Raw genomic sequence first — 72,089 nt, 5'->3', positions numbered from 1 at the left:
ATTTCTATATGACCAATAAACCTGCTCTTTAGTTTTTAACTATCCTCTTGGAAGTAGAATTTCTATACCTATCTCATTAGTGACTAGAAGGAAATAGTTTTCAGACCAGTAGCATCTTGTGACACCTTGCATCAAGTAGTATCCCCCGCATCCCATGCACTGGTACATGATACTTAAGAAGACATACAGCACTTGAGCTGTCATGAACAGATGATATTAACTATTCCGAGTTAAGATTAGCAAAGGTCTTTATTTGGAAGTGCTGATTAATGTAAGGTATGAAAGATGTGGAATCAACCAGGATCCAGGAAATTAATGTTCCAGGAGGAAGAAGAGCTGACACAGAATCTTCAGACAGGAAGTGTGCAGAAGAGATATGAGGGCCCCGCTAGCAGCGAGAGCATGGAGGAGCCAGACACATAGAGGAAGATGCACATTGCTGAGCTCTGGAAGCTTGGGTGAAGTGTTTTTTTAAAAAACATATTTTATTTTTATTTATTTATTTGACAGAGAGAGAGAGAGAGAGAGCGCGAATGGGTGTGCCAGGGCCTCCAGCCACTCCAAACGAACTCCAGATGCATGGGCCACCTTGTGCATTATGTGGGTCCTGGGGAATTGAACTTAGGTCATTTGGCTTTGTAAGTAAATGCCTTAAACAGTAAGTCATCTCTCCAGCACTGAAGTGTGGTTTTTAACTGAAGGCTGATGACAAGGGTCTCTAGCAGGAAATTGCCAGTTTTTTTTTTTTTAATATCTCCGAATCTTTGGTAGGATAATAAATTATAGAAGAGGGCTGGAGAGATAGCTTAGCGGTTAAGCGCTTGCCTGTGAAGCCTAAGGACCCCGGTTCGAGGCTCGGTTCCCCAGGTCCCACGTTAGCCAGATGCACAAGGGGGCACACGCGTCTGGAGTTCGTTTGCAGTGGCTGGAAGCCCTGGTGCGCCCATTTCCTCTCTATCTGTCTCTTTCTCTCCCTCTCTCTCTGTCACTTTCAAATAAATAAATAAAAAATGAACAAAAAATATTAAAAAAATAAATTATAGAAGAATAAATAGAGGCAGAGACTGCATTGGATGCTTGTGCAATAAGAGAGTCTAGGAGTGGTACAAAGAAGAAGGTGGCTAAGGCTGCAATGAAGAGACTCAGGCCACACACAGCATAGGAGTGATGCATTAACTGTACTTGGTATGGTGAACATGTCAAGCTAATTAACCCTCTAGTGGGGTTGCTATTAGCTGGGAACTTCAGTGTTTAGAAGCTTGCAAGTGTATCCATGTCAGTCAGGATGGATAGCTTCGCCAGGTTCATTCTTATTCCCATAGGGAAGTGGAGTAGCTGTAATCTCCACAAACTGGTAGTTTTCATTTCCTGAACTCTGTTCCACATTTTTTTCATGCACAAACTCGAAATCTGTTCCTACACATTGATTGAGTCTGACTGCTTCCTCTCCTTCCCACCCTTCTCTTACCACTAACTCTTCTGATACTGTAAATATACACATACACATGTGGGGACACATGTGCACACACACACACACACACACACACACACACATACAAACCCTTCAGAAAAAAAATAAACTTATAAACTTATTTTTAATCAGAATACATCAATAATTATCCAACTCATGGAAATAACTCTAGAGGGAAATATTTGATGGGTTATAAAGTATGTCAAGCTTAGCTAATTATAAATCTATGTATTAAACTTAGCCTTTCAAGTAAGATTTATGCATTCTCTTTCTCAAATGATAGCTATTATATTGTTGAACCTACTACTAGACTTTAAGACATATTTATTACTCCTTATTACATAATATCTTAGAGGAAAAAGTCTTAAAAGTTGATCATGTTGAATTATCACCATCTTCAAAAATATGTTAGCATGTAGCATGTGAATTATTATTTAGTGTTATAATTTTTCATGTGGATTTAAATATTGCTTAATTCATGCTGCTATTTGTATATGGTTTTACTTTATCCCAGGCTGACCTGGAATTCACTATGTAGTCTCAGGGTGGCCTCAAACTCACAGAGATACTCCTGCCTCTGCCCTCATCCCAAGTGCTGGGATTAAAGTGCTGGGATTAGGAGAGATAGAGTACAGAATACAAAGTGAAGATTTTAGAATAAGGTCGATCTGATCTGATCATCTGACTTTATTCCTTGTAGGCTCTCTGGGCCTCAGTTTACCTAGCTGTACAAGCTTGGTGGTGGAGTCTCCCTCTCAGGCACTGTGAAGGAATAAGAACATGTAGTATAACACTCAATACAGGTTTTTCACCTCATGATAGCATGTACTGGGTTAAGTGCAGTGATAATAGAAGACAGAAAGAGTTAATTTCTTTCAATGTACTTTTGTCTGGAAGGAAAACAATGCAGTAAGCATTATTTAGTTACTGCAGTCATATAGAAGCTCCTAAGAACTCTGTAAATCTGTTCAGTGGTTATCTAGAAGTGAATGGAATAAATGAAAACATCACAATAGAGGAGTCTCTTTTTGTCTACATTGTAGATTAATGATATAGTTTACTGAATCCCACAATGAAGCATGCAATGCAGTTACTGATTTAGGTTCCCCTGGGTCAGAGAGAAAAGACTTTATTAACTCATGGTAGAAGTAGCCAGAACTTTGTGTGGGTTCATGTCAGTTTTCCATAACACTTAGTCCCACAGAAGTGACATAAAGGGTCCATGAAGGACATGGGTACATATAATGGGTTCTTCACTAGAGGGGGAAATTTAACATGAAAATTATATTTATGGAGCTTAGGAATCTGTCACTGTCTCTGGAGGGTGGTGTTATTTTGTCTTTCAAGTTTACTCATCACTCATCACCCTGGGAAATGTCCCAGGTATAAAACATTCATTTTTAGTACCCGTAAGAACAAGTGGGAATGTTCAGGGTCCATGCTGCCCTGACAAATAAACTTTTCATGATTAAACCTCTCTATCTCAAGTGATTTTATATGCACTGTGAAAACCCTCATATGTACTTTAATTTGTAAAATAGTCTTGAATATTGTTTAATAATCACAATATCTGTATATTAAGTTATGTAGAATTAAAAGTAATTGAATATAGTCCTAAAATAAATTGAGCAAAATGGTTAGTTTTTAAAAGGTGAATAATTTACAACAAGAGGATAGTAAAAGACATTTTCTAGTGTTTTTTGACTGAGCAATTAGGTTCATTTCAGTGGAAACTAACCAAATAAGTATTGGGTTTGAAGGGTAGAAAAGGATTTGCCAATTAGGTATCCAACAGGGGATGAATAGGCAAGTGATTATGAATCTGGACTTCATGATAGAAGCATGGAAGATGCCAACTTGGCACTTATCAGTGTACAGACACCTTTGGAAGCATGAATCTGGGAGAGATTATTCAAGGATGACTGCAGAAGAAGAATCAAAACTAGTCGGAGGGTTGAAGCTAGAAGCATACACTTCTTGGGAATCGGAGATGTGGTGAAAAAGCTAGGTCAGAGTAGAAGATTTAATGGGGTGAATGCTAGTGGAGAAAACACTGGGAAGGTCCCAGAAGCTGAGGAATGAAAGCATTCAAGGAGAGGGTTGTAGAACTTTTACACATAGCAGCTACAAGTTCAGGTTTAGCAGTGTAGTAAAGAATGGCCGTCCTCATAGGAGGATGTCAGGTCACATAGTGAGATGGAACACTGGCTGGCAGTGAAAGGGAGAGAGGAGATGCAGGCAGCTCTCAGATCTGGCAGAAAGAGCAGCAGTAGGGAAGAGGATGCTGCCAAAGATAGATTTTGTTTTGGTTTTTCAAAGGTGGGAGTTACAGCCATGTATTTGACTGTGAGCAGCGAGAGAGATGTTGGAAGCCTGGGAAAGAGAAAGGCATGGTTTTGGGAAACACAGACATCTACAGGTGGTAGGTGCTTTAGAAGCCAGGAACAGCTAATGACCAGGAACATCTACTTGGGCACTTTCATAATTCTCATCACACTTATCTCAATCCCAAGTAAAAACTGTTTGGGCAACATGGTTTATAATTTTGGTAGTCAAACTTGTAATGTGGGAAAGGCCGTACATAAGGTAGTATGGTCCTGGAGGTGATAGTGTTTAATAAATAAAACAGGGTTGGAGAGGTAGATTAGCAGTTAAGGCCCAGATTTGATTTCCCAAGACCCATGGGAGGCAGATGCAAAATGTGGTACATGCATCTGGTGTTCATTTGCAGTGGTTGGAGGCCCTGGTTCACCCATTCTCTCTCTCTCTCTCTCTCTCTCTCTCTCTCTCTCTCTCTCTCTCTCTCTCTCTCTCTCTCTTCCTCTGTGTGTATTTGTCTGTCTTTCCTCTCCCTCTTTCTCTCTCAAATAAACAAATTAATAAAATATTTAATAAATAAGTACATAAAACAGTTTCTTCCAAGTTATCCTGGGAATTGCTTGTTAAATCAGCAAGGAAATACAAAATGTTTTTCTCTCATTCCCTTTTTGCAAATATTATTTCCACAAACAAATACTCATTTTTCTCTAAGAATGGAACAAAAGAATGCTACTTTAACCAAACAAGTTTTATTTTTCTCTGTTCTTTTTTCTCCTCAAACTAATAGAAGCAGAGGAATGCTATGTGGGTGGGAAGGAGAGATAGAACAAGATTGAAAAAAGTCTCACCTTAGTGAACTTGCTGTCAGATAATCCTCACAGTCAGGCTGTGTTTATTGTACATAAGTCGAAAGACATTTGAGAATTAATTTGTTCTTTGTACATGTTTTTCAGTTGGTTTTTCTTTTGAAAACTACAGGTTGTATTTTTTTTTTAAATTTAGTCTATGTAGATAATAACATGCTATCTCATTTTTTAAGCCTTACTAACTGTTGCCTCAGTGACCTAATTTAGAAACTTTCCAATGTGGGTAGAGGTCTCTTCTCTGTCCTTCCCAACCCCAACCTTGCCTGGGCTCTCAGAATAAAATATCAATATTAACTAAACATGGCATGTATAAATACTATGGAATTACTTCAAAACAGATGACTGAGGAAGGAAGAAAAGGAAGAAGGGAAGGATAAGTAAGGTAGTATCTATTAAATCATTCCTATTAAGCGACAAGGCAACTGCAGATAGTTCAAAGAATGGGACAATGGGACAAATACTGAAGCAATGAGTCTAAACTTACATATTTTTATAATTTGTATTAATTATGGACATACATATGCTGTAGTTTTATAAACTTGAGCTGAGCTGGTGATAGGCAATACTTGTCTTTTGGACTGATCAGTGTAATTTATTCATTTAGTTCATCCAATTTCACATGATCTGTCTAGAATAGAAGAAACAATCAACATCAGAACTGGGACAGACCCTGTGTTTTTATTTTTATGTCCCGTGTTTCCAAATACTGGGCACTCCCTTGTAATTTGCTAGGTCAGTGCTCAAAGAAAAAGAAAATAAGTGACTTGATAATGCTTTTAGAATATAGCATATAGTCTTAAGAACTATATTGATTTTGACTTTTCCTTGAATTACTAGTTTTAAGCGCGTAGTTTCATGTGATATGGAACTTAATGAAGTCAGCCATCCCTGAAAACTCCACTTGCACTCATTTTCATTTGCATAAGTTAAAAATTTTCGAACATGTGTTGATTGGGAAACTGTTATTACCTCCCATGTTATTTTAAAGTGGCAGACTGAAATACAAATAGAACACAAAATATGTCTTATACCAAATTTGGTCAAAATCAATTTGCACTTAAGAAAGTTAAAGTTAAAATGAAAGTTGAGCTGGAAAAATGCCCACTGCTGGATTGATGGAACACAACCAATGGTTTCCTTTTACAAGTATGTATGTGCATGTGTGTGTGAGAGAGAGAGGGAGGGAAGGAGGGAGAGAGAGGGAGATTACGTTGTAAAAGCATCCTTTTCTAATTTATATTTTGATCATCCCATATATTTATAAGTGTATTTTGATTGTATGCACTCCCTATTATCCCTTTTTATCCCCCTCCAATTTTTGCTGAACCCTTTTTTTCTTTCCATCTACTTCCCCTACTACTTTCACATTGTTTTCTGTGTCCTGATGAGCTTAATTATGGCTGCCTTTGTTAGCACAGATGAGGGGTACTTATTACAGCATGAGTCAAAGCATTCTTAAAGACTTAAAGACAAGCCGGGAGTGGTGGCTCAGGTAATTCCAGCACTTTGGGGGCTGAAGCATTAGGATTGCCACAAGTCCAATGATACCAGGGTTACATAGTGAGTTCCAGACCAGTGTAGGCTGCAGAGTGAGAATCTGTCTTAATCCCTCTCCCCAAAATAAAAATCAAGGCTTAAATACTGGTGGATAGGTGAGATGGAAATCTAGTGGCAGGTGACATCATCGAATGTATTTCCCCATCCTGTGTACATAGAAGCCAAGATTCCTTCCTATCCATGTAGTCTTCATGCTATACAAAGGTGGACAACTACCCACTAAGCAAGAACTTTGGTGACTATCCCTCATTTCTCTTCTCCTGCCTTACTTTGGTGCCAATATGACATCCTTTCTAGTCATGTGTGCTGATAGATAATTTTATATCTGCATTTCCTTTGTTTTAGAGTTTTGAAATGTTTCTTGTAGTTTAATTAACAAGTTGCCCCACTTCTGTTTCAGATTGTTAAGAATATATTATTAGAATTGTATTATAGAGCTAATTGAGAAAAATTATCATCACAATATTATTATCCTATCAAGAATGACATGCCTTTTTAAAACTCAAATATTTTAATATTCTTTTATTCAGTCTTATAATTCTCTTCATGAAGATGTTAGGCATTTGTGAGGTGTTATATATGGATGTATGCACACATAGTACATATCTAGTGTATATAAATATTAGATGTCTAATATCCAAATGATATGCTAGAATATAAACCATATTATATACTAGTAAGTGCAATTATATAAACATTGTATTTTTTACTGTTGCTGTGAGTTGATGCTTTATGTTCTAATATGTGGGACTGACCATGTGTATTGATTTTATATCAGTAACTTTCTTAAAATTTTGTGTTTTAATGAGACATTATCTTAACTTTTATAATATAAAACATAAACTATCCATTAGTAACAAAGTTCTTTTTATTTCACTGCATTTTATATCTGCCATGCCTTAGTCTGTTCTTATTTGAGAACATGCATAGCTGTGCAGAGTAGCTGAAATTCTTGCTCAGATGGAAATACTTTTCATTATTAAGTGACATATTCCCTATAGATTTCTTTTTTTCACAGTAAGGTATTTCCTTTATTCCTCCTAGTTTACATAATAGCTTAGCATAAGCATTTCTAAGTTCACTCCTGGGTACATTGAGGTTCACTTTGTGCCCTCTCCCTACTGCTGGTCCTTGGCTATCCTGAGGTTTCTGTTAGGAAATGATTGCAATACATTTCAGGATAGATATTGAATCTTCTTTTGTTTGAAGTTTCCTTGGTTCCACTCTTGCCTCTCTGTATCACTTCTCTTCTGCCTACTTAGTTTTGGGTAGATCTGACCATTTTTTAGACTCCAAAGTCCTAGAACCAAGGTCCTTCACCATTCTGTGTTCCAAATGCTCAAACCTAAGGAGCTGGGGAGATGGCTCATATATTAAAGACACTTGCTTCTAAATGCCCAAATTCCTGACAGGCATGCAATAGAAGCTCATTTACATTGTTTTAATTTTTAAAAATGGAGGCTGGAGAGATGGCTTAGTGGTTAAGGTGTTTCCCTGCAAAGCCAAAGGACCTTGGTTCGATTCCCCAGGACCCAGGTAAGCCAGATGCACAAGGTGGCACATGCATCTGGAGTTCATTTGCAGTAGCTGCAGATATTGACATGCCCATTCTCTCTCTCTTTCATTTTCTGTCTGTGTGTCTGCCTCTTTCTCTCTTACATTCTCTCAAATAAGTAAATAAATAAATAAAAAAATAGTTTTAATAGAGGAGCAGATGAAGAAATCATTGATTCCCCCACACACACCCAGTCCAGGTAGCACAAGTAGGTGATCACTTGGTACTGAGCAGTACTGTATGATGTATTACACTTACATTTTTAATGTTTTTGTCCATGTTTTGTCACATGGTGTCCTGAAAATAAGCCAGTTTTTTTTTAAAGGAATAAAAATTAACAAAGTATTGTGTTTACTCTCTTAAAATCTTAGCAGCAGACTATTTTTTGCTGTTCATTATCAACAATTCCTTATTCTTGAATTATGAGATTTACTTATTATTTACTTTTTGTTCAGGGAATCACCATCCGGCCACTGGTGGAGTTTCTTGACGTTAAAAGATCCAATAAGAAGCAGCAAGCAGTCAGTGAGGAAATCCACTGTCGGGTGGGTGCTGACAGGGGAACTCAATGATAAAAATGGACAGGAATGAGGGAAGTGGATTCACACTATTGTTTATTTCTGGATTTGGGGAAGTATAGGACAATAGCAGAGGGAAGGAGGTCTTGGGAAGATCTCTGTTGGGAGGTGGACTAGTCAGAATCCTATAGTAGCTGGTCTAAACCAGCTTTATAAACTCCTACCTAGGCAAAAACAAAAGCCTTCAACCTGATGTGTCTATTCCACATTTATTACTGCTTTTCAAAATTATGATCCAACCTCTTGATAATCAAATAATCAGAGTATTACCTAATATTGATATAAAATATCCCAATATATTTGCAGAGAATTTATTTACTTGTTTTCAATTTAAACAAACTAGAAGCAAAATAGAATATTAGGATCATTGAAGTTTAGTTACAATATAAGTAAGTGAAAATTACTGGATTTAAGGGAAAAAAATCATTTAATCAGTTAGCCTGCTTTTTCTGTTTTAGTTTTTTGACCATGTGAAGACTGGGATTGAAGATGTTTGTGGACATTGGGGTCACAACTTCTGGAGAGACAAGTAAGATGGCCTTATCACACTGTTTGACAAGTGGCTTGGGGTCATTCTGGAAGTGACTTACTGACTTGACCTATCTTTCATGATTTCACATCTCATGTTGTCTCAATGGTATAGTGAGGTGTGGGGTTATATACTTGTAATATCAGCACCAAGGATGCTGAGATGGGAGGATTGCTTATGCTACATAGTGAATTCAAAGCAGCCTAGCATTGCTACATAATAAAACCCTATCTCAACAAACAAACAAACACCTATATTACTTATAACAGAGGTATAAAATAATACTAGAATAAAAAGGCAGGGGCTTATTCGCTCTTATATGATGCCAAGGATAGAGGTTCAGGGTTAACAGATAAGCTCTACTCTAGAGTCCTCAGGATTGAGCCACTCACTAAGAGTAGTATTCATTTCCATGCTTGACCCTTGAGCCAGAATTTCCACCTTAGATTCAGCCATTCCAGACTACAGGAAGGAAAATCATTGAAGGACATAGGACATTTGCTCTTGCCTCCTGATATCAGAATCTGCCAAGCAGTTGTTCCCCTTAAGTCCCATGTATAGGGGGCCTGCTTGTGTGGCCCTTTCTTGTCACATAGTAACCAAAGGACAGTCTATTTGTGTAAATGTTGGAGGCTTCATTATTCTCTCTACTTTCACATAAATAGGGGGGCATAGTCAAAGGTAGATATTAATAGATGCAAATAAATGTAGAGAAATAACATGCTTTATCTGAAAGAATACATATAAATATAAATCACTCACATATGAGTTTATTTTTGACATCAATGGCTCTGTTGGGGATAAATAAAATTTAGTAGCTCTTATCATGGTGGTTTTAGTTGACATAAAAAAGGTAGACTAGATAGACAGAATTAGATGTTTTCTATATTGCAACTTGAAAACAGAGCAGTGGGATCAAGAATCAAACATGGATTTGAGCAACAGAGTTTGGAATGTGGAGCCAATGACTCAGCCCCATAACAGGTAGCAGGCACCTATCACAGATGTCCTTTCCCCTCAACACATGCAGCACTTTCTACAATGGTTGCTTGACGTGGCCATGTTTTGAGTGACAGGATATGGGGTAACATTAGTTCCTTTCATGGCACAGGTGTGCCCATAAACCTCTTTCAGTTTGTGATGATCATGGTAATTTACTTATTTCCCAACAAATATTTAACATATGTTGTTTCATTTACATGCCAGTATAGTGATGTTACAAAACAAACTATCTCCATACCTTGCTACTACAAATAGCAGTCATTTATTATTAAAGTACCTGTGTCAAGAAGCTCCAAACCCCTTTCCTCATAGAGCAACTTATTGAACATTTGTCAGCATATCACTAGCTGGGGAAGACTGTTGAAGTGAGTAGCATTTAAACTGGACATTGAAGACATAGGGCATATTCTAAACTGTATTTGGGCTGCTTTTTCTCTCCTAACTATCTAGTAGAAGATTTTCTTCACTTCTTGTTTATATGGAGTTGGCTAGCCTGCCAGTATATGTAATTTAACATGTTATTTTAAGTGCTTCTGTTTGTTCATGTGAGTTACATAGGACTAAGCTACATAGAAGCATAAGCTATATATTTGCACCTCAAAACATATTCTAACAGCAAAGCAGGCACTGTCTGTGTGTGTGTGTGTGTGTGTGTGTGTGTGTGTGTGTGTGTGTGTGTGGGTGTGTGTGTGTTTATATCAGAAGGGAGAGAGAAGTGAAATAGATCCTTAGAGAATACAATGAACAAGGGCCTTAATATCAGAGCAATTTTGGAAGGGTTACAACACTGTTTATATATGCAAGAGGTTCATTGAGCTTAGTCATGTTTTATAAATGGAGGAAAACTATTTTATGTGTAGGGAGAGTTCTCAGTTAGCACAAGGTAGTAAAGTAGGCTAAATCTACTTGTAAAAATATGAAAACCATGGTCATTTATCTTGCAAAGCATCCATTTTTTTTTGTGTGTGTATGCAGGAAGTATATCTCATCTAATAGGCTTGCCTTACAGGTCTCTCCCCAATCCTACTTTATACCCAGAACCTTACTCACCTAGATGGCTTCCGACAAGCCAGTGAAATAGACTTTCCCTCACACCCCCTTGCTGTCATATTCCACTTTCTCCCTTTCAACCCAACTACTTTTCCTTTCAATAGATCCTATCAATACTTTCTGAAGTGAACAATGAGAGGCTTAATGTAGACCAACTTGTTTCCATTGTAAAGATCAGGCTTATGCTCCAAGTGGTGGAAATCATAGACACGAGTAGGCCTATGAATCAGGTCAGTAGCCCAGAGCACTGTGAGTAGGAAGAAAAAGGGAGCACTGTAAGTATGTGGGCTTGCTTTACATAGATTCTGGTAGAGGAAAATTGGAGGAAGTCTTCTGTGTCCTGTATCAGGTAGTCACTCTCTCTGAGGTCCATGAGTCTGTCGTAAGCAGATCTCTCAAGGCAGCCAGGGTAGCTGGACTATGAGTGCTGAAAACAGAAGAACCAATATTTGGCACATGTCTGAAAGGAAATGTTGCTTTCCAATGGCATTTTTAAAATTTTTTTTTTTATTTATTTGAGAGCGACAGACACAGAGAGAAAGACAGATAGAGGAAGAGAGAGAGAATGGGCACGCCAGGGCTTCCAGCCTCTGCAAACGAACTCCAGACGCATGTGCCCCCTTGTGCATCTGGCTAACGTGGGACCTGGGGAACCGAGCCTCGAACCGGGGTCCTTAGGCTTCATAGGCAAGCGCTTAACCGCTAAGCCATCTCTCCAGCCCACCTATGGCATTTTTTATCAGCAGTGAATATGCTTAACTAGTTAATCCATAAACATTTAGATATTTCTATGCACAATGTCCACATACATTTCAAATCATTTCCTGGATTGTCATATATATTGTGTATCATATGTAGAACATAGAAGTGGGTATTGAAGACTGAGAACTGATGCTGGAAATTTTTCAAATCAGTGCTATACAGATAACCTCTCAGGTATGTACATAATCAGTGGTATTAAGAAAAAGTGACTTCTGAGGCATCTGGCTGTCTTTCCTTTCAAAGGCCTTATGCTATTAATTATGGTAGAACTAGAGCACTTGAGGATATGATGAAAAGTAATGCAATGAGACCATTTCTCAGGCTCAAATAAAAGGAGTCTAATGATGGCAAAAGAGAATAACTATGTATAGTTTGGCATAGAATTGAAGGTGGAAATAAAGCAAAGACAGAAAACATAAACATATGCAGAATATATCAGATGCAATGGTGTCTATTAAAATTATAAAACAATTGTGATCACAAAAAAGTTTTAGAAGATATTATGTTGTGGCTCAGCTGTCCTCACATAAAATTCAAAATAAATGCACGAAACAGTAGAGCTAGTCTTCAATGCATTGGCTAGTCAGTAGCAAAGTACATGCCAATGGCTCTTTAATTATTCAGAACCCTCCAGTATTTAGAACAAAGAACCAGTGACAAGGATGGGCGGTAATATTAGTTCCTTTCATGGCACAAGTATGCCTATAAACCTCCTTTAGTTTATGATGATCATGGTAATTTACTTATTTCTCAACAAATATTTATTGTATGCTGTTTCGCTTATGTACTGGTATGGTAATGTTGCAAAACAAACTATCTCCATACCTAGCTGCTCAAAATGGCAATCATTTATTATTAAAGTACCTGAGTCAAGAAGCTCTAAGTCAACTGGACTGGGCTGGGTGAGGCTGAGGCTGGGCTAGTCCTGCTTATGTAGCCTTGCTTGGTTGGCAGTAAGCTGAACCTGGCTGACCTTGTCTGATGTGACTACTGTAAACTGACTCTGCTTCATTCATGTAGCATTCACCTTCGTCCATGCCACTCTATGCATATGCACCTATGAAGATTGCTGCTTCAGTTGCAAGCCCATTTTAAGCCTCTGCGTCCATTAATATGTCACTAGAAGAACATTGGCCAAAATAAGTAACAGGTTTTTTTGTTTTTGTTTTTTTAGCTCAGCATCTAGTAACAGAGAAGGGCAGATCACCTTAGCCATGGTAGAAATATGTTGCTGTTTATTGTGGCAGAAAATAAGAAAATATGTTTACAGAGAGATATTGGGACCAAATGACACCTTAATGCCACATATGCTTACATTGTACCAGGCTTAGTTCCAGGCACTGGTGATATAAAAACAAACAAAAATCAGAACGTGTCATACAGATCTTACATTCTAGTATCAACATATAAATAACAATCATGTATTAGTAATGCCTGGTATGTAGAAAATAATGTCAAGGAAGGTAGAGAGAATACAGGGGTAATTTGATATGCATCTGTAATAAGATGAGAATGGCTATATTTTGGAGCATAGGAGGCAAAACCCTGATTTGTGTGGGCTCTTTAAAGAAAATAACTATGGAAGGTTTAGGAGGGATAAAGGAGATATATGAATTCATTGCTAGCAGATGGAACAGTGAGTGCCAAGGTCAGAGCTCACATGGCAAATGTCTCTGATAAGATGGACCCTTAGTACTGAAGCACTGTGCTAAGAAGAGCATACCCACATTGTGTAGCACCTCATGGGCTGAACTATTATGTCATTACTCAAGTGAGAAGTGAAAGTTGTGTTATTTGACACTTTAATAGGGTATTTCAGCTTCTGCATTGAGAATAGGCTTTAGGACCAGTAATAAGAATGCCCATCAGGTACCAATTCAGTACCAGAATTAAGGGAGTGAGGATGATGTCTTGTACCATAGAGACACATTGGAGATGGTGAGATGTGGGTACAGCTTGTATTTTGAGGGTAGAACCAATGTAAATTTTTGATAGAAAAGTAAAGGAATGTCAGTCAGCTAGGTCTGTCATAACAAAATTGCACACATTAAGTGGCTTAAATAGCAGAAATGAGTTGTGTCACCATTCTAGGCCTAGAAATAACAGTTGGTATCATAAAGGTTGTTGCTCCTCTGTTTCACTTGCAGATGACTATCTTCTTGATTCTACTCACTGTTTTCCATCTGCATGCATCCTTTTCTTATAAGCACAACAATCATATTGCTGTGAGCCCACCTTAATGACTCCATTTTCAATCAGTATTGTCTATCAAGACTAAATCTCTAGGTCTGGGGAGATGGTTTGGCCGTTAAAAGCATTTACTTGCAAAGCCTGATGGCCTGGGTTCAATTCTCTATTACCCATGTTAAGCCAGATGCACAAATTGAGTTCATTTGCAGTGGCAAAGGACCCTGGCACACCCATTTTAATTCATTCATTCTCATTCTCTCTCCATTTCTCTCTTTTTCCTTGCAAGTAAATAATAATAAAATAAGACTAAATCTCCAAACCTGGTCACAGTCTCATTTACTAGGGATTAGGAGTTCAGTTTATGACTTTTTCTGGAACACCATTTAATCCATAGCATGGTACATGGAGTCACAGATAGCTCCAGAGTTTTTGACTTAGTAGAGTCTTCCTTTGCTGAGGTGAGGGAGGACTGTGAAGAGACCAGCTCAGTTTGAACATGTGCAATGAGGATGGCTGTTAGTTATCCAAGTGGAAATGGTGAGTAGGCAGTTGAATGCTCATAGCTGTGTTTAGGAAAAAAAGTTCCAGGTATAGAGACAAAATTTAAGTTATTGACAAAGATACCATTAAACATCATGAGACTAGGCAAGATGCCCAGGGAAGTGAGTGAAGGTAGAGAAGGGGCCCAAGGAATGGCTCTAGGGCACTCCTACATTCAGAAGTCAGAAAGAAGAAAAACATTCTGATCAAAGTAACAGAGAAAGAGGTAGGAAGGACCAAAGGGAGAGTGGCTTCCTAGGTGCTAGGGGTAGATAATTTTTTGAACAGGTGAGGTCAAAAAGAATGGGGATGACTGGCCATTGGATTTATATGATGAGTTTAACTGATAGTAAGTATTAACAACACTTTAGACTAATTTGGCAAAAGAGGAAGTGAAAAAATGGTGAATGGAGAAATTTATATATTACACACACACACACACACACACACACATGTTTGTGAGTGCTAAATATATGTAAGTTATATATAAATAAATAGATATGTGTTATATATTTAAATCAGTATATATGCATGCATATATGTATATTTTAAAGGGATTAGGAAATCAGCATATGAACTTTTATATATATGTGTGTGTGTGTGTGTGTGTGTGTATATATATATATATATATATATATATATATATATATATATATATATATATATATATATATAATTTTAGAGAGAGAAAGAGAGAGGGAGAGAGACTTGGTGCGCCAGGGCCTCAGCCACTGCAATCAAACTCCAGACGCTTGTGCCACCTAGTGGGCATGTGAGACCTTGCACTTGTCTCACCTTTTGTGCACCTGGTTTACATGGGATCTGGAGAGTCAAACATGTGTCCTTAGGCTTTGTAGGCAAGCTTCTTGACTGCTAAGCCATCTCTCTAGCCCCAAGGTATAAATTTTTATTGGAATACATTTCAGTCCATACATGGAACATGGAAGGGAAGGGTCACAGACAATTCCAAGTTTTTGACCTGGTTGAGTCATCCTTAGCTGAGGTAGGGAGTACTGGCAGAATATCAGTCTAATCTAAATATATCTAGTTTGTATGCCTGTTAGTTACATTCACATGTAAAAATACTTATTATGAGCAGACTAGCTAAATTCTTCTAAGTTTTTACCTGAGAGATTTTTCTTACTTATGAAAATATTAATAGATTTAAATTATATTTTATGTCTTTACAGATTTAAGAAATTTGATGACAAATACCTTCGGAAGCTTTTAATACGTGAAAATCAACCCAAGTCTAGCATTGTGTCCTTATATAAAAAGCTTGAAATAAAGCATGCCATTGAGATGGCAGAGACTGGGATGATAAGTACTGTTCCTTCTTTTGCGTCTCTAAAGTGAGTAACTGAAGTCAACTTATTAATACTAAATAAGCATTGGAGTATCTACTCTAGGACTATTTAATCTATAGTATTGGAGGTGGTAAGAGATGGGTAGAGCTTGTATTTTGAGGGTAGAACCAACAGAAGTTATGCTGGTTTATGATATCACAGCAGAATGAAATTCTGACTCAAAAGTTAAAGTCCAGAAGTGAGCATTCATTATTCTCTGTTGTTTGTTATTACAGTGTTCTATGCATTATGCTACTTTTGAGTCAACAACTCAGAAAAATACTTCCATGTTTACTATGGTTATGTCTTTATCATAGTTCAAGACTTATAGAAAGGGAAAGTTCTTAGCCATTGCAAAATAGAATATTTTATGGTGTATGATATTTGATACTATAAGCAAGCATAGACTTAAATAGTTTTTTCCTTACTGATTATTCATTGAAGTCTTGGAGGAAAAGCATGACCCCAGCCTGCACATTGGAAACATCTTGGGAGTGTGAAATACCAATATTTGAGCCTTACTTCAGGCCAATTTATTCAAGCATCTCTCTCTCTCTCTCTGCTGCTGAGACTTAATGAAATATAACCAATGATGTTTCTGTTGAAATAAACAGTTCTATATTACTCTAAGGAGTGATAGAAGTAATGAAGTATAGAAATAAAAGATTAAAAAATAAACCAATCACCTAAGAAGATGTGCATAGTGGTACATACTTGTAATTCTAGTACTTGAGGTGCTGAGAGCTGAGGATCAGAGTTCCAGGCTAGTCTGGACTATATGACAAAATCCCACTTCAAAGGAAAAGAAAAACTTGCAGTGGGATGAATAGGCTCTGTGAAAACACATATAGCTAAACTTATCAGAAATGATTTTGACACTGAAATAAGTTTTCTAATGATTACTGAAACTAAATTATTTAAAGTAGTTTTAAATGCTTTTAATACAAATCAATTGCTAATTGTTATTTTAACTGAAATTCTTCTAAAATAATAGTGTTAAATCTATAAGGAAGATACATTATAGCATCTATTGAAAGGTGAAATACTCTTTTTGTAAACTTTCTCAGTGATTGCCGTGAAGAAAAAATAAGAAAACTCACACCTGGTGAAATGGATGAAATTCGAGAAATACTCTCAAGGAATCTATATCATATCCGTCAGCGGGTAAGAATAATTTAAGTGCCAAAATATTAACTTGGCTTTGCCTCAAAATGTGCCTTCCAGCTTTGCTCCATAGGCAGATTCCTCATTCTAGCCTGTCTTAGTGTATACAAAATAACACACACTCTTTCCCTGAGACCTTCTTCCCAGCATTCCTTCTTATAAGAGTCTTTCCCTTCTCTGAGAATTGTAAAGTTGCTGACAGTTATGCTCCCTTGACCTTGGAGATAAGAATGACCAATTGTGATGAAATGAATAAATAGTTCTATTGCTAAGACTTTTCTAGTTGAGAAATGGCGCTTGATTGTTGTGACAGAACTTCTCAGTGTGACAACCCAGCGAAGAAAGTAGAAGCCCTGACATTAACCGAGAGAGCACCTGCAAGTTGCTGTGCTAGCCTTTTTATTGGTTTATTTTTAAAATTTTTATTTATTTATTTATTTGAGAGCAACAGACAGACAGACAGACAAAGAGGGAGAGGGAGAGGATGGGGATGCCAGGACCTCCAGCCACTGCAAACGAACTCCAGATGCATGTGCCACCTTGTACATCTGACTTATGTGGGTCCTGGGGAATTGACCCTCAAACCAGGGTCCTTAGGCTTCATAGGCAAGCATTTAACCACTAAACTATCTCTTGAGCCCTATTTCTTTTATTACAATATATTATATTATATTATATTATATTATATTATATTATATTATATTATATTTTATAGAGAGTGAGAGCAAGCAAGAGAGAGAGAGAGAGAGAGAGAGAGAGAGAGAGAATTGGCATGCTAGGGCTTCACCCACTGTAATCGAACTCTAGACTCTTGCACCACCTAGTAGGCATGTGTGACCTTGTGCTTGCCTTACCTTTGTGCATCTGGCTAACATGTGATCTGGAGGGTCAAACATGGGTCCTTAGACTTTTCAAACAAGCGCCTTAACTGCTAAGCCATCTCTCCAGCCCTAAGCTCCTCTTAATTTGGCTAATTCCTAGTCAGTAGAGGTTGTATGTGAAAGTAACTTTTAAAAAAATTTATTAATGATAGCTAAATCATTACAACATACTTTGAGGCAGACATACTTGATGAATTAAATTGTGTTCTGATTTATAAAGATTATACTTTTTGTGGGTACATTCATATATGTGTGGGTAGGCCTGCACATAGAGGCCAAACATCAGCCTTAGATGTCAAACACCCTAATGTCTTTGGGACAGGTCTCTCACTGGCTTGGAACTAATCAAAGTTGACTGGGCTGGCTGGTCAGTAAGTCCCAGAGACCCACCTACTACTTTCTCTTCAGCATTAAGATCCCAACCCTGTGCCATCAACCCCCTACCCAGCTTTTTTTTTTTTTCCAGTAGGTTTTAGGGACCAAACCCAGGTAGTCGTGCTTGTAAGACAAGCATAAAAACTGAGCTATTGCCCCTGCTCTCAAGTAAAGACTTCCCAGTGAAGAAAACTGTATTCAGCACTTATTAAGGGGTGAATTATTTCAAAGCTTGAAAGTGTTAACTGTTACACTCTTGCTTTAGTTTTTATTTTCCCCCTCAGTATGAAAGTTAACTTCTTTGGTGCAAAGCCAAAGAAATGCAGTTTTGGAATTTGGGAGAAAATATCAGTCTTTTGGTAAACTATCACGTAAATATTTTCATTTCAGACTTTGTCATACAACAGACACAACCTCACGGCTGACACCAATGAAAGGCAAGCCAAGGAGATTCTGATCCGCAGACGCCACAGCTTGCGGGAAAGCATCCGGAAGGACAACAGCCTGAATCGGGAGCGCAGGGTAACTGGACAGGACTGCCAGAAGCAAAAGGCTTCCAAGGGCAGAGACAACAGCTGCTCTGAGGACCAGCTGACAGGATCATTGACTGTGCTGGGTGAATAGATGATCAGGGCTGATTCCCAGAAATTTGGGGGTAGAGGAAATAATAGTTATTTCACCATAAACAATTTCATGGATAACACAGAGAGAGACCCCTCAAAAAAAGGAAAAGAAGAGACAAAAAAGATAAAGAAGAAAAGAAAAAAAGAGTTACAGTAAATTCCTTTCAAATACTTATTTTCTCTCATTGTTTTTGAGGCAAGGTCCCATGTAGCCCAGGCTGACTTCAAACTCACTGTGTATCAGAGAATAATCTTAAACTCCTGATTCTCTTGTTTTCACCTCCCAAGGGCTAGTATTACATGCCTATGCAACTACGCCCAGCTTCAAATATTTTTTGATCATATCTTACATTGTAGGTTCTGCCTGTCTTCAATACACGGAATTCACTGGTAAACAAAGTTTACCAAGATTTCCACCCCTCTAAGATTCCTATTCTAGCGAGAAAGAAGGCTACCAGCAATCGAATTTACACTGTGTTACACTTCAGGGAATATTTTTTTGAGAAAATATATGTCTGTTTCTTGTTATTTTTCAGTGTGTGTATATGGTGGGGTATGTGTGTTGCATGTGTGTTTGGCGGGTATTTGGTATATGCACATGTTGATGCATACACCCGACGGATACATGTGCAGAGACATATGTCCAGAGACAGATGATAGACATCTTCCTGTAATTGCTGATCATCTTGTGTTCTTGAGGAAGTGTCTTTTACTGAATCTAGAGGTGCTATTTTTTAGTTAGGCTGACTGACCAGAGAGTCTCTGTAGATCTTCTCTCTCTTGTCTCACTTGGGGTTGGTATTACAGGCATTGGGGGCCATGCCCAGCTTTTAGTTGGGTGCTTGAGATTAAACTCAGGTCTTCATACTTGTATCAAAAGTATTCTTACCCACTGAATCATGTCTCCATCCTTGAATGTATATGTTTTTTAAAACTCAAGGAAGGAAGTTGTTAGAGATAGTCATATCACAATTTTAGTCAAAGTACCCATGCCAGACTTGAATGACTGGACCATGATACAGTCTATGCCTTGTGATGCTGGGATACATCCTGAAAGATACATTGGTAATCTGATTGTGATCACTTGATGACCACTGCTTTATACTCAGTTGGTCTTTGAGTGACACATGAGTGCATTTGAGCTTTCATGGGGGAGTAAGTAAGTACTGTGGCAGGAAAGCCTCATGTGCTCTGGGGACTGTAAGAAGCCCACAATGGACCAGACATGGTGGCACATGCCTTTAGTCCCTGCACTCAGGAGGTTGAGGTAGGAGGATTGCTATAATGACGAGGCCTGGGACTACAGAGTGAGTTTCAGGCCAGTATTGGCTAGAGTGAGACCCTGCCTTGCAAAAAAACCCAAAATTAACAAAAAAGAGCAACAACCCCCCCAAAAAAAAGCCTGGAATGGGGACATAAGCATTCACAGTGAAGTTTTCTCAGCAATCCATTTGAGTAAGGAAATATTAACAAATAAGGAAAACCATTAATAACAATATAATAATTTACTTTATTTTTAATAATATTCTGTATTGGAACATCAGATATTCAAATAGTTATATATAAATAAAGAGAAAGTCTTTATATATTGCACATATAATATATATATACATATAACATATATATTGCATATATAATATGTGGTAGAAGCCATTAAGCTAATATTAAAAATTAAGATTAACATTCATAATGGTAGGAAATTACATTTTAAATACTATCTGTTGTTTTATAATTTTGAATCTTTTGTTTATTTATTTGCAAGCCGAGAAAGAGAAAAAGAAAGAATGAGAATGGGTACATCAGGGCCTCTAGCCACTGAAAATACACTCCAGATTCATGCACCAATTTGTGCACCTGACTTTACGTGGGTACTTGGGGATTGAACCACGTTTGTTAGGCCTTGCAGGCAAGCACCTTAATCACTACGCCATCTTTCTAGTGCCCCTTTTCTATGATTTTAAAGATTTATTAGCTGAGCAAATATTGAATATGCTGCATTTTAACATATGACCTTCCCTGTACATACTGATTCCAAGTTCTTTTAAGTAATGACTTTTGTAGGTAAGTGTTTGAGTATCTTTTCTTCTAGAAGAGAAGAGTGTGTCTTGCTAATGGTCCCATTTACTTTTTATTCTCTTTTCTATTGATCTCCTTTAGGGTGTGGAAAGGATATAGTTTTCAGTTATTTTAAGTATAGTACTTATCTTATTTCTCACAAAGTAATATTGGAATGAAAAAAATTAACATTGCATTTTAAGACCATGTTTTGCCATAGTCAACTTCAAATGTGCAACAAGTGCTGTTTGTGTCGTCTGAATAAGGTTCTGTTCTTTTATAGGCTTCCACCTCAACTTCTCGATATTTGTCCTTACCGAAAAATACAAAGCTTCCAGAAAAGCTGCAAAAGAAAAAGAATATTTCTAATGCAGGTAATGCATACACTTGGAGTAGAAAACCTTTAGAATTATTTACTATTTTTTTTCTATTTTTCTCCATTAAAGGTGAGTTCAATCACTTGCAAATTTAAAACAGTAACAGGGCTACCTTTTATTATCATGGGAACTTTTTTGGAGTGGTATTATATGCTGATCAGCAAGAATCCAGTCACTTTCCATAACCATTCCTTGATAGAGCAAGAGAAAATATTGTTGTCATGGGGTTATTAAGCAAGTAAATAGAAAGTCGTAAGTCTGGACATGTGTAAACAGTTATATGATAGTCTAATTTTCATAGAAACAACCATTTATCTTCTGAATATAATTATTAGAGCTTTGTTACAAGGTCTAATGTCTCTATGTATGATGATAAACTTCATGTGCACACTCCAGATACTTTCTGTGAGTCACAGAACTAGAATAGGATTTTGTGTTATTAAAACATGGGCTGTAATGATATGCATTTGCTCTCCCACCACTTGATTATTGTATTAATGAAGACATGGAAACTCTAAGGGGTAGCTTATGGCAATGGAGGGTGGGGGTACGAGTGAAAAGGGGGCATCTAAGACAAGACACTGAACATTCATAACTGTATTACTAGTACACATCCATGAAACTGTTTTTGGTTCCTAAAAGTCTTGATTCATAGGCAAGTGGCCCAACCCATCAAGGGTATTATATAGAAACTGCAGAGCCCTAATCTGTTTTTTTTTTTTCTGTGTTTTTTTTTTTTTTTTTTGTCCTGTGTGTGTGTGTGTGTGTGTGTGTGTGTGTCTGTGTGTGTGTGTGAATGTGTTTAGGCAGTGCCTAATGAGCTTGCCTGCCACAGAGTGCATGTACCTGTGGTGGCCATAAGGGAACGTCAAGCACCCTGTTCATTGTTATTCTTCCCATGTTTAGTGGGACCTGAGACCTTTACTCCCTTACTGATCCTGGAGCACGCTGGTTTTTGTTGTCGTCGTCATCGTTGTTGTTTTAGCCCTGATGATTCTCTGGTCTCTGCCTCCCGTCAAATGGGAGTTATAGACACATGTGGCCACACACAGCTGTGTATCATAGGGATAGAACCCAAGCAGTCTTTCAAGCCCTTTAACTACTTAGCTGTCTCTCCAACCCATAGCTGTTTGTAATCACACTGCTCCCTCCACATAGAGTGTACATTGTATTCTTTCTTCCTTTCCTGGATGTTAAAGAAAATCAGAAGAGATAAAATCCTAGATAAACAGCAGGAACTCCATAGCAGCAGGAGACAGTCAGACTGCTAGTTGTGTGTCAGATGATGACCTGAGTCTCTTTGGTGGCTCCTTGGTTGGGGGTTAAAGTTAAGGGCAGAAACACAACTGTCAGAGGGACTCAGTTCAAATTATAGCTCCAGTACCCAGTAATATCTCTTGAACCTAGTCACCCCATCTGAAAAGAATATTGTGAGGATTAAAGTGGAAAAGTATATATATATATAGGTGCTTGGTACCCAGTAACTCTTGTGGACATGAGTGCTCTCAGAGGAAACACAGGTGCTTAAGGCCACTCAATGAGAGTTAACATGAGCCCTCTGACTTCTCTGATGTCCCCTATTCTTAGGATCCTTGGGACATGTAGGGATCCACTGAGGTGTTGTAGTCACAATAGGACCTCCCCTCACGCTGTTGCTCACACTGTCTTTCTGTTCTGACAGATGGCAATAGCAGCGACTCTGATGCAGATGCTGGGACCACAGTGCTCAATTTGCAACCCAGAGCCAGGCGCTTTTTGCCAGAGCAGTTTTCCAAGAAACCTTCCCAGGCCTATAAAATGGAATGGAAGAACGAGGTGGATGTTGATTCTGGCCGAGGCCAGTCTAGCACCCCCACAACACCCCACAGCAAAGAAGGAGGCACCCAGACACCTGGGGTACTGAGGCAGCCCCTTCTCTCCAAAGACAGGTTTGGCAGGGGAAGGGAAGATAGTTTGACTGAGGATGTCCCACCCAAGCCTCCACCAAGGCTGGTTCGGAGGGCATCAGAGCCTGGAAGTCGGAAAGCCCGGTTTGGGAGTGAAAAGCCTTAATGAAATGGCCAAAGCAGACTGTGGGGCACTGAGCCAGCATAGCTGTGGTTTGTCACCCTAAAATCCCATCAACCATAGAATCCAATAGAACCTTCTATCTATGAACTTTACTTGGGCAGTAGATCAAGCCATTGATTCATGCAATGAACGCTTGTCTCAAGAAGAGAAAAAAGAAAGAAAGAAAGTCCCACAGAATGGCTTTTGTGACTTGTTGCAAGTAACTATATACTTTGAAGACCTGAAGGGGAAAAAAGTGTGCCTTTATTGAACTTGAATGACAGAACTTGAAATTTTTAACACACCTTTGTTGGTAAAAAATTTTAATATATTATATACATATATATATATATACATATATATATATATGTCTCAATTTTATTTATGAAAAACAATGTTTATCTGTAGTAATTATTGTTTGAGTGGTGAGAATATCTTTCAAAAGGGTGAAGGTTTTCTCTAAAGAGCAGATCCTATGCCTGGGTTTGGGCCTTTCCCATCCTAATCTGATGAACACACTGATGAAGAAAGAGCAGTGCCCAAAACAGACACTGCCTGGCCCCAGCTGGACACAATGAGTAGGCAGATGAAGGGGCCTGGTTGCTATAGTGTGGCTAGAAGTTCCCATACTCCTGTGAAACAATGTTTCCTGTCCTTAACTTGTTTTTCTGTCGACCTTATGCTTGGGGGTTACATACATGTTCCATCACCCCTTCCTTTTAGGTAGTATGGAAGAAAAGATTGCCTGGGAAAATCAACTCATGGTATTTGGTGGACTCAGTGGCAACTCTTCATCAGTGAGGACCACTTGTGGGCAGTGGGAAGCAGGGCAGCCTGCTCACTGTTCTGTGGATTTTATGTTGTGCAATACCAGGAGGGAAGTGCAGGTGATTCCTTACAACCCTTCCTATGACTGCTGGCATTAATAGATTTCTTACAGCACATTCTAGAAGTTTGATACCAGGCCAGAGGCTCTAATAAAGACAAGAATGAAAATTTATATAGATAATATTCCAATGTGTAACAATTTTGTAACATTTCAGGTTTCGACTTTTGTTCAGGAAGCACTTTGGGAAATGTGGGAATCCTATTTTTTGCACTAGTCTGTAATTTGTTACCTCTTCACCTTCAATAATGTAGTGACTCAAATTCTCCATATAAAATTGGACTCTATTAATGAAAGTACATTTTAGGAGTATATCAGAAGGATGTGGGACATAATTATTAAATGTTCATATTAAAATCTCTGTCTTTTAAGCCATAGGTTTTATTGAACTGTCATTTGTTTTCTGAATAATTCCTCCTCAAGATTTTCCAGATCATTTCTACTTATTTCTGGGTTTAGATTTGAAATGAAACCACTCATGTAGCATCATATTGGAATATTTTTCATACATAGCAATGGATATAAGCTGCTTGACAGAGGAAGGACATTCACAAATGAGACCAGAGAGACTTCTCAGCAGGTCATCCATCCCCATCAATGTGGGAAGGGAATCTCTTGTTTTCTCATGTTCTCATCTTTGAAGAGTGAGAGATCATTGGTAGGAGATGGGGGAGAAGTCAACTAGAGTATGGTTTCCTTCCTCAACAATCCCAAACTCAACAAGAGGAAAGCAGTGTAGAACACAACTGGAAAGATACAAGCTTATGACTATATGCCAAAGATCTCAAGTTTAAATGGCAATATTGACATAAATATGTATTTCTTCAGTAAAGAAATTAAAACTGACATATATTGTACTGTAGAAATATGACTCATGAAAGAGATATATTTATTTTTGAGAATGTCAAGTAGATATTCATAATAGTAATGCCTTATAATATCTGAAAATGAAGGTAGAAGCTGAAAATAATTTAACTTTTTCTATATTAATCGATAATATAAAGAGTTTACCTTTCTAAAACTGAAGGAGGAAATTTTTTGAGTATTTCTTGTTAAAAAGGTAGATAAAATTCAGCTCTTGCCAATTAAAAAGTCAAATAAAATATTTGAATGGCATTGTATATGTTTGTAAAAAAGAATGCCTGAGTCATTTTATTTTAATCATCAGTTTCAATCTTTTTTAAAATTTGTTCAATGGCAACAATAATAAAAATAAATTTGACATTAAACTTTTCTCTATACTTTATTTTGGTGATTGTTATTATGGAGGTAGCTTAAACAGTGTAACCACTTAAAATTCAGACATATAGAAAAAGTCTCAAGCTTTGTAATAGCTTCCTGTCTCAAAATCACTTGATCCAATCAAAGTTACAATGTGTCTCTAGAATTTTGATAGGTCTTCTGTTTGCTGTAACAAATTTGATTTGAACTACCTATCTGTGAAATGCCAGGGCTTAATACTTTATATGTAAAATGAAAGTATTTCTGTTGGGAACAGTTATGGCAGTCAGCAAACAATAAGAAATTGGCACCCAAATCCAATACTTTTGAAAATGTGTGTTTTGTGTATATGCCTCCAAAATGTCTCAAATGAAATTCTGTTCATTTTCCCCAAGATTTATGGTGACGTGTTTGTCTATATGAAAAGTCTAGGGAGACACAGGATTACATATCTGAGCACATTTTGCATTTGTCACTATGTCTAGAAGTCATTTTTATACAAAACTTGCTTTTCATGATCAACTATGATTATAGTATTTCTATTACTTCAAACAGCACACTGGGCTTTAGGCTTTAAAGGATGAACAAAGATATTTCTTTGTCCAGATGAAATAGTCACTGACATTAGCTACTAAGTCCTGAACACTGTTAAGTTTTGGATTCTGCACCTCTCCACCCTGGCCAAGATATAAAAATATACAGAAGGTCAAGTCCCTTACATGAGCAGGCATATTGTTCACATAGAACCTACACATCCTCCTAGATATTGTAAATCATCTGGAGATGGCTCATAATCCTTTCAACAGTGCAAGTACTACATTGATAGTGCACTGGATCATTTGAGAAAAAAACAAGACAAACACTTCTGTACCTGCTCAGGTGAGATGCAGCTTTTTGAACATTTTCCACATCAGGTTGAATGACTCCGTGGATGTGGAAACTAGAGTTACGGAATGTAGGTTGAGCCCAATTCCAGTGAGGGGGTGATGGCTATAACACCTCCAATGCAACCTCCAACAACATGCCTTCTTCAACAATGCTCCACTTCCCTAATTAACATCAGCTGGGGACCAGTCACTGAAGTCATATGAGTTGGGGGAGGGGCATCTGATTCAAACAACCACAAATGATAAAGGAAAATTTTCTGTTTCTATAAAGTCTCTGTAAAGTTTAAATACTGAAATATTTACAAACATGTAAATATTTCACTTCGGGGAAAATTATATATCATATTGAATTGAGCAGGGTTCTCTAAAGAAACAGAGCCAATAGAATGAATTGTATTAAAAGGGAATTTATTGGACTAGTTTACAGGAGTCACAACAATAGCAGGTTGCAGGCCCGAGAGTCAAGGAACCTGGTAGCTGCTGAGGCTGGATGCCTCAACTGTCCCAATCCAGCACTGAATGCCTGGAGAGCTACTGCTCTTTAGTCCAGCATGGAAAGCAGCAAGCAGCAAGCAGCACTGGCAGCCGAATGGCGGGAAGGAGATACTTTCCTTCCCCAGCTTCTTTAGATAAAGCCCCCTTCCCAGGGGGCTGCCCTCTCTGGGGGAAGGGCTCATCCTTGGGAGAAGGATTCCTCTTTTAGTTAATCCTTCCTGGAAGCATCCTCAGACTCACTTACGAGGAATGTCTGTGGATTCTTAAACAGATCAAGTTGACACAAAACTTAATCTTCACACATATGAAACCAGAACAGTTCCAGCAATTCCAGCTCTAATGAGCTTCCTTTTACTAAGTCAGGTCATGATGGTTATACGTGATGAAAGGTAAGAATTTTAGAATACTGAATAACAATTCAATTTTGTTAGTTTCAAATACTTAAATACCTTATTAAGGATTAAACATCTTATTTGATTCCTTCATTGTATGTATAAATAGATCCTTTAAAAGCAAAGATAACACTGCCTTCCCTAGTCAGTCCAAACAAGAGCATCTAGTGTTAATCATTGTCTCACCAAATGATTCTCAGAGATTATGAAGGTTTATTCAAGAACCCACAAATTTTTAGGTTATTAGTGTATGGTTTGGGGAGTGTGGTAAAATACAAGCCCTCTATGTGTTACCATAATTGCCTCTCTCTTTATGCCTTTATAGTTGATGTCTACAAGTACTTATCTTTAGTTTGAAAGTTATTTTGAATGCCAGCTATTTCTTGGCTGCTTTATGTGTGAATCATTTCAAAGATGTAGCCTGGTCGAGGCACACTGACCCTTGTCAGAAATGTCACATATTTGCACTGCCAGGACTTGAACCTATGATGCGAAGACCTGCACTTCAGCCACGTAAAACATACTGGCCATCAGTATGCATGCTCATGAGGGCCAGGCCCCAGAGATAGCAAGAGGACATGGTTACATCAGGTCTATTCTGAGTATTTTATGTAGTGACGATTTTATCAAGCAAACTTGTGGCACATTTAGTTAGGTCATATATGACACCAGAAAATTTTTTAAAAAAATCTGAATTTCGATAAGGTCTTGAATCTCAGCTATTCAAAATGGAACCCAGAAGTCCCTGACTTGTGTGCAGACTCATTTTGTATGGTTTAAGTTACTTTTAGCCACCCAAGATCCAAACCATTAATGACATAAACAATTCATGGGTTTTAAACACACACTCTTCTGAGTGATGAAATCTGGCACTTCCACTCTGCCCTGTGTAGCCATGGTGTTCATGGATGGTTTATGCTGCCTGTTTCAACTGCTATAGTGCTTCAGTGTCTGTTTCCATCAGCCCAATTTTATTCAATAAGAGTGCTAAAGCACAGAACAGTACTGCTGCATTCAGATCTGCCAGAGAGAAGCCATGAAGAGCTTCCTTTAAAGAGAGAAGGGGACTGTTCTCAACTTAAAAATTCATATGCTGAGGTTGTTAAGTAAAACCCATGGTAAGAACAATTCAGTCAGTAAAGAAGCAGAAGAAAACTCATGCTAGCTTTTCTATGGCCTTATAAAGTAAAAAACTTATGGCACCATGCATGGGAAGTACTTACTTAAGATGACAAACTATTAACTAATATTTGGGAAAATATGATATGCAAGGTATGGTGTGAACTGTGGTTTTGGACATCCTTTGCTGGGTCTTGGAATGAGCATATGGCCTTTGGGTAGTGAGTCTTTGACAAACCTAAAGAAAGATTACCCCATGTCCTGTTGGGAAGAAGAATTGATCTAAAGTAAAAAGTGATTTGAAGGGGCTGGTGATATTGGCCAGTGGTTAAATACAATTGCTTACAAAGCCTAATTGTCCGGTTCAATTCCCTAGTACCCATATAAATTCAGAGGCACAAAGTGGCACATGTGTTTGAGTTTGTTTGCAGTAGAAGGAGGCCCTGAAATGACCATTACCCTCTGCTTGCATGAAAGTGACTTAAATATGCACTTATGCATTTGTGTCATTATTGTACCAACCACCAATGAATCATCTTAAAAAAACAGTTTAGGGCTGGAGAGATGGCTTAGAGGTTAAGGCACAAAAACTCAGTATAGGGCTGAGGAGGTGGCTTAGAGGTTAAGGCACTTGCCCATGAAGCCTAGGGACCCAGGTTCAATTCTCCAGTACCAACATAAGCCAGATGCACAAGGTGGCATATGACTCTGGAGTTCATGTGCAGTGGCTTGAGGCCCTGGCACACCCCCACCCAGATCTGCCTCTATCTCTCTCAAATAAATAAATATTAGAAAGAAAAAAAATCAGTATAAATTTCAACTTGTGTACATAGTTTATATCATAACAGTATTAAAACCCAGACTGTTTTTTGCTACTAAACTATGGTTTATAGCATAATGAATTTTTTCCTTTCAAATACATCAGGACCCTGAATTAAGTATATTCAAGGATGCAATCACTTCCAAAGACATGGTCTATTAGAATTTGTAATTTAGTTGCAATTTTACAGAGATTTTATTTATTTTATTAGTTTTCTATTCTGCAAGTACAGGCAGTTTGGTACCATTATTAGGCTCATCCGTGACCTATCCCCTCCCCATTGGCCCCTCCTTATTGAGGTATATTGGTCGTGCATTTTGAAGTTAGCCCACAGTTAGTGGTACGATAAATGTCTCTGTATATCATGACCCAAAATGTGGCTCTGACATTCTTTCTGCCCCCTCTTCCACAAAATTTCCCTGAGCCATGTTGGGTTCATTTTTGGTCTGCTTCAGTGATGAGGTGTTGGGGGCCTCTGAGGCTCTGGCTCTCTGATTTGGTAGGAGTTGATTTTTCTCTGCATTGATCTCCTTCCCCTTTGTGCTGGTATCCAGTTCACAGGAAAACATCACCCTTGCTTATTTCGCCAGTTGTCCTTAGTTTCAGTTGGGCCCCTTCTGAGGTATGTTGGGGCAGCTCTCTTCTTAGGATCTGCATCTATCTGAAAAAGAGAAGCAGATTCTCCAATGGAGAGTAAGTTAGCATCAGGACAAATGAGATAGCCCTTACTTTATTTATACAGAGTTTAATAAGTGTAGGCACTCTTGTAGCCCATGATTGATGGTAGCTTGATATTGGAGAGTGGTCTTATGTTTGGATATGGTTGTGACTTGTTTCCCAGTTCCAGCTATGGGTCTCGTACCACTGAGGGGATCAGTTAGCCAAATCAAGAGCAGGTGGTTCCCCACCATGGTTGTGTGCCACTATTGCACTTGTGTGGGCATCACACCAGGTTATTTGCTGCTAAGTAGGTTGGACCATGAGTTGCTTGGACAGATATTGGTTGTTTCCCCCAGTCGCCCATGTAGCACCTTCTGGCACTAGATGTGCTGATAAAATTCTACTTCCTAAAAGGCAGACCAAATGGCTGAAACTTCACCAGACCCTTATAGGAAACACTTGAACCATAAGACACTGGAGAGGGTAGGATCAAGTCTAACCTAAATCCTCTACATCTTCCCTCCCTCCCTCTCCCTCTCTCTCCTCTTTAACTCCTATATGTCAGTTACCTTTTTTCTTCATTTTTTTAGGGGACACTGACCTGTAACTCCCAGTACCAGCATGAGGCTATCACCCACAATGAGCTTTTGATCACAGAAACCTACAAGGTTTTTTAAAAGAATGACAGATTTCTGTCAGAGTACTTGATGACCCACCAAAGGTTAGTGGTAAGACCCTATTGCTGAAGACACCATATGCAGCTGACACATAAAATGGAACGGAATGGCTGGAAGCCAGGAGAGAGTCAGTCCCCATACAGAGATTTTATTACTGAGAAAAATCATGTATTGAGTCAAGTTCTTCAGAAGTGAATAGAACTTTTAAGATATCATCAGTCATCATCCTGGAGAAGTCTGGGGCAAAGTATTTCATTTCTTAAAATTTTACTCTGGGGCTGGAGAGATGGCTTAGCGGTTAAGCGATTGCCTGTGAAGCCGAAGGACCCCGGTTCGAGGCTCAATTCTCCAGGACCCACGTTAGCCAGATGCACAAGGGGGCACATGCGTCTGGAGTTCGTTTGCAGTGGCTGGAAGCCCTGCCGCACCCATTCTCTGTCTCTCTCTCTCTTTACCTATCTGCCTCTTTCTCTCTGTGTCACTCTCAAATAAATAAATAAAAATGAACAACAAAAATTTTTTTTAAAAAAAAATTTACTCTGGAAAATAGATTTATTTTTGGAGCTCAAAATTTTTTGACAGTTTTATATATGTATACAGATGTATTTTGGTCATAATCCCCTAAACCTTCTCTTGTCCTCTCTCCCCACTAAGCCCCTTCTTTCTTTCCAAAGATACTGATGAAATTTTTGTCTTTTTATACAGCCATGTTGGTACCACCATTAGCCTCCTCCCTGTCCTTCCCCCTCCACAGGCAATGGTATCTAGCTCTTGGGGAAGGAGGCATGGAGAATCACTGATGGCTCTAACTATGCATTCCAAGTACACAGCTGTTGTCTAAACCCAGCTGTCCAGATGCCTGCAATGTATTCAGCTCGGTCTCCATAGGTTTTTAAATATCTCACAGATGTTTCCCCAGGAAGATCCCCAAGTGCTTTCTGAAACGTCCTGTGCTCCAGGTGGAATGGCCAGCACCATCAGCACATGTTCTCTGCAGGGTGACAAACAGGGCGAATGTGCCTTCCCAGGCGTGGGGAGTGCTGTGGTACTCAGGCATGAGACAATGCCACAGCCCCTCCTGGAATTACCCTGAGGTTCCCTCTCCTCCTCCTGACCTACTTTCATTCCCACAGCTCCGTCCCTCCTGGCCCATGGAGATTACCACACCGAAGTCTAGACTTATGCTGCCTTGGCCTGCTAGTGCACCTTGCTGCAAACAAAGGGTCTCTTCCCAGAGCATGGCTGGCTATCAGAGCACTTGTCAGTGTAAACCCTTCAGTGTTGAATTCCTCAGCTGTCAGTAATATCTCATTCCCTGAGCATGGCATTTGAGCCTCTCCTGATGTCATCCAATAATTGTCAAATCATCCTGGGTTCCCTAACTGTGGGCCTTACTGTCTAGTCATATAGCCAGGGTAGACAACCTTTGATGGAATCCAGGCTGTCCATATCACTCAGCCACATCACTCATGTGTAGCTCCCATGGTCAAGCACAGTCGCTCCTCATCTTTTTCCTTATTCCTCTCGCCATTTGCACATAGGTACATCTTTCTACTTTGAATCAAGCCATGACTTCTAGAACCTCAAATTCCATGACTGCCTGGCTCCACAGCATTTACTGTGGCTGACACAATGTTGAAAAGGAGGTGCTTCTTTAATGAACAGTCCAGGCAAGTTCAATATCTCTACAATAAGTTTCCATGCAAGTTAAACCACATATGGTATTTTAAATAAAAAGAACAATTTCCTGTGGCTCAATCCAAACCATTGGAAAGGGTTGTAGAAGTTACACCAGACAAATTAAAGAACAACACAAAATAAATGTTAATGGAGCAGATTTAATTCCCTGAGATTATATTCCACAATCCACAAACCATCCATTAAACCAATGACTCTCAAAGCTAATGGATAAGCTAGAAAGTTCCTTAAAATGGTCCCTAGCAGGTCTGTTCCTTGGCTGAAGTATATGCAGTTCTAACAAGACCCCATGTGATGCTGAAGGCTCAGTTCCCTGTGACATACTTTGAACAAGACACTCAGTTTACCCTTCACAGCAACAAAAACTACTAAAATCAGTAGTACAAAATAAATTAAAAAATACTCTATATACTGATCAATTTTGGTTTTCAATATTTTTGATGCATTTAATTTAATTTTAGGTTAATTTAACTACAAAAATAAAGTGCTATGATTTTAAAAATGCAAACATGGCATTTGTAAGAGCATTGAAGAAAAATCAACTATTTTTGAGAGTTAGGAAAAGACAGTCTTTGGAGAAACATGTCTGAAATTTTACTTCATTGTATCAACCCTTGATGATTCACGGCCCTTCTGGACCTAATCTCCAGACACTTAACAGTGCTGTTCAAGGCAAGGCTGCTTCATGTAATGTTTGGTCTGTTCAAAAGGTTTTACTTCTTGGGCAAAAGTTCACAATTATAACAGCTAATAAAAAAGAGAATTATTTTTCTTATAGCCAAGAGATGAAAATGTTTGATCTTTGAACCAAAACATACTTTCAATTGTCATAAATATTTGGCTTTATCCCCTATACAACTTCTAAAACTATAGCAAGTTTCTGATTCATGAATAATAAATATTAGTTATGGCATGTTAATGTATTAAAGTATCTTTTACAATTCTGTGTAAGCTAGGAAGAGACCAGGCATAATAGTCTAGTAGACTTAGGCAAAAAAAAAAAAAAAAAGGAATGTGAACATTGGCAGTTTGTGAGGAAGAGGGACCCCAGTAATGTATATGAGTAATCAATGTGGTCCCAATGGTCAGTGTAATTGGCCCAGACCTCCTGTGAGTGTGTATAGCCCTCACTCTGGTCCCTTGGGAGCTGATGGAGAGGCTGGTTTAAAGGCTTAGGAAAGGGACCACAAAAATATCACCCTACAAGTTACTTGGGTTCTTCTCAGGCACCAAATTAAAATGAAGTAAAACAAAATAATTTTTAAAATATCCTATTGGGACAAGTTCCTCTTTATACAGCATGCCCCAGGCCCTTTCTCTGCATATATATATACACACACACACATATATATGTAGTGATATGGCATGCTCCCAGCCCTTCGTTTGCATATTTTTTAATCATAAATGAAGTTCTGTGCTTTGACTTTGGCAACAGGATCTAACAGCAGGAACATGATCGGTGCGATGCCAGCTTCCAGCTGTGGCTACTTCTCCTGCCAAACTCTAGCAGTCAGTCCCAAAGACAGGCAGCAGCCCAAGAGCCTGTTCTAGAGTCTGTCCTGAGCACTGTGGAGAGGGTGCCACACTGTAGTAACAAGCATGACTTTAACAGTCAAATTTACTTAGCACTTAGTACAAACAGCCAGGTCCCTGGTTTTTATCTTAATCAAAACTCATAGTCTCACTGCAATCCTCCAGTGCCTGTATGTTTTCTCTCACTGAGTCTGAATCAGCCCAGGGTAAACGCAGCAGCTGATGCTTAGCCAGCTGCAGAGCAGCGACAGACTGTTTCAATGAAGCAGCTTCTGGAGCTCCAGGATTCCCACAGCGGAAAAGCCCCTTCTCAGCTTCAGTTCCAGATCCACGACCAAACTGTAGTTAACACATAGCCTATTTCTCAGTAGGGAAATGCTTGTTGTTTCTCCTCTCCTTCCACATCCCATGTTCTGTCATTCCACCAGGATGTCCATCTTGAGTTGGCAACTGCTCCCTCACCCTGAGGAAGTGATAATTAACTTAATTAGCCAGACAAGAAAAGGAGGCTTTCAGATAAGCTTTGAACAGAGCTGCACTCCAATCTGAACTTTCCTAAGTTCTGCTCTGATTCGGACTGCTTTGTAGGCACACCTGTTTAGCTGAGGGCGAAGCACAGCTACCTAGACCTAAGTTCCCTTATATCATCCAGCCTTTCTTACCACAGGCTTTATCTGAATTGCACTTCTCCAATGTTGCACCTTCACGAGGTCCCAGTCCATCTTATTCATTCTTTAGATTACCACTCCTGTCCCTGCTGGAATGAGGCTTGTTTAGTGACATCATGAAAATAGCTACCAGGGCTAAGGCAGCACCCAGGCTTGGGGGACCACAGGGGCTGACCGCCTGGGCCACTCCTGAGAGAAGAGGGGCGATGATGCGGCCAACGGCAGTTACAGACTGCCCCACTCCAATGACAGTGCCACTGGCCTGGGGCCCGCCCATGCTCAGCTGGAGGTCAGTGATGCAGGTCCTGCCAACTGTGGTAGAGAAGGATAGGAGCGTGGAGGAGAAGACCACCATGGCCATGTTGTGAGCCATGGAGTATAGCAAGAGCAGAGTGCAGGTGAGCACGCTGGAGTGAAGCAGGACCATGTGGGAGTCATGTTTGTATAGCCGCAAGATAGGCCCCATGGTGAAGCCAGCCAGGGCACCCAGGGCACTGCTGTAACTGATGAGGTACCCCGTGGTCCTGGGCCTCACTCCAAAGCGCTCCTCCAGGGCCAAGACAAAGTTACTGTAGTATAGCATGACAGCTATGGCCATCAGTAAGCGCACAAGAAATATGTCCCACATTTCAGAAAATATCAGGCTCTTCATGTCCTGCAAGGCTGAGACAACTTCAACCCAGGGCTTCTGCAATGTCTCCTTCCTCTTCTTGGCCTCAGGGGTGGCGGATGCTCCTGGCAGAGCGCAGTGTGACTTTCCCAACAGTGTATGCTTCTTACCCAATCTCCAGCCATTCTCTGTGTTGTGGAGTTTTGTTTCACTCCAAGGAAACAGCCAAACAAGCCCTAGTAACATGGAGAAAGACCTATTAAAGAAGATAAGTATACTGAATTCCTATAGAACCTTCCTTGGAGTTAAGCAACTATTTGTATTAGATTATTAGTCAGTATTTTCATACTAGATTTGTCTATATAATTTTTCTATTTATTTATTTATTATTTGAAAGATACACAGAGAGAGAGAGAGAGAGAGATACAATTAGAGAGAGAATGGGCACACCAGGGCCTTTAGCCATTGCAAGCAGATGCATGTGACACCTTGTGCATCTGGCTTATATGAGTACTGGGGAATTAAACCTGGGTTCTTTGGCTTTACAGGCATGTACCTTAAGCACTAAGTCATCTCTTGAGCCCTAGTCTATATGTTTGATTCCAAAATTTTTACAGTTTCATTGTGGCAACAGGTTTCTTAGCAATGAACTCCTCAGCTTTATACATGCACAGATACACACACACACACACACACACACACACACACACACCAGATATGACCACCATTCTGATAAATCAACCCTGCCTCCTTGGTTGTAATGCTCCTGCCTCTGTGTTTTATTTTCTCTATGCCATCCAGGTAGAATGATCTCTTACCAATCTATGCTCAAAAAATTTCTTAAAACTAACATGCCACTTTCCATCATAAGACACCCTTCCAAACTCCTCCTCAGCGGCCTCATGGCACTTTCAAATTCAGCCTGGCCTAGCAGCTATTCACTGCCCAGCCACCTCATTTGTACATTAATTTGTCCAAATATTCTGTAAATGCTTCAGGTATGAACAGGCTTCTGACAAGAAAGCAACCACAACTGATCCCAGCTCTGGATTTTATCTTATTTTTAAGAAGCCTCTGGATCTTTCACAGAATCTTAATAAAGATATGAAAATATTATCACTGATGGACCCAAAGTTAAGAACAGACTTAAAAGAATTAAATGATTAACATCTGGTGTGTGCTTCCCATATGCAAGGTGCTTGGGTGAACTGCTTTCATGCAAAAATTTCTCTAGTTCTTTCTAAAGGCTATGAGTTTTACTATCACAGTTTAGAGATAAGAAAACAGGCAACTTTCCCCCAAGATTCATATTCAAAGGCAGCAAGGTCTTAGCAAGCATGTTAAGACTCCAAAGTCAGATTTCTTAACTAGGAGAACAGAAATTAAGGAGAAAAATAAGAGAAGGCTTTCTCAGGCAAAGTGGCAGGTAACAACATCAGATGAGACAAAACCAGTGCATGGTGCTGACTGCACTGGATGGCCAGAGCCCTCTGTGAGACTGTCTGCATCCAGCCTAATCATCCTCATGCTTAAATTCCTGTTCTGTTCATGGTTACAGTAGTGAGTAGATCTGGCAAAAGCCTTGCCCTTGGGGAGTGTACTTACTCTATATGAGTGTGTGTGCATACACACTCACACACACACTGCAAAACTGTGAAAAAGTAGAATATAGGCATAAAAACAAATCTTGGAAGTACTAGGAATAAAATGTTATGTTAGGCGTAAGATCAGAGAAGGACTATGGAAGCAAATATTTGAGAACTGGATGATGGGAAGAAGACAGCAATAAAGACACAAGGGATGATGTGGTTCGGAAAGGAGGGAGCCAGTACAGCACCCTCGTTAGGAATAGTGCAGAGGACTACAAGGCTCGGTGTGACCACTGTGACAGAGAAAGGAGGGGTTGGACCACCTATCAACATAGGAGGAGAGATGATAGGCACTGGAGCGGCTGTCAAAGGCATTGTACAGTCTTTATTTCCCATTATTTTATTGAGATGTATAGTTTGTTTGCAGTGGCTGGAGGCAATGAAGCTATGGCAGCAAAAGCACAGGCTGTGTGACTGCATCAAACTAAAATTCTGCTGCACAGGAAGGGACACTCTCTCCCATGAAAAGGTAAAAAGTACTATCCACACACATACACCCAAATGTATATCAACATACATACACGTGTAACACACTCACACACACACACACAGAGTGACAGTGAGGGGGAAGGGAACACTACTTGCCAAATGCTGGTTGGAATGTCAGTGTACAGTACAATGGAAGGTTCTTCAAAATGACATTGATTTTTGAACAATGAGTCTGCATATCCGAAGAAAAAGAAGTGATGATAAAAATGGGTAGACTGGTGAGTATGAAGGTAAATGACCAAGCATTTACTTACCAGCATTGAGAAGAAAGACAGAGCAGCATACGAAGGCTGTCAGGTAGAATCCACCATCCAGTTCAGTAAGATACCCGCCAACCACAGGGCCCAAGATGAAGCCTATGCCAGAGGCGGTATTGAAATGCCCCAGTACAAGTGGCCGCTGTTTCTCTTCAACTAGGTCAGAAAGCAGGGCTCTGGAGATGGAGAGGGTGTGTTTAAAAATACCTGCAAGGGGAGAAAAACATGTTGTATAACTGTCTCCACACCAATGTAGCCTCTCCATTCTAAGCCTGCTCTTCACTTCTGTACCCCATAGAGTTCTCACCTCCATTTTCTTTGAAAAGGCCTGCAAGTCTCACTCCACCATAATTGGACCGATGAGCTAACACAACCATAGTAGCGACCTCACATCTAGTGCCAAGCCCCTGAGCTCTCACCTGGCCTGTCTGTTCTTGTGACACCCTAGCATCTCCTGTTTCATTATCCAACTGCAGTGGCCTCTCCAGTCACTACTCTGTTCGCATGCTCACTGAACAGACATCATGCACCTACTCCACACAGCACTGCTCCTGGCCTGAGGAGAAGGCAATGTGCAAAGGCCCAACAGCTGACTTCATGGGATGGATGAGTAGTAGATGATAGTTAGATGATAGATAGAGGTATAGACAGTATATCTACTTGAATGTGATTAAAGCTATGTGGAGGAACTGCAGGGAAGAGCATACAGTGTGAGCAGAAATATGGTGGCATCCTTGTCTAATCAATACAAACTAATCATTTACTCTTTGTTGACTGAAATACCTGAAACTTATTTACTCCCTATGCTCCTGAAGTTGTATCTGACATGCATGTGGGAAACAGATGCTCAGGAACACACTGCTCTGGTAATTGTTGCCAGCCACTTTGATCAACACCTAAGAACTCAATACAAGCTGACAGCAGGTCATCAAGCATCACTCTGAGCTGTGATCTCCCCACAGGTGCCTTGTTCTGCCCAGCCATGCATGACAGCTCATCACTCCTGAGTCTACTTCAGCTCTGTCTCAGAATGAGAGCATGAAATCACCAGACAGCTAGCCTTTCTTTTGAAGCAAACTTACACATTCCTTTCGGAATTAGGTAGACTAACTTTTTAGCTTTGTCTCCTGACACTTAAGAAAGAACTGGGCCAGAGGTAGATTCTCAAGAAATCATGTGGGAGTTCTCTGAAAATTTCTTTGAAATATTTCTTTAAAATATCCATGTCTCAGGAACAAGTATGAGAAGGAATCTTGCTTCTTAGAGGCTGGGACTGGAAACTCAGGTGTCCAGCACAGGTGATTTCAGAGTCAGGAGCTCATTTGGGGAAGTATGAATAAAATCTGCAACTGACTAAAGTAACCCTTGCTGAGTTCCCAAGAGCCATCAATCACCAGATAGGTGGCAGTCACATGGGCAAGAAGGATTTATGTATAGCTCTTCTTATTGACAAAGATCATGATGTCCATTTAATCGAAGTATCACCATTTGTTCCAGGATGACTTCATATTAAATGAAACAGTTTAACCATCCCCTGATCAGATTTATGCATAAAAATTTTACTTTGCATGAAAATACATTCTCAGGGGCCAGAACTCACCCACAGGGACTCTAGCCAGGGCAAACAGGAATATATTGGTGGATGCTCCAAGGAGCAGATAGCCCAGAGAACTGAGCAGAATACACAACAGCAAGGAGGACTGTCTTCCAACCACATCGCTCCAGCAACCCTGAGAAGAAAGACAAGCAGAGATCTGCACTAACAATCACCACCATGAAAATGCAATCTACCATAACTGAACTCGTGAGCCAGCACAACCATGGCAGGTGGGACACATGAACACGGGAAGGGGTTCCTTAGGTGTCACTCTGTCATGGCACTGGCAGAGTTATTTTCTCTGATCTTCCCAATGGGTGAGTGGGAAAATCCCACGTTTTATCTGTGTCACCCAAATGCCTGGTGATTAGTAGCTGCACACTTGCTGAGGAAAGGGTAACTATCAGGCTTAAAGCCTCATTTATTTCTTCATTCTCATCTTTTATATAGTTGAACTCCTCAGAAACTAGGTTCATTGTTTAGAAATTTAGAAAATACTGACAAAGTGAAGAGTAGAATAGATTAGAAAAAAAAAATCTTGATGCAAAACCTATACATAACACTTTTCAGAAAGCTTTAATATAATACTTTTTTATATCATACTCATTAACAATATGGCAGAACATCATTCCGTGCCATCACAATGTTGCCACCTTTGGTCATCACTATTTACTCACATTCCAGATTCCACTATGTACCAATATGACTTAGCAGATCCATATTTTGGTAGGATGTGAGAAATAATGTTACAAAGTTGTTTGGTGAGAGTACAGGTGGCCTAGGGTAAAGCTTATCTTATAGAGAATATGCTCCTGTTGAGTTCCAGACTTAGCAAGAGACCCTGTCCCCAGACATAGAGAGATTGAGGAAGATACCCAGTATTCATATGTGGCTTCCATGTGCACATACGCACATGTGGTCTCAAATACATACAAATGCACACACATAAAAATCTGCAGCTATTCAAGACCCTCACATAAAATGGTGCAGTGCTTGCATATGATGAATGCACACCTTCCCATATTTTGTGAGGCCATCTTGAAGCTTCCAGGGGCTCTGAAGGTAAAATGAGAGGGCAGTGGGAAGCACAGTTCACTATCACATGAGGGGAACAGTCCAAGCACAGGTCCAGAACAGAGGACAGAGGCTCAGTGCAGATAGTGTACTGCCTGGGATGGTCATGGGTACCGCATGGGATGGAAGGCAAGGTGAGCAGGGCTCCGGGCCCCATCTGTGCCTGCTTTTCCCCTGCATATTCCCCATCTTTCTTAGACACATCCACAGATACAAAGCAAGTCTGTTAGCAGGCTGGTGGCAACTCAGACACCTGAAGAGCTGGGTGGCAAGCTTCACTTTTCCAAGGAGATGGACTTCAGCTTGACCAATAGGTGCTACTCAACTGGGGTCCTCTCATACTGAGCTACTCTGTACACTGAGGCTCAGAGAGAGAGGCTGTTCGGAGAAACTGTAACTGCCTTAAAATAAAACTTGTTAATCTCTGTGAGGCAATGGCGCATTATCTGAGAAGAATCAAGAACGGGACTGGTGGCACTGTGTGGCCCCTTGGATAACACTTGACCCCTGCAGTGATTGTTTCACTCATTCCTCAGTGGAGTCCACATCTCCCTACCCACTCCCTGATTAACAACAGAACCTCTGTTTCTCTTCTTTGCCAAAAGCAATCACACCTGTTCATGTCCTTTCTCAGTTTTCATTAATGAGTTGAGAACTCAAGATGTCAAAATAGGCAAAGATATAAGCTGTTATTCAATTCCTCAAATTCCTCTACAAACCATTCTGAGAGTAAATCCTCCAAATATAGTCACTCATTCTCCAAAAGTTATCAATCCTTTTCCCCAAATTTCACTTCTATGGGTCTTAGGAATGCTCCTCACACAGTCTTCCTAGCATGGGCTCACTGGCCTCCTGGCAGCAGTGCAGATCTGGTAGTTACAGCTTGGTATTGTGCCAGACTAGCCAGGTTCTGCTCTGAACTCCTATCACTCCCTACACTATGATCAAAGTTCACCTCTCTAAGCCTCGTTTCCTCCACCTGCGATATCTGCCTCAGTGATTATCTTCCCACTCCAATACTTACCATATGCTTCAGTAGAAAATGAGTATTGTCAGAGGAGCGTCACTGGCACTGTCTGAGCCCTGGATAACCCTAACCTAAAAGTAACCTAACTCTGAGAATGGTTATCACTACTACACAAAGCAAAGTGCTCAGAATAAGGCCTGCCACATGAGTAAAACTTTCATGGAAATAGTAACTCGAAAAATTAACCAAAGATAACCTAACTATTTTTGTTTATAAAGATCTGTTTTCTTTCAAATATTTTATGAAATGTTTAAACATAAGTACATGTTATAGTAAATGTACTGGTTAGAAAAGAAATGTTAATTAGGCATTCTTCAGTTTGAAAAAGTTGGAAGGAATGTTTCCATCAAATTCCAGCTATTATATGAAATGTTAAAAGACACAACAAAGGGTCAGATTGAAAAATGAAGGGGCAGTCACAGTTGACAAAAAAGTTCACATTCGTGAATGTCGGCAGTGTGCCAGCTGGTCTGGCAAGTAAATGCTTGAGACAACATCAATCACACCTGGTCTTCATTGCCAAGAACCAGAGTCCAGTAGGAGGGAGTATTTGAACAACAAATATGCACTTCATATTGAGATCTGAGATACATGTACATATTGGGTGATTGAGGAGTTGGTTTTTAAATCAAACAGAAAAAGTATCTACTGAGACATCCCACATTTTTTTTCTCACAAAAGTCTGAAACACAGTCTATAATAACTCTGCAAACATCAGCAGCACTCTCCAGTAGAACCACATAACTTATTCATCTCTGTATTGTTATCTTCTGGAATGGGGAAGTTCTGATGAATAAGCCCAGCCAGGCTCCTGCACATGCCGTGCACACACTCCACCACTGAACCACTGAGCTGCACCCTCAGCTGATGAATAACCCAGCCAGGCTCCTGCACATGCCGTGCACACACTCCACCACTGAGCTGCACCCTCAGCTGATGAATAACCCAGCCAGGCTCCTGCACATCCCGTGCACACACTCCACCACTGAACCACTGAGCTGCACCCTCAGCTGATGAATATCCCAGCCAGGCTCCTGCACATGCCGTGCACACACTCCACCACTGAACTACTGAGCTGCACCCTCAGCTGATGAAATACCCCCACCAGGCTCCTGCACATGCCGTGTACACACTCCACCACTGAGCTGCACCCTCAGCTGATGAATAACCCAGCCAGGATCCTGCACATGCCATGCACACACTCCACCACTGAGCTGCACCCTCAGCTGATGAAATACCCCAGCCAGGCTCCTGCACATGCCATGCACACACTCCACCACTGAACTACTGAGCTGCACCCTCAGCTGATGAATATCCCAGCCAGGCTCCTGCACATGCTGGACACACATTCCACCACTGAGCTGCACCCTCAGCTGATTAAAAAAACAAAAAAAAAAACAAAAAAAAAACCCAGACAGACTCCTGTGAAATCTTTGCACACAATCCACCACTGAGATGCTCCTTCAGTTACTCTTGCTGCCTTCTTATACCATCAAAGCAAGGTTGGTAACATCTAAGGGAAGAAAAAAGTAAAATGTGTTCATTTTGGATTCTGCAATTAGGTACTTAATCTAATTGCTTTTACTCTATGAGTCATAATTTCTCCTTATATAAAAGGGAGATACCAAGTGAACTGTTACAAAATTTAAGTAGAATAATTAATTATTATGCAAATCTAATATCTTAAAGACATCAAAAAATGAGAAAAACGCTGGAGAGATGGCTTAGCGGTTAAGCGCTTGCCTGTGAAGCCTAAGGACCCAGGTTCGAGGCTCAATTCACCAGGACCCATGTTAGCCAGATGCACAGGGGGGTGCACATGTCTGGAATTTGTTTGAAGTGGCCGGAGGTCCTGGAGTGCCCATTCTCTCTCTGTCTCTATCTGCCTCTTTACCTCTCTGTCACTTTCGAATAAATAAAAAATACTAATTTTTTAAAAAATGAGAAAAAAGTTCTTGTAGAACCTTATTCAATGTCTTTAAAAATTGGGGCTGGAGAGCTAGCTCAGTTCTGAAAACGCTTGTCATAGAAGATGAAAATCCAACCCAAGTTTGATGACTAGACTCCTCATTTAAAAAGCTGGGCATGGTGATGTGCACTTGTATTAATAGTGCTAGAGAGGGGGTGATAGGCCTCAAATCAGATCCCTAGAGCTTGCTATCTAGCTAATCTTGCTTAATTGGTGGGCTCCAGAGCAATGTCTCAAGAAAAAAAAAAGGGGGAAATGGTGTTCTATGAACAACACCTGGGACTTTTTTTTGGTCTCCACAACATGTGAATCCACATACAGGTATGTAAAACACACACACACACACACACACACACACACACACACACACACACACAATATGTGTGTGTTCATGAACATTTGTATGTGTAGCAACCCCAGGGAAACATAAGTTCACTAAATGTGAATGTGAGATGACAATTGCTTACATCAGACCCTGCAGTTAATGTGTGAGACTCCAGTGAATGTTCTACTGAACTGCTTGGTCCCCTGAACCCTGAGGGCTCAAGACCAGAGTGGTACAGCAAAATGGAGAGAGAGTAGGACAGGGAGATGAAGAAAGACAGACTTAGAGAAACAATCAGTGACAGTCTGTGATTTCAAACTTGTGGTCAAAAGAGTGACAAAATTATTCCTGGATCTTTCTACTCCATTTTTTCACATCTCCCACCATTCACTCCAAGTGGCTTCTGTCTCCTTACTCAGTGCTTGTAAACAATGACGCATTTACTTCAACTAACATGATTTCAAACAGAAATCTAGCAATGTAAATAAGTTTGATCATTGTCAATTAAGTGAAAAAAGCAATAAAACTGTTAATACCTTTTGGTAACCTTCTTTTCTCCAAAACAGAATTAGAAGGAAATGACAGGAAGAGCATGTTACAATTTAAAACTTACTCTCATCCCAGGTCTACTACTGACTCAGTATGTTCCACTCTGAACAAGCCATCTGAGTCCTTTATGCCCATGTCTTCCATGTACCAAACAAAGAAGGAAGGCAGAAGGAGCACGTAACAGTGCTATACATTTAACCACTTGCACAACTATGCTTTGGAAAGCCACAGGCCCTTAATTATATTACAGCCATGGTGAGTGGCCCTCAGAGGCCTCTGACGATGCTCTGGAAATGTTCTGTCAGGTTGGAAGATAACTTACCACAAATGTACTAGAAAACAGTTGCAAAATGCCATAAGAAGAGCCTGCCAAAAAATTAATAACATTAGTAAAATCTGTTCTGTCACAAATATAAATAAATGTGGTAATAATTTCATAGAAGTTAGCAAAGTCTAAGGGGAAAGGGATATTTTGGATAAGTAAATTGCCCTACATATTTTTCTCACACTGGAAGACTATTAAATAATACAATTTTTTTCGATACCTTTAAAGTAAAATTGAGAATAAGCAGAAGAGAGGATTTAAAAGGAAAGGTCAATCTAAGGGACCTGGAAAGATAATCCTTCCATCTGTGATAACAGTGTTGCTTCATCTTACAAAACTGAGGACTCAAAGTAGAAATCTGACTCCTGAAAAAATTTGACTTAGTGTCAGAATTTTGACATTGACTCCTACATCTCAAACCTATTATAGGAGAATGAAAATGACATTATGGGTATGGTCCTAGGATATGTATGAATGGAAGTGTATAATGACCTCATTACTTTGTACAAGTTATACAAACTAACAAAAAATAAAAGACTTGTGGAAGTAAAAAAAAAAAATAGAAAGCTTTATTTTTAATGAACTTAAACATTTTTACATAGCTCTTTCACCTGTCATCATATGATACGTTTTTTTGTTTTCCCTGGAAGTCTTCATAGTGCTGCAGGGTCAAGCATAATTCAAAGTACACTTCTCAAAGGGGATAATAACCACAGCATGGACCATGAGTAACAAAGGTAATGTACCAAACTGTCCCACCAGAGCCACTTGTTCAACATGTGGAGGATCCAAGGGCTAAATGTTTCTCATTACTTAGCATGACCCTAAAGTCCTGCAAACTCTTGCCTCTTTCACAAATCAGTGTCTTCTAGATGAAAATTTTGTCAGTCCCCCATAGACTTCGAAGATGTGTTGGTGATGTGGTGGCAAGCAACTCCTGCAACTTGCTTTCCAACGCCCATCTAAACCCTTTCCCACCGGCTGTGACTTCCCCAGATTGCCCCTCTCACATTAGGCAACAGGTCCCTGTAACATTATATGTGTGTGTGTGTGTGTGTGTGTGTGTATGTATGTTACAGTAGGGGATATGAGGATAACTCAAATCTCAAAATTTCCTGGACTTTGAACACAGGTAATCTAGGAAAAGAGTTCCATTTCCCCAGGGTAATATTTGAAAATGTTATGGAAACTCACTTTATCTCTTTCCCTATGACTTTTGGAATTATTGGACTTAATTGTTCTCAGGTTCTTATTTCAGGGGATTTAAAATTAAGTGTTCTTCAAATCAGCAGCATTACTCACTCACCTACAATTCCAGCAACTATGGGACTTGCTCCAAGTGACTTGACGTGAAGGTTCAATAAAGGAACAACCATGCTGACACCAAACAAATCCTATGAGAAAACAGGCCCCAACTGACTCAGGTTAGTAGCTTATGCCTAGAAATTAATTGGTGATCCTAAAGTCATAAAACAATTTCAAACATAAAACCAGTATCTAAACTTGGCTGCAAATAAAAAAAACCAGAATTGTGTCCCAGCATGTGCCAGATTAATCAGGTCAAAGTTATGAAAGAATTTAGGTAAGACCTGATGTATATGTTGCCACATATAAATGCCTAAGTTTCTATGACCTAGGATCAATTTTAACCTTAGCTTCTTTGTGACTGACCTTTTAACATCCAAAGAGTATATGCAATAGACGTTTCTTACCTAAAACAAAAGTAATGAACAAAGTACAAAACCTACAATGCTCTGTGAGTAGGGAAGTAGGAAAGAAAGGAGGGATAAATAATACTTATTGGCAAAGTGTACTAGCTTAAAATTAGAACTACCTTCTACAGTTACAGAAGACAACTAAAGGACCAACACCTATAGTTTACTTTTTGAGACAGGTATCAATATGTAGCCCAGGCAGAACTGGAACTTGCTACTCTCCTGCCACAATATCCTGAGTGCAGGGATTATAGGGAGGCACTACCATGCGCTGCTTCCGAACCTATAGTATACAGCCTTCCAAAGTAATGCCTGAGAAGCAAGCCTCAAAAAATCAGGAGGAATAGAGGAGACCGGTGTATGGTGAGAAGGCTGCTGTTAGTAAGCTAAGTTATAGGAAGTGCATGGGCTTTGGGGTCAGACAGAGTTGTCAACTCTGGCTCTGTCACTTACTACATGTGTGCCCATGGAAAGTTACTTAATGCTACCAGGCTCCAGCATTTCCATCTGTAAGGTGGGGTCCAATAACAGCTGCCTGATAGGATTGTGTGAGCATTAACTGCCTTGAGGGCTCAGCAAGGTCTGACAAACAGCATAAGCTCAAATGTTATCTCTTCCTGAGGTTAGTTTCATTCACAATGTACTTGATTATCTCCTAACTACTAAGGGTTCCCCATGTTGTACACCTTCAGTTTTCTTTGTATTACAGTCTATAAGTGTGGTTAAAGTGAAAGAAAGAACATGCATGGAAAATGTAGTTACTTCAGGCCCAGAGATAATCTTTTCTTCCCACTGCCCCCCCACTTTGTCTAGGTAGTCATGTCTTCACATACCTAGAGAACTATGAGCTCCCACATATTTGGTGGTACTTTTACATGGTCACACATTTAGATCTAATATCAGATTTCTTTAGGTAGGTCATAAATTGATACTTCCAGAGCTATGGCTTCTTATTTCTATTTCAAATTCATGGGTCTAAAAGCATTGTCTCTTGGACATTAGTATCAGCTTTGTATCATCAGTGTCCTAATGTTTATAGCAGGTAAAGATTCCAACAAGATTTTCCCTCTACAATTTGCTAGCACTACATACCATTTAACATCACAATAAGGAAATACTGACCAGGACACCCTCCTGGTCTTTGGAAGGTAAACATGAAAATACAGACTTGGGCTGGAGGGATGGCTTAGCAGCTACCTGCAAAGCCATGGGACTCAGGTTTAATTCCCCAAGACCCACGTTAGCCAGATGCAAAAGGGAGCACACACATCTGGAGTTCATCTGCAGTGGCTAGAGGCTCTTGCATGACCATTCTCTCCCTCCCTCTCCCTCTCTCAAATAAATAAATAAATAAAAATAAAATATTTTCAAAAATACAGACTCAGCAGTATCCAATGATATTATTTTAGCATTTTGTGAGTTTAAAACATCATTGTGTGTGTGTGTGTTTTTCAAGGCAGGGTCTTGCTAGAGCCCAGGCTGACCTTGAATTCACTATGTAGTCTCAGGGTGGTCTCTAATTCAGGTGATCCTCCTACCTCTGCCTCCTGAGTGCTGGTATTAAAGTTGTGCACCACCATGACCAGCTTAAAATATCCTATATTTCTTAAGGAGGCGGGCTGCTGGTTCTTTCCTCACAGGAAGTTCAGTACTAAAATCACCTTTGCCCTTAACTGGCAAATCAACCCTTTTGAATCTATACCTTCTTCAAAACAACCAATTTTTTAGTATACAATACTTCTGGCAACTGGCCATGTACTTGTAACCACTCAGGGTTCACCCACATCATTCCTTGCACATAAGCATCTCCCAAGGAAAACTGAAGAATACATTCAAGTTTCAGGTCCTTTTTCAGGACCCCAGTGCTTTTTGATTGTTGGGTCATCTCTGTAAAGATGAGCTGTCACCTGCTCAAAGGGATGAGAAAAATAGAAATTTACCAAGTATCTGGAGAAGAGAAGGGTTGCAATTACAGATCTTGGCACCATCTTAGCATGCTAACCAACATGGGCCAAGCAAATCATTTTAGTATTCCCTGTGAAACAAATTAAAACCTAAAAGTATAGTTAAGAGCTAAAACCAGAATATTTGGCAAATGACTTCTATCATCTTGTTCTCTTCCTCTTCCGATTGGAAACCATGTTCCCAAGTCTTTGGGATATTTGCATCTCTAAATATCAAAACAGTGACTAAGTTGTGCATAATATTCCTTAGATGTGACTTAATAATGAGGCATTAGATCCTTCAAAGATACAAACAGCTGCACAGAGTTAAACTGTGCTTCCAACGTTTTCCATTAAAAAAAAAAACAAACAAAAAAATACAACTCTAGTCTTCTTTAACTTTTGGAAAAGCTTATATTTTTCCCTGAATATACTTTCTTGAATATGTTATTAAATTTCTCAAAATTTTTCATCAGGCTTGTTAGATTAGATTTGCCATGTGCACAGCATATGGAAAGCATACGAGAGGCTGTGAATATTCAAATCTGTGTGGGAAGGCTGAACTTAATGAATGATCTGTGAATTTCTTTATTTTGTTTTAACACTCAAAATCATTTTGAATTCTAGCTCATGTTAGTTCTAATACCTTTAGGCATGTCACCTTCTGACACTGACGTTGTCATCTACAAAGTTCACACTTGAGAAGTGCACTTTTGAGTTAGAAAAAAATTGCCATAAGTTTTCATAATGTTTAATGTTAGTTTATTTTTTTGTGTTGGGCCACAGTAGGGCCACAGCCCATGGGATGGCTATAGCTGAAGTCCAGACTTTGAAGATCCAAATCTTTTTCATCTGGACGAATTAGCTCATGTGCTCTTTGAGGTAGGTGCTAGTGACTTGGGGGCCTGAATCAGAGTGTGTGGATGGCAGTCAACACTTTGCTAGGACCATTCACACTCACTCTCTCTTTGCATTCTGGGTAACCAGACTGTGAAGAGGAAACAATACCTATAAACTAAGACTGAACTAAGAAAAAAGATAAAATAGGATACAGAAGCATCAGGTTCTGAAGTTAAAGACACGGAGGATAAGGAGGGACAGGGTGCAGCATGGGGTGTGCAAAGTCAGCCAGAGATAGAGCTTCTCTAAGAAACTGCCTTCCCTTAATGTCTCCTAGCTCTGTGAATATAGAACTTTGGCGAAAAATGCTTTCTTAAGGATCATACCAAATACTAATTTCACATAGAATCTTGATCAACTGTTGTGCACCCAAGGACAAGAAGAAAATGCCTCAATACTCTTCCCTCTCCTGCATGGCTTAGCATCACATCTCCTAATTCTAGTGAAGCATCGGCCAGAGGAAACACAGTACTCTTAGACTTCATCTGGACAGAAAATTCCTTTTTGCCAGCGCCCAGTGCTGATCAGATATTTTCTGAAAGTCCTTCTCCCATTGACACAACTGACCAGTTCCTTTTGCCCCATAAATTAATCCTATCCCCAACTTTCCTAACCTATTCCCAGCTCTTTCCTAACCTGGAATAGCTCACTGCCAGCACTACTGAACCAGGCCTACACTTGGAAGGAGAGGAGAAGGGAGTTCAAGGTCCCTACAAAGGCTGGCCCAAAACGACCAACATAAGCTTACCTTTGCAAGATTGTAAAGTGTTTGGCAGCAGGAGCCTGTTATAATATTGGAATTCCACAACATCTACTACATGGCAGGTGTTTAGAAATTTCATGAATATTAAGCTAATGGATGGATGGAAGAATAACTTACCATGTCATACACCCACCTTTCTAAGCCTTTCATTCTAAAAGGGAAATGACTATATCAGGACCAAACCAGTATATACATACACAGAAATGAAGCATTATAATGAAAAATATTTTATCAAAGGGCAGATGTGTAAAGTTCATTGTGATTTTTTTTTTTTGTTTTGTTTTGCTTTTTTTCCGAGGTAAGGTCTCACTCTGGCCCAGGCTGACATGGAATTCACTATGTAGTGTCAGGGTGGCCTTGAACTCATGGTGATCCTCCTACTTCGGCCAGAGTGCTGGGATTAAAAGCACATGAGCCACCACACCTGGCATTCATTGTGATTTTTGCAACTACAAACATCAAGTCCACCAAGAAACCTAATGAAAATGTGTCCAGGAGGGATTCATTATCAAGGTGAGTTCGTTGACCTGAGGGAAAGCCTGGGTCCCTACCCCAGCCCCGGGAACTCCAGAGCCAGCTCAACAAGCTGCTCTCCGCCCAGCACCTGCCATGGAATATCTAGGGTCACCCAAGAGCTACACCTGAGCTCGGTGGTGGAAGGGTGAGGAGGTGACAGGGCAAGAGGACCTGAGAGGTAGAAGACATCTGAACAGGCAGATCGCTGGTGCCCAGCCCTGCCTGAGCTGTGTAAATCCCCGGAATTTTGAAGAAATCATAGCTCTGCCTGGACGCCGGTCCTGGATGGCCACAGTACTGTCGCCCAGCAGCAGCGTCCTTACTCACCAAGAAGCCCACTAGGTAGAGACAGAGCAGGAAGCGGCGGGTTCCGACGTCACCCGAACCCGCCGCCGCCGCCCTGGTCGTCTGCTCCCGCCGCGGCTCGGGGGTGGCCACGGCCAGCTCGGGACTGGACCCGCAGCGCCCGCGGCCCTCCGGCGACATGCCCGGCGGCTGGGGCGCAGGCCCGCCAGCCCCGCCCGCGCGCTGGCCCCGCCCCGAGCGGAAGCCTCCGCCGCGCCTGCGCAGAGGGGCGGCGGCGCCGTGAGGGGACGGCTGCGGCCCCCGGGGTCTCTGGGAGGCACCCCTGGCCGGCGACTTGGGGAGCGCTAACCAGCTTTTATGACGATAATAATGATGCCCGGTTTCCTCTGTCCCTGTTGAAAGGCAAGAGGGAATTGCCATTTTTGCTAGTAGGAGATTGCCCTCGAGGGTGGAGGCCGTCTCTGGCTTGTGGAGACGTAGACGCCGAGCCCTACATGACTGAGACACTGGCACTCCAGGCCTGGTTGCTTTTGTTTTGTTTTGTTTTCTTTTCTTTTCTTTTCTTTTCTTTTCCTTTCTTTTCTCCCTCCCCCCCCCCCTCTCTCTCTCTCCTTCTTTCTTTCTTTCTTCTGTCTGTCTGTCTGTCTGTCTGTCTGTCTGTCTGTCTTTCTTTCTTTCTTTCTTTCTTTCTTTCTTTCTTTCTTTCTTTCTTTCTGTCTTTCTTTCTAGAACAGACCAACATATAAAACTGGGAGAAACAGAGAAGTGTATTCTCATGATTCTTCAGCATTTTCGCTCTGCAAGGGGAAAGAGACAGAAGAGACAGATGGGCCTTATATGAGTTCTGGTCACAGTTTCACGAAGTAATAATAACCACACAGTTACCATGAAGAATTAAGAACAAGAAACATACAATAAGGAAAAAGTAATATGACAGATCTCATAAGGAAGTATGGGTCCTGATGTGGAGGCTAATGAGGTAAGGATTGGGCTGCCTTAAAAAGGCAGTGGGAAGAAATGTATGTAAGCTGAGAAGAATTGCAACAAGATATTCTTGGCTGGAACATTCCACACAAAGAGAGAGATCAGGGAGGTAGCCAGGGACACAGATCACTCAGGACCTAAAATCCATGCATTACTCTGTTGGTGTATGTTATATTTATGTGTATACCTATTTGTGCAGACACATGCAGTGGCCAGAGGACAGGGTCAGATGTTCTCCCAATCCTGCATCTCCATTTTCCCTTGAACCCCAGGGATCCTCCTGTGCCTGCACCCCTCAGCACTGGGGTTGCAGGCATCTTCAGCTTTTTACATGGGTATCTGATCTCTGGTCCTCATGCTTGCCTAGACCCTGCTTTGTTGTGATATTTTTTTTTTTTTTCTGAGTGCAATGAAAAAATTGGGTGTGCATAAATCATTCCATATAGCTTCTTAACACATGAGAGACATTTAACTATCAACCACAGTTGCTATATCCTGTTTTGTTCAGGGAATTTACCAATGGTAAGAATGCCTTGGCGTGTAGTGAATTTGGCCTGTGGTTGATAGATTATAGTATCCATGGGGTGAAACACAATGCTGAATAGAATTTTGCTTAAGAGTTATCACAGAAGAAACTCTAAAACTGGTTCTTCAAAATTTGACCTGATTTCCCACAAAGGAAGAGTATCACACCTGCAGTCAATTACTCAACTTATTCAATTCACAAATAGCCTGAACAGTGACGAGTCCAGACATGATCATGTAGCATTCGTGTGACTATACTCCATCAATCTTTCCTCCTTAAGGAACTGAAGTTATTTAGTAGGATGACTGTGTTAGTGTCCCATCATCACAACGAAATGCCTGAAATAATTGTAAAGGGAAAAGTTTTATTTTGTGTTTTAGTCAGCTCCAAACCAGGCACAGTTTATGGGCAGAAGGGGTTTATTTCAACTTCAAGGTCTGGGGGAAGTTCTATCAGTGGCAGAAGAAGCTGCTTCCATGCATCTAAGCACACACAAATCAACCAAAAGCTAACAAAAACCAAAAGCAGCAGCAGGGAAGTGCAGTGAGCAAGACATCTGAACTTAGACCTCTCTTCATACCTCTGGGCTGGAAACCAGATTCATCCCGAAACACACCTTAGGTCTGGACCCCAATACTCACCCCATGTGGCACCTCCTCCAGCCAGGTGGCTGGAGACCCAAGTTACAAGCTTCCATAAGACACCCGAGTCTGTGGGGGACATATATTCAAACTGCCACATTTTGGCTCACACTACTGAAGGCTCTGGGCCATGATCAGTTGGCACTGCTATTCCCAGCCTATAGTGAGGTAGCCAATCATGATTGAAGTTTTGAGTTGGGTCTAGAAGGACAAGTAACCAATGAAGGTTCCAGAGTCCCACAGTTTCCGTCAAAAGTATGCTCTTGAAATGCTATTGGAGCAAACTTAAGATCCAAATTGCAGCAGTGAAAAAATGCATTATGCAAAGGAGATAATCTTAAAGTAACAAGTAAGCATTGGCTTTGAATGACACTAATCTTTAGGGACTTAGAATGCTATAGTAGCCCAATGGCCAAAGTAGAATTATAGTGGAATTCCTCAAGGCATCCCTTTAGATTCAGCCATCCCTTAAGAGAACTCACAGACTTCATAATATGATTATATTTGTGACTATATTTCATTACAAGAAAAGGATACACAGCAAAGTAATTTGCCTAGAGCAAAGTCTGAATAAAAATGTGCACAAGGCCACAAGTTTACTCCTAGTAGAGTCACAGTTGGGATTAAATCTTCCAGCAAGTAACTGTGAAGCACTTATGAAACATTGGCTATTAGAGAAGCTCATGAGAGAATTAGTGTCCAGGGATTTTATTGTGGGCTGGTTATCTAGCCCTCATCTATCTAGTACCTACCAAAAATCTAGACTCCTTGAAAGAAAGGAGGTGGTTGACATAAACTTCATTTTTTGTATAGTGAAAGTCATTACAGGTGAAGTGGTAACAACCCTCCCTAAATGGGAGTTTCCAGATACCTCGTAAAAGACAGCACTTTAAGCAGAACTTTCAAAGAATAATAGCTGTGCTAAGTTAACATCTTTCTGCCCAGGAGCTTAACCAAGTGATAGGTGACAGACTCACAGTGGCCCCAAATGATTGACAGATTTCTCAGTTCCTGAATATATACTCAGAATAATAATGTATTTGACAACTTACAGCATCCACACTTTCCAGCTCTCTGGTCCATAGGTGAACTCTATCATGGTAGCAAAGGCTATGTGAAAGCTTCTGTAACCTCTTTACATAGAGTGAAACAGAAGCAATACCTCATTCTTGGGGGTGGGGATTAAAGATTAATGTCATCATAAAATGGCTTGGGAGAAGCAAAGGCAATCATATTTGTCACATACCCATTTAGTTAATCTTATTTACCTATTGGGAAGTCAGATAGATCGTGGAGAATTACTATGTGCTGTCACAAATGCAATCAGATGTGACTATATCACCATGGATGTACCAGATGTACATTGACTAGTATAAGTCAGCATGACCTTTTGGTACTTAGTAAGATGCTACTGGTCAGGCTACTGGTGTGTTTCTTCAAACTGTTTAGTAATAAAAGTTTTAAAAATAGCTGGATGTGGTAGCACATGCCTTTAATCCTAGCACTTGGGAGGCAGAGGTTCAAGGCCACCCTGAGACCACAGAGTGAATTCCAGGTCAGCTTGGTCTAGAGTGAGAGCCTACCTCAAAAAAATAAATAAACAAATAAATAAAACCAAGACTCATTGCATTTTACTTCACAGTATACATTTATATATTTACAGTGTTGCTTCAGGGCAAAGAGCAAGTTTTGTATCTCACCATGATAATGTTATTCACAGAGATCTTAGTTACCAGATACTTCACAAAACACCCCACATGTCCTTTACACTTGCAGCTTTATGCTGATTGGGTCTAATTTGCAAGATGCAGTAAGTGCTTTAAGTAGCTTAGAGAAATAGAGAAATGCGAGCAAGAGGATGTAAGGTAAACACCACAAACACTCAGATCACTTTACAGTGCTATTTCTGATGGGCCCAGCATCTGGAACATGTACACATCCCCAGTCAGGGAAAAGACAAGCTAAAGTGTGTCTTGCCACCTACCACAAAAGAAGAAGGCCAAATGCTTAGGGGTACGTTTGAATGTGAGAAAGAACATATATCAAATTGAGTGCGCTACTTCAAGCTAACTAGACTCTTATCTGTACAGCTTCTAATCTTAAGTGGAAAACAAAAAGAAGACAAGCAATTTCAGGCATCAGTATCAGCTGCTCTATTAATCTTGTCTTCTGATTCAGTATGTACAATATTCTATAACAAAAAGGTACTTGCTTGTTTGTGATACTTGCTGCTGATGGTGGCTTTTCCTATCTGTGTGGATCTGTGAAAGGGGGTCAGCCTCTTTCACTATTATGGAACTTCCCTTGATTATATAAGCTGAAATACATTCCTTTCTCCCATAATCTGTGTCTGTTTGGAAGTTCATCGCAGTATCTTGGAGCTGACTACACCGCCTAGATAATCCAGGATAATCATTGATCCTTAAATTAGTCACATCTGGGCCTAAAGAGATGACTTAGCAGTTATAGTGCTTCCCCGCAAAGCCAAAGGACCAACATTCAATTCCCAGTACTCACATAAAGCCGGGTGCTCAAGGAGGTATATGTGTCTGGAGTTTGTTTGCAGTGGCTAGAGGCCATGGCATGCCCATTCTCTTCTCTCTCTCATCTCAAAGAATATTTAATAGAAAAATAAAACTGTAGCAAGGTGTAGTGATGCACAACACCTTTAAAAAAATTAATCACATCTGAAAATAATCTTTAACTTTCCCTTAAATGCTCAGAAATCCCAGGGATTGGAGAAAGGACATTTTCTAAGAAGTCTTTTTTATTTTAAGTTTACCAAGCCCACGTGTGTTCATATGGGGCTATTCAGAAAATATAAATAAATTCAGATTATAGCTTGACTTGAAATCCTCAACAGTTAAATCTGTTTTATATTTGTTGCCATACCCAGTGAATTCTTTAAAACTTGTTCATCAAGGAAGAAACACTTGAGGTTGGTTTACAAAGAGCTATCTACTAATGCCACCTGAACAAGCTTAGCTGGAGTACTATACTACCTAGGGACAACGCTGAAGCATATTGGCAAATGAAAATATCCCCAGCATGTAGAACTTCAAGTGATACTTTTGGTTGCTTACTGTGTCTGATGTGAGAGTACAAAAATAAACAATAGTATGTATGAGGAGTTTTTCCATTTCTGGATGACACAGATAAATGGCCAGGAAGTCAGGAGAAGTATGGAAATTGATGTCTCCAAAGAAGCATAGTATTACAAGTTATTATTGTCCTCTGTGAATGCCACCAATGGTTCCCACTTCACAGAGGCTTTTCATGTTCAGTTAGAAAAAATAATGTGCTCTTTGGATGTCACCATACACACAGCGCTTCTTCAATAAGCTCTTGAACACAGTAGCTGGTTGCAAAGTTGGAGATGATCTCTGGACTTTAAGATACATCTTTGTCATTACCAGTCCTGCTTCTTTATGCCTATGTACCAAGAGAAGAGAGCAACACTGAGACCTTGGTATGCAACCGTACCTGGAGGAAACCAGCTTGATTCTATAAGACCATCTCCACTATGGAAGATACAGACAGAGTCAACTTTAGTGGAGTTACCACATATGTTGGACACAGATTTGACTAATTCGAATGCTTTACACCCCTTCTGCACAACCACCACGGCATGTCACAGACCATTGTCTGATCAAAGTATTGATTTTACTGCTGAGAAAGTGAAACAATGAGAATATGTGGCCATCTTGATTGAATTAACTGATCTTACAACCTTCATCCTCACATATAAGGCACCGTTGAAGCAATAAATGTTCATGGAAGGCTCATATATAGTGACATAGGGTAAAACCACTCTAAAAGATGGAACTGTGGCTCATGTCCTCAGCATATAGAATGTACTTTGAATCAGATCATTTATGGTACTGACTCTTAGCCAAAATACACAAGTTTGGGAATCCAAGGATAAAGGTGGCAGTGCTTCCTTCCTGCATTGCTGATAATACTTCATGGACAGGGTAACTGTTTCCTAACCCGACTATGGGAGCTCTACTGATTTGGTTTCCTTAGGTCCCATGTGCCAGGGCTTCCAACATTAGGCATAGCAGAGGGTGCATTGCATTAGAGGGTGAAGTCACTACTCATTTGAGCATTTTGGAAGAAAGAGGAATTAATTACTCAGTTGGCTGGAGTAATTAGTTGTGATTTTCAAGGAGAAGCTAACTTAACACTATGCAGTAGGAAGAACTGTATCTGGAAAACTACAAAATCATGCAAATGAAAAAGGCAGAACTATTAAAGAATTATGTTCTTCATGAATCAATGCCTGCATCACTCCATGAACAAAAGAATGCCACCCAGATTGTACTTTGGCAGAGGTCAAGGGAAATATGAAAGAAGCCAAAGATTCTGATTATGACTTCGTATTCAATGACAGAAGTGATGACTGAATCATACATGTATGCTTCCTTATAGATGTGTGCCATTTTTCTTTCTGTTGCTGTCTAACTATGATGTTATATACAAGTATTTAAAGCTTAATTTTAGAGCCTAGTATTTATGTAATAGAATATTCAGTGAGACTTGCTAAGTTTGAGGAATAATTGGTATAGCTAGTGTATTAGGCAAAATAGTTAACAAAATCTTTTTATGAGAGTGAGGGCTTATTTTGGCTTATAGTTCAAATTCCACTATGGAAGAAAAGACTTGGTAGAAGAAGCATGAAACAGCTGGGTACAGTGTATCCACAGAGTGATGAATACTAGTGATCAACTAGTTTTCTCCCTTTTATTTAGCTCAGAGCCCCAGCCCATTGAATGGTGCTGCCTATAGTCAAGGTGAGTGTTTCTACCTCAAATAACTTAATCTAGATAATTACTTATAGGCATGCTTAAAGGCTTGTTTCCCAGTTGCTTCTCAGTCATGTCAAGTTGACAATCAAGATAAACTATGACAAATCCATCTCTTGTCAACTTGACATCAGACATAACACCTTTCTACCTCTTGTCCTCATAGGTTCATGGAAATCTATCTCATAATACAAAATGCACTCAGAAAGATACTAAGGACACTCAACACATACCAAGCCAGACATCTAGACGCTCCTAAGTGCCCATCACTAAAGTTGACTTAAAATGCTCCCAGCATGACTCAGAGAATTTTGTGGAAGAGGAGGGCAGAAAGATTGTTAGAACTACAAGTTGGGACATTTTGCACAGAGACATTGCCTCTTCCCCCACCCCCTATAATGCATGACCCACAATTCCCGTGGGGTTGACCTGCATCCCCAATAAGGAAGGCCTCTTCAGAAAAGGGGCATGGAAGAGGGAAAGGATGATACCAGCATGTGAGGTTCATACAAAATATGCCTATATCCAATAAAAAATGCACTCATTTCATCTTCAAAAATCCCCATAGTCTTTAACCAATCCAACACTGTTTAAAAGTGTATGTGAAACATCTCTTCTGAAATTTAGGTAAACTCTTAAATGTGACCTATAACATCAAAGACCAAATTATATACTTTCAATATGCATCAGCATAAATAGTTCCAATACAAAAGGGAAGAATGTGACATAGCAAGATAAAAATCATACCAAAGAAAGATTGAAATTCAGCAGGGAAAACTTTATATCGTGTAGCTCCAGGTCCAGCATCTGTGGCTCATACTACAATCATTGGCCTCAAGGGGCTTGGATGGTCCCATTACCCAAGATCTGCTGCCTGTAGCCATTCTCTTGGAGCAGTTACACTCCAAACCTTTAGTTTTCATTTTTCAGAATTCCTGCGATTTTGATATCTCCAAGATCCTTGGTTCACCTTTCTGAGATGAAAATATAGAATTGTTATAGCATAAAATTAAAATGTGGCTAGCAGCCAGGTGTGATGACATACTCCTGTGATCTCAGCAGTCGGGATAGAGGTAGGAGGATCAGGACTTCAGTATTATCCTCCCATAGATAGCAAATGTGAGACCAGTGTGATAACAGGAAATGCAACCTTTTCTCAGACACCCACATGCACACATGCACATGTGTGCGCTGCTAGGATTATGGTTCAATAAATAAAGTGTTTTCCAGTCAAACTGGAATACTGGAGTTCAAACCCTAGGCCACAAGTAACAAATAAGAAGCCATGGCAGGCTTTTATAATCCCAGTATGATAATGCTGATGGCATAATGGGAGGTGGAGGCAGAGGAATTTCCTGGAAACTCTGTGCACACTGTAAAGAGAGAGAATCCATAGGAAGAAACCCTGCCTCAAATGAAGTGGCCAGGTGAGGACCAACCCAGAAGTTGTCCTTTGGGCTCTATACACATTTAATGACCTGCACATACCCACACACACATACACACACACCTGCAAACACACACAAGTAAACAATAAAAAAACAAGGAAAATAGAGAACATATTTGGAAGCTCATTGAAAAAAGAATAGACTATGTTACTCATTAACTTTTGTCCTCAGCTCCATGGACTGCCCCCTTGATCTGCTCTGTCCTACTTGTAAATCGTTCTCGGGATTAAAGGGCATGATGTTAAAGCTCTGCCGACAGATGGTGCTGCAGGCCTCTGCATGAGGAAGGAACTTCACCTAGGGTGCTTCTCTGCGTGTGTTTTCATGGAGTGCAGCAGCCTGAAGTATGTAAGACTCCTAGAGTTCTTATGAATTTTCAGCTGGTTACCTTGCAGGTGCCCTTCCTCCCCCAAGTGCCCAATAAGTGGTTCTTTAAATTACAGACATCCTGACTGGTGGCTTCCCAGGGAGTTTTGTCATTGCCCCACATTAGTGAAATAAGAGAATTTTTTAAGGGTTTGATTAGAAGGAAAAAAGAACTGAAACTGTCTTTATTCATAGACTATATCATTATCTATATATAAAATTCTGAAGCATCTACAAAATTATACTGGAATTAATAAAGTAAGTTAGGTAAATTTGTAGGATACAAGGTGAATCTGTAATCTTATCCATGTGTGCTATTAGAAACTGGAGTTTAAAGATAAAAATCATGCTTAATATAAGCTATGAAACAGAGTCCTGCAGCGCCAGTCCCCTGCGGTTCTTGGAGCTACTCGTCCTGGGGAGGGGACCAACAGATCAATGACCCAATCTTTCTTAAATTTGTTCCATTCATTAGGAATAATTTTACATCTTACAACCTTGAGAGATAAGGTTATATCTTCCACCTTATCAGGAAAAAAAAAGCTTGTTTATTGTTTTCAAAAGTGCTTGGGACCCAAAGCTGCATGCTCTTCAGCTGTGATGCAAAATATTCTGCATAGCATCCACAGGGGTCTGCTTCATCACACCAATGGGACTTGGAGGGAGGGAAACTGATGCAAATGTGATGATGTTTATGCTTCCTACTGTATTATGAGCAACAGATGTTTTGTTCCTGATTCTGTGGTCTTGTGTCTTCTGATGCAGGCCCACATAAGGTTATAATAGCTTTGCTTGTCTTCACATGTGTATGTGAGAATTAAAGAGACAGAACAGACCCTTGTACCCTAAACCTGAAAAACTTGGCAAACATATAGCTTAAAAAGACTAAATTAAATAAAGATATACCATTGAATATTGAGACAGACATTCTTGTTTAGAGCACAACATTAAACTTTAAAAATTGCATGGTGAGTTCGTGGCATATAAAATGATGCTAGAAATATTCTATTATGGAATAATCACTTCATAATAGGGTATACAAATTTCTTATAGAGTTAAAGTTATAAACACACCTACTATGTTATCAGCTACTCTCTCTCTCTCTCTCTCTCTCTCTCTATATATATATATATATATATATGTGTGTGTGTGTGTGTGTGTGTGTGTGTGTGTGTGTGTGTGCATTTATATATATATATAGGCTTTAATTTTAATAGCCTTAAGCTGGAAGTAATGCAAATCCATCAGCAAATGAAAGGAGGAACAAATATGGTGGACCCAGACACTTGGATACTGATTAGAAATTAAAAATCATGAACTATGAATTCCTATAACAGTAAAAATTATCTCAACATAGTGATGCTGAATGGAAAGAATACATGTTACATGATTCCATTCATTTAATAGTATTTTGAGAACTTCTAGTTTCTGCTTCATCATGTGAAGACTTTCAAAACTGCCACTCCCAGTCCTATAACAAGAAAAAGAATCAGAGAGAATGAAAGCTTTTTATAGCTCTGTCAGAGAAGTCATGGGCTAATACACCACCTAGAAATTCAGGAAATTCAATAAAGAGTATTGTAGTCAAACTTTCTGAGAGCAAAAGCTGCTGAAAAAAGGGTAGCTTGTAGGAATACTTTCATGATAGTTTTATTAATTGCAAGAGCCAAAATGTGGACCCTCATGAGAATTGGAAAAGTCCTGGGAGTCTATCTTGTACTTTCATGGAACCATCTGGAGCACCATAAGGTCATTACTATGGTGAAGAGCAAAGGAAAAAAAATCTCAGATTTCCTGCAGATCAAGGAGAGAAACTGTTCATTTCGAAATATGGCCAGAAGTAAATTAACCATTCTGAAATATACCTGGAATAATCTCCACAACAGATGTTTACTCTCCAGGAGAAACTGCCATTATAGACTCGGAGAAGAGGGCATTTTTGTCTTCTATAAGGGGGATAAGATTGGCTGAGAAATGCTTACAAGGGTGTAGCCAGGGACTTAACCCACTGTACCTTAATTATAGCATTATAGAACCATTCCCTTCCTGAACATTTTGTAAGACTATCAACAGGATTCCAGCATGCTAGCAGTGAATAATCAGTGAGAGATATTCAAAAAGACTTTGCTTAAGGAAAAAAATAAAGGAAGCCAGAGGAAACCAAATCTCTATGACTGCCTATGAAGACATTAAACATAGTTGAACTCTTACCCAGATTATGAAACTGTACAATACAAACCTTCTTACCCAAGGCTCTATTAACCACTTTGACTTTCATCCACAAAAATTACAATGCATGCTGCATGAGAAATGTTATGTTACACAGTGATGAGAGAGAAAGCAAGTGAAATGACTCTCAGAAGCGAAGAATGTCTTTAAATTATGAGATAGGTAACAAAATAACAATGTTCAATAAGTTGAGTTGTAATGGAAACATGGACACCATGCACAAATCAGGAGGACAGAGAAACTCTAGGATAAAGAATAGAAAGGAAATAACAAATTCAGAAATATACAACAAACACACATTGCTGTCGATGGGCTCAGAGTAGGTCCAATGTGGACAATGAAAGAGCCTTTGGGTTTTCAAACAACAACCAAAACCTATAAATCTTACAATTATGTACAAGGTGGCTCTGATGACCTTGTGTGTATCTTCTGTGGTTGCAAACAATTGAGTCAAATCCATGCCTTGCTTTCTGTCATAATTACTGCTATCCTAAGAATTTTCTGCCATCTGGGCAGTCTTTGGTGAATGATTTCTCCTTTCTGGAATATGGAAGGTGTTTTCTTCCTTTTTTTTTTCCTGTCTACCTTAGTTTCTGCAACAGTGCATTCTCTCAGATGCCAAAGAGGCAAACTTTACAGAAGTGATGACTTTGCAGTTATGTTTGCTCCCTGCACGTGAGCAAGGAAAAAGTAGCTGAGTGGTTTAGTACTGGTACTGGGCTGTGTGTCACTGAAGGCTGCTTTCTCTCACACTCTTCAGAAGTGAGGGTTGTAAAGTCATTCAAGAATTAATGCACTTAAGCACACTAGCAATGGTCTTCATAAAACATAACACCCAGATAGGCAGCCAATCACTTAGAATATCTTTTAGTAATTTAATTTCTTTATGTGAGCTACTTGGGCTAGTAGTAATGGAGACTGAGATGCCTAAATGAATGAAGTGAATGAGTCTGGACCTCTTGTTATATTTGTATGCACCTGTAAAAAAAATCCCCACATTTCATCAAGGCCTGCAACAGTATTCAAAATTTACCTATGCCCAGCAGGTGATAGTATTCCAATCCATTCTATTCAACTTCAACAAGATTGACAGTTAAGGTTTTATTGAGGGACTGGGTTTTTTTTTTTTTTTTTTTTTTGAGAATTTATTTGTTTATTTGAGAGAGAGTGAGAAAAATGGATATGTAGAGAAAATTGGCATGCCAGGACTTCTAGCCTTTGCAAACAAACTCCAGATGCATGTGTCCCCTTGTGTATCTGGCTTTGCATGGGTACTGGGGAATCAGACTTGGGGGTTTTGCAGGCAAGTGCCTTAGCTGTTGAGCCATCTGTCCTGCCCTTGAGCAACTATATTGTGAATCAGTTTTGTGCTAGTTTTCTGTGCTGTTATAGAAGAAACATTGAACAAAACCAGGGACACTTGTTGCACCCAAATAATTTATTCATTGTTTTTTGACCATGTAAAATCTAGATGTATATCTAGTTCTAGAAGACCTAGAAACTACTTCAAAATGCTTATAATGTAATGATATGGTCTATTTGGTTAAGTTCTGGAGGTCGTGAGGAGAATGTCTCATAAGAATCATGAACTATGATGTAAAACTAAGATTAAAAGATCCATTCAAGGGCTGAGGATGTGGCTCAGCAGTTAAAGACAGTTGCTTGCAAACCCTGATGGCCCAGGTTCAATTCCCCAATATCCACGTAAAGCCAGATGCACAGAGTGCTGGGCCCATGCACCTGCAGTTCATTTGTTGTGGCAAGAGACCCTGGCACACCCACATTCTCATTCTCTTTCTTTCTTTATCAAATAAATAAATATCTTTTTTTACAAAAAGCATTTTAAGTCACAGCAATATATGATTCATATGCAATAAAAATGTGCTACAGACTTTCAGTTAAGATGGTGGCGTAGGTACCGCCAAAGCAGCCTAGAGGGGGAAAAGACCAAAAAACTCAGCAAAAGACACACTTTTACTAAAAAGTGAGGTGTGTAGGAAATTGAAACAGCAGTGGAGAAGTAGAAGAGATCCAGAGCATCCAGAGCCCGCACAGGCCGGCAAAAGTGACCCTGGCAGGTCCGCCAACCGTGGCGGTGACGGTTCACCAAAAAGCCGCCACACTAGGCTCGAGCACAGGATAAGACAGGTGTGGGGAGCTTCCACTCACACTGGAGCTCTCCGCAACTCAGGAAATGTGAAGGGAGAGCGGCAGTGCACAACGGAGGAGTAGACCACGAGGTAGAAGAACACACATGGAACAGTGAGAGAACTAGAGCAGCTGCGGCTCCCTCCCCTCCCATACTGCCTGAGGTCAGCTCCAGAAACAGAGCAGTGGTCCCGGGACTGGCCATGCCAACTTGGGCAGACAGCGGGACCCAAGAAGAAGCAGAGTCCGGCAGCAACATCAGCAGCTCCAGCACCGGCAATAGCGGCCCCAGCAGTGGCAGATCTAGCATTGGCAGCTTCAGAGGCAGCAGCAGCAGATCCAGCAGTGGCAGCTACAAAGGCAGCAGTGCAGAACCAGCAGTGGCAGCTACAGCAGCAGCAGCAACAGCAGCAGCAGCTTCAGCTGCAGCGGCAACACACCCAGCAGCGGCAGCTTCAACAGCAGCAGTAGCTGTTCCAGCAGTGGGGGTGCCAATCTGCAGGGCCACAGTTGCCAGCCTTGGTTTGACCCACATGAAAAGCCAGTGCCCAGCTCCAGAAATCAGGACAGCAGCCCAACAACCCAGCCAGCAACTTGACTGAGATCAAAATCTTCCAAAAAGGTAACTGGGATTGATTACACCAGGGAAGGGTCTCACTTGGTCACAAGCTGACTTAGATCCCTCAACAGACCAGAAATCTTAACCTCTTTGTAGACAGAGGATCTGGTTGTTATAATAACTACTCTTGCATAAATATTTGGTGCTGATTTTGATTGAATGTGTACAGTGTTTAGTTCAATTTTAGAATCTACCTGTATTTGATTCCACTCAGCCTACTTGAATAATCCCATAACAGGGAAACTCAATCCTTAGGAACACCTTTGTAGATACTCTGAGAGCCTTAAGAGCCACACCTAACACCTTAAGCTCCTATTCTGAAGATATATAACATCAAATCAATTAATATAGCTAAGAATACCTAGCTTGCTAGAAAATCCAAGCGCTAACTTAATCCAAGATGCAAAAATATATACATTATGACACAAGAAACACTAAAAAGCAAGACGATATAAATCCACCTAATAGTTTTAATGCATCAAAAATGACCTCCAGTGACGAGTTAGAGGAAATGCCTGAGAAAGATCTCGAAAGAATGTTTGTAAATATGTTCAAAGAAGTCAGAGAACAAATCAAAGGAGTCAAAGAGAAACTCAAAGAGCAAATCACAGGAATCAAAGAAGATGCAGGACACCAATTTCATGAAATAAAGAAGGCAATACAAGACTTAAATAAGGAAATAGAAATAATAAAGAAAAACCAGTCAGAATTACTAGCAATGAAGAACAGTTAATGAAATAAAAAGTCTGTAGATAATCTCACCAGTAGAATGGGTGAAGGAGAGGACAGAATATCTAAGATAGAAGACCAGACCAGGTAGCAGATCTAATACAGGCCAACAAAGAGAAGGACAAACTTATAGAAAAGTATGAGTGGGAATTTCAAGATATTCAGAACACTATGAAAAGATCTAATATAAGAATTCAGGGCATAGTAGAAGGAGAAGAATTCCACTCCAAAGGCATAGTAGGCGTCTTCAACAAAATCATAGAAGAAAACTTCCCCCAAATTGGGAAAGAGGTGCCAATGAAGATACAGAAAGCCTTTAGAACCCCAGCCAGACAAAACCTGGAAAGAACCTCTCCTTGCCATATTATAATCAAACTATCAAACACACAAACCAAAGAAAAAAATATTGAAAGCAGTTAGAGAGAAAAATCAAGTTACCTACAAAGGCAAGCCCATCAGGATTATAGCAGATTATGCAACACAAACTTTAAAAGCCAGAAAGGCTTGGAGTGATGTATTCCAAGTTCTGAAAGATAACAACTGTCCATCAAGGTTACTTTATCCTACAAAGCTATCCATTCTTTTCAGCAGCACATGGAATATTCTCTAAAATAGACCATACACTACTAAATGATGAATGGGTCAATAGAGAAATCAAGAAGGAAATCAAAAAATTTATAGAGTCAAACGATAATGAGAATACAATCTACCAAAATCTCTGGAACACAATGAAGGCAGTTCTAAGAGGTAAATTTATAGCCTTAAGTCCCTATATTAAGAAACTAGAATAGTCGCAAGTAAACGACCTAATGTTTCACCTTAAAACCTTGGAAAAAGAAGAACAGGGCAAACAAAAAATCAGTAGATGGGAAGAAATAATAAAGATTAGGGCAGAAATTAATGAAATAAAAACAACAACAAAAACAATCCAAGGAATTAATGAAACAAAGAGTTGGTTCTTTGAAAGGATAAACAAGATTGATAAACCCTTAGCAAATATGACCAAAAGAAAGGGAGAAGAGACACAAATTAATAAAAAAAGAGATGAAAAAGGTAACATCACAACAGATTCCAGAGAAATTCAAAAAATCATAGGGACTTACTATAAAAGCATATATTCCACAAAGTATGAAAATCTGAAAGAAATGGATGATTTCCTTGATTTATATGACCTACCTAAATTAAATCAAGATGAGATTAATCACTTAAATAGACCTATAACAAGCATGGAGATCCAAACAGTTATCAATAATCTCCCAACTAAAATAAGCCCAGGCCCAGATGGATTCACTGCTGATATTTACCAAACCTTCAAGGAAGAGATAACACCATTGTTTCTTAAGCTTTTCCAGGAAATAGAAAAAGAAGGAATTCTACAAAATTCCTTCTATGAAGCCAGCATCACCCTGATACCAAAACCAGGCAAACATAGAACAAAAAAAGAAAATCACATACCAATCTCCCTCATGAACATAGATGTAAAAATTCTCAACAAAATATTGGCAAACAGAATACAAGAATACATCAGAAAGATCCTTCACCCTGACCAAGTAGGCTTTATACCAGAGATGCAGGGATGGTTCAATATATACAAATCTATAAATGTAATACATTATATAAATGGGTTGAAGGACAAAAATCACATGAACATCTCATTAGACACAGAGAAAGTGTTGGACAAAATCCAACCTCTCTTTATGACAAAAGTACCACAGAGACTGGGTATAGAAGGAACATATCTCAATATAATAAAAGCTATTTATGACAAGCCTACAGCCAACATATTACTAAATGGGGAAAAACTGGAAGCTTTTCCACTAAAATCAGGAACAAGACAAGGGTGTCCACTGTCCCCACTTTTATTTAATATAGTTCTGGAAGTCTTAGCCATAGCAATAAGGCAAGAGACACACATAAAAGGGATTCAAATTGGAAAGGAAGAGATCAAGTTATCATTATCTACAGATGACATGATCCTACACATAAAGGACCCTAAAGACTCTACTAGCAAACTGTTAGAGCTGATCAAAACCTACAGCCATGTAAAAGGATACAAAATAAATACACAGAAATCAGTAGCCTTCATATATGCTAACAACAAACACACAGAGGATGAAATCAGAGAATGACTCCCATTTACAATTGCATCCAAAAAAATAAAGTACCTTGGAATAAACCTAACGAAGGAAGTAAAGAATCTCTGCAATGAGAACTTTAAAGCACTTAAGCGAGAAGTTACAGAAGACACTAGAAAGTGGAGAAACATCCCCTGTTCCTAGATTGGAAGAATCAATATTGTGAAAATGGCAATCTAACCTAAAGCAATCTACACATGTAATGCAATCCCTATCAAAATTCCAAAGGCATTCTTCATGGAAATAGAAAAAACAATCCAAAAATTCATTTGGAATCACAAAAAACCTAGAATATCTAAAATAATACTGAGCAACAAAAGTAAGGCTGGTGGTAACACCATACCTGATTTTAACCTGAACTACAGAGCCATAGTAACAATAACAGCATGGTACTGGCACAAAAACAGACATGTAGATCAGTGGAACAGAATAGAGGATCCACATGTAAGTCCAGGTAGCTATAGCCACCTGATATTCAATAAAAGTGCCCAAAATACTCATTGGAGAAAAGACAGCCTTTTCAGTAAATGGTGTTGGGAAAACTGGATATATATCTGTAGAAGGATGAAAATAGATTCTTCTCTCTCTCCATGCACAAGAATTAAGTCCAAATGGATTAAAGACCTTAACATCTGACCTGAATCTCTGAAACTGCTAGAGGAAAAAGTAGGGGAACCCTTCAACATATTGATCTTGGCAAAGACTTTCTGAATACAACCCCAATTGCTCAGGCAATAAAACCACAGATTAATCACTGGGACCTCATGAAATTACAAAGATTTTGCACTGCAAAGGACACAGTGAGAAAAGCAAAGAGGCTACCTACAGAATGGGAAAAAATCCTCGCCAGCTATATATCTGATATAGGATTAATATCTAGGATATACAAAGAATTCAAAAAGTTAAATAATAAGGAATCAAACAAGCCAATCAAAAAATGGGCTATGAAGCTAAATAGAGCATTCTCAAAGGAAGAAATATGAACGGCATATAAGCATCTAAAAAGATGTTCTGTGTTACTAGTCATCAGGGAAATGCAGATTAAAACTACATTGAAATTCCATCTCACTCCTGTCTTATTGGCAACCATCATGAAAACAAATGATCATAAATGTTGGCGGGGATGTAGAAAAAGAGGAACACTTCTACACTGCTGGTGGGAATGCAATCTGGTCCAGCCATTGTGGAGGTTCCTAAAACAGGTAAAGATTGATCTTCCATATGACCCAGATATAGCACTCCTAGGCATATATCCTAAGGACTCATCCCATTTCCTTAGTAGTACATGCTCAACCATGTTTACTGCTGCTCAATTTATAATAGCTGGGAAATGGAACCAGCCTAGATGTCCCTCAACTGATGAGTGGTTAATGAAGATGTGGCACATTTATACAATGTTGTTCTACTCAGTGGTAAAGAAAAATGAAGTTATGAAATTTGCAGAAAAATGGATGGATCTGGAAAGGATTATACTATGTTTTATACTAAAGCCAAGTGCCACATGTTCTCCCTCATATGTGGATTCTAGCTACAGATTATTGGGCTTCTGCGTAAGAAGGAAAATACTTAGTAGCAGAGGCCAGTAAGTTAAAAAGGGGATATAAAGGGAAGAGAAAGGAAGGGAGGAGGGTACTTAATAGGTTGGTATTGTATATATGTAAGTACAATGATTGAGATGGGGAGGTAATATGATGAAGAATGGAATTTCAAAGGGGAAAGTGTGTGTGGGGGAAGGTATTACCATGGGATATTTTTTATAATTATGGAAAATGTTAACAAAAATTGTGAAAATAAAAAAAGAGAGAAAAAAAGTACTACAATAACACTCATTTAGAAATTGAATTAAGGTGGCATAATTCATAATAAAAATGATTGGAGGGCATAATTCAATTAACTATCTTACATGTAAAACTATGGACCATAATTCATAGACCCAGATGGATTTAGAGTGCACAAATTCATGGTATTTTAGAAAAGTAACATGATGCATATATTGTACATTACCTCCATAAGACTTCTGCTATTAAAGGTATCTGTGGTCAGGCTTCAAAGTTCTTGATGATTAATGAGAGAATTGAAGAAGCATACACAAGCCACTGACACTGAAGACCTAATTTACCAGAGAAACAAACTGTATCAAGAAGATATGTTGCTAGTTAGCACTGTGCCCCAGTGCTCAAGATGGCTCAAGAGCTCCGAGTTCTTTTCTGGAGTTCTTCTTAAGAGTCTAGTTGGAGGGAAACTGATGCCCAGGGGTGGGTAATGAAGTGGATCTTTACCCTGATTTACAGATAGGTGGCTTTAGGCAATCTGTGCATGTGTTGATCTTATCCCTTTAGTTTTAAGCCTATGAAAATCCAGTCATGCATACATATGAGATGGTAAATAGGGTTTCTTCCTGACAGGTCATCTGAAGGAGAGATCAGCCTTCCCTGTGTTTGTCTCCAACATCAGTCTAAGCTGAATTTTCTTATTTCTCCTTTAAAATTTTTGTTTATTCATTTTTATTTATTTATTTGAGGTTGAGATTGACAGACAGAGAGAAAAAGAGGCAGAGAGAGAAAGAGAAAATGGGCATACTAGGGCCTCTAGCCCCTGTAAGTGAACTTCAGATGCATGTGTCACCTGGCACATCTGGCTTTTGTGGGTCCTGGGGAATTGAGCCTCAAACCAGGGTCCTTTGGCTTAACAGGAAAGCGCCTAACTGCTAAGCCATCTCTCCAGCCCTCTTATTTTTCCTTCTATGAGCATGTGTTTGACTCAAATTACCTACCAGAGGGGAGTTGTGGGGTGTTAGGAATGGCTTGTGAGGGGGGCATAAAAATTGAAGAAAGCCCTAATGAAGTAACAATTGGAGTTTGATGGCTTGTGAGCAAGAGGAAACACATTTTGTTAAGAGGTTTAGTAGACAAGGTCTGAACAGTAGGACCACGAGGTGTATCAGCAAAGGTCTTTGGGTTCTCAGTTATTGGTATAGTTCAAGATAAGTAGCAATCAGCTTTTTAAAGTTTGTGTGAATATGTTCTAAGAAGTTTGAATTGTGAAATATAAGCTCTTTTTTCTCCCTAGATTTTATCCTAAAATAGGATATAGCAGTATCTTCTTTTGACATGAACTTTTGTTCTGTTTGGTAATAAAGAAAATGAAAAGGTGAGAGAATATGGTTGAGAGTTGTTAGATTTATCAGAGTTTATATTTAGTTCTAAGATAGCCTTCACATTTTTATTATTAATTTAATATTAACTCTAATATCTCCTTTTAACTTAGATATAGGTTCTGGAACTCATTAGTTTTTGAATTACCAATTTCAACATTTCTTTTTTAGATGTTTTTAAATTTCAATGAAAGCAGGGTGCCCATTTCTGATATTTTTGAAATCTATTCCTTAGAATTTATAGTTCAATGACTAAAAAAAAAAATAGAGATATTAAATACTTCCCTGAGGAAAACATAAAACCAAGTTGTCTTTACCTAGGTTTTCCAAATTACTTGCATGTTGAACTAATAGAAACATAAAGCAAGCACAGTGTAATGACACTTTTTTCTCCAAATTTGTCCTCCTTCACTGAGTTGATATTGGAAGAGTAGCAGGAAGGAAAGTTTGGATACAAGCAGATTCATGAGCCAAACATCAGAACACAACTACTTTTAAAGGTATGAAGGTACAAAAACAAAAATGGACCAGTCAAAACCCAAAGTGCTTCCAAATCAAACAAAATGTTATCCTTAAAATACTTTAGAAACAAACCAAAAAAGGTATTCAAATATGATTATAACAACCACTGTAGAATAAACCAGCATACAACTTGTTACTAAACTAAAGGAGGTCTGAGCCCTAGAAAGAACTGTGCTGCTGGGCACAAGGGACCTATGATGGTATCTGGTACTAACTTGGGTGATTCCTTTTATGAAAGTGGATTGTCCTTGGGGTCCTGCATTTAAGCACAGTTAAGTGTCAAAGGAAAACCATAGCTCTCTTCTTAAAGGAAAGAGATTGCTCTGGGACCATGTGTGAATGAACATGGGCCAGGAGCATAAATTCAGGTTACCCCAAATACTTCGTTCCAACATGATACAAGTTTCATGAACTTCTTATAGTTATAGAACAGAGAAAGTTATAAATCAATCAATTTTCAGGTACATTGGTGGAAACCTCACATAGATGGTTATAGCAAAGCAGGAAAATCTCTGTTATAGGCATTAGATATTATTTGATGATATTCTTAGCTTCCTGTTTATTTAAGAATTAGAGGATACTAGTCAGGGGGAGTTGTAATTCTTCTGAGTGACATGTGAACCTTTTAGGAGTGGATCATCAGCAAAGGTACCTTGGGTAAGGGGTCTGTCCCTACACATGCCTATCTCATCACCAGTGGAAATTAGGATCCCTCTATTCACATACTTTCATATTGATGTAAGAAAACATGGGAGTGTTTGCACTACCAGACATGCGTTTGCTTCTGTAGTGTGGCCTTTATATCCAGCCAAAAAGTATTGGCTTGTATCCCCCACAGTCTATGTCACTTTTGCACCTACAGTTGAATCTTACCTAGTATTTTGATAGAGTAACACACAGGCTCTACAATGAGTAAAACTGTTGGTATCAATTTTACCCCAGCAGAATACATAGTGCCTTTGAGCACTATGAAAGGTAGCTGGTATTAATGAGGGAGCTTCCACCTCATTCCCAGTCTGATTTCTCTATATCCTGTACTGGAAGCATACATCTTCAGCAATACAGACTTACTATCTTGTTCTGGCATGCAACCAACAGCAGTGGAAATAGATTTTCTGTGGGATCTTTGAAGACTCCCTGGCCAAAAACTCATAGGGAGGCAGCCCACTGTGGCACTGGTATTTTAATTCAACCTCCTTATAGTTTTTGACCAGGCCCTTTCTCACCCATGAAATGAAACCTTTCAAATTCTTCAGAGCTGTGTTTACTACTTTTACAAATATTTGTACACATCTCTATGACACTCAGGGTTACACCATGCAGTGAAAGCTTTTACAGCAGGTAGGGAGGATCTCTGAATGTCCACTGCCATTTCTTCCAAGCAAGCACAAATCAGCCTTGGTTAGGTACAGGGATACTAAATA

At 39.6% G+C, this 72,089-nt stretch overlaps 2 protein-coding genes across 3 annotated transcripts in view; one reads left to right on the top strand and one right to left on the bottom strand.

Moving 5' to 3' along the window:
• Nucleotides 1-23,607, top strand: part of Slc9a2 (solute carrier family 9 member A2) — a 108,461-nt gene extending 84,854 nt beyond the window's left edge. The window contains exons 6-12 of the mRNA XM_004651784.2: nucleotides 8,224-8,313; nucleotides 8,805-8,875; nucleotides 15,610-15,771; nucleotides 16,833-16,929; nucleotides 18,576-18,707; nucleotides 21,147-21,237; nucleotides 22,922-23,607. Of these exons, the coding sequence (XP_004651841.1) occupies nucleotides 8,224-8,313; nucleotides 8,805-8,875; nucleotides 15,610-15,771; nucleotides 16,833-16,929; nucleotides 18,576-18,707; nucleotides 21,147-21,237; nucleotides 22,922-23,292 (1,014 nt within the window). The 3' untranslated portion in view covers nucleotides 23,293-23,607. The remainder of the gene's footprint in view (nucleotides 1-8,223; nucleotides 8,314-8,804; nucleotides 8,876-15,609; nucleotides 15,772-16,832; nucleotides 16,930-18,575; nucleotides 18,708-21,146; nucleotides 21,238-22,921) is intronic.
• An 8,657-nt stretch (nucleotides 23,608-32,264) lies between these two features.
• Mfsd9 (major facilitator superfamily domain containing 9) lies at nucleotides 32,265-50,480 on the bottom strand. 2 transcript variants are annotated; one of them, XR_006636877.1, is made up of 7 exons: nucleotides 50,381-50,480; nucleotides 45,523-45,610; nucleotides 44,214-44,257; nucleotides 38,951-39,080; nucleotides 37,348-37,557; nucleotides 34,340-35,191; nucleotides 32,265-34,140 (listed from the first exon to the last, which is right to left on the bottom strand). XR_006636877.1 is itself a non-coding variant. In XM_004651693.2 (6 exons), the coding sequence occupies exons 2-6, from the start codon at nucleotides 45,590-45,592 to the stop codon at nucleotides 34,401-34,403; spliced, it is 1,245 nt and encodes a 414-aa protein (XP_004651750.2). In that variant the 5' UTR covers nucleotides 45,593-45,610; nucleotides 50,381-50,480; the 3' UTR covers nucleotides 32,265-34,400. The 2 variants fall into 2 exon arrangements, 1 of the variants encoding a protein (XP_004651750.2); XM_004651693.2 differs by having other exon boundaries at nucleotides 32,265-35,191.
• Nucleotides 50,481-72,089: the final 21,609 nt, after the last annotated feature.

This window comes from Jaculus jaculus, chromosome 4 (genome assembly GCF_020740685.1).
Source record: "Jaculus jaculus isolate mJacJac1 chromosome 4, mJacJac1.mat.Y.cur, whole genome shotgun sequence".
NCBI classification, from domain to species: Eukaryota; Metazoa; Chordata; class Mammalia; order Rodentia; family Dipodidae; genus Jaculus; species Jaculus jaculus.
Note: the sequence above shows the minus strand (reverse complement) of the source record. Positions and strands in the feature narration are given on the sequence as shown.

What these genes read in the sequence shown, in the direction of transcription:
- Mfsd9 (XM_004651693.2), bottom strand. Translation starts at nt 45,592, where the DNA reads ATGGTTGTTCCTTTATTGAACCTTCACGTCAAGTCACTTGGAGCAAGT. An exon ending in CATAGTTGCTGGAATTGTAG is followed by an intron (nt 44,258 to 45,522) that starts GTGAGTGAGTAA and finishes ATTTTTTGGCAG; the next exon opens with GCTCTTCTTATGGCATTTTG. An exon ending in TGTCTTTCTTCTCAATGCTG is followed by an intron (nt 35,192 to 37,347) that starts GTAAGTAAATGC and finishes CCATGTTACTAG; the next exon opens with GGCTTGTTTGGCTGTTTCCT.